This window comes from Bufo gargarizans, chromosome 1 (genome assembly GCF_014858855.1).
Source record: "Bufo gargarizans isolate SCDJY-AF-19 chromosome 1, ASM1485885v1, whole genome shotgun sequence".
NCBI classification, from domain to species: domain Eukaryota; kingdom Metazoa; phylum Chordata; class Amphibia; order Anura; family Bufonidae; genus Bufo; species Bufo gargarizans.
The window spans coordinates 534,455,036-534,527,124 of NC_058080.1; the positions used below are offsets into that span (position 1 = coordinate 534,455,036).

A 72,089-nucleotide genomic window follows, 5' to 3' on the forward strand; every position below is an offset into this window, starting at 1 on the left:
ATGCCCACAACACTCCCCTATAGAAGTCAATGAGTCACCAAACATTTCTATGATCCATGCGGCTCCTGTAAAGCAAGTCTCTGAATGCTATCAATATAATCTCAGCAAACATGGCCGTCCCCATAATCATGTACTAAAAATATAATAAAAAAATAGAAAAAAAACATAATATTTTTGGCATATTACTATAATAACCTAGAATTTTGCTTGTGTCTTAACATATTTTGCCTCGTTTCATTTTTGCTTCTTCAGAGAGCCAATATGTCCTCTTACAAAGTGCGTTTGTACAAGGAATCTGACCATCGTACGGTCCATGAGATCTTCACATCCGGTTGTCATGAACACATCTCTCCAGCTTTCTACAACGCCTTAAAGCAACCTCACAACTCACTTCTACTCTTGGTGGGACTCGTTCTTCCACTGGTCACTAATGGATCCATCCTGTTCTCCATCTTGGTTGGGGTCATTCTGTTGCTCATGTTATGGCTCCCCGGTAGAGAGTTTTTCCTTTATCATCTTAGGCATGGTCTGGCCGGAGATTTGAAGAACATTAGTAAACATTATCTAGAGAGGGAAGGTTATTGCTTCTGGGTGGTGGAGCTACAAGGAGAAGCTGTGGGCATGGTGGCCGCTATCCCATACATTACCCCTCAGGAGAGGAGCGTGGAGCTGAAGAGGATGTTCGTTTCTCGTGCCCACAGAGGCAAAGGGCTCGCCAAATTATTATGCAGTACAGTGATTGACTTTGCACGGAGGAGTGGGCGTCATGCGGTGATCCTAACCACCACGGCCATACAGGTTGACGCCAGGCGACTCTATGAGAAGATGGGCTTCAAGAGTGCAGACCTAGCTCCATACAACCCAGTACTAAACCTCGTCGGCATGCCTTGGGTTGGTTACAGATATGATATCCCCTCCAGTAGATGATCCTCTTGGATTATGTCCCTTTTGGTATTGTTTCTGGTTTCTCATGTGATTCATGCAATGGAGTTTTGAGTTGTCCTTCATTTTTTGTATGTCCACCCTTGATCTGTAGACATCATTGTTATATAATCAGTAGGGTTCAGGAAAGTGAAGATCCACAAGGGGACTGTTTACATGATTTTGAGATATTAATAGACTAATCTAATGTGACTCCAGGTCCGCAAAGGGTTGCCAAGGAAATTACATTGTATAAATCAATAAAGGAAACCTTTGCCAGCTCCACCATATTCTGTGCTGCAGTGATGATGTCATGTAGAGAATTACAACCTCAGTAATGATGCTGATATGAATACATAGGCCATCAACATTAAAATCCTGGATGACCCCATTAGGGATGATCAAGAGAGGCCTTCATGTATATAGCGTTGGAGAAGCTTGGGAGGTGCAGAAGAAGCTCTACTTACCCAGTGGTCTCTAGTAGACATTCAGTACTTGGGGCCCAATAGTTTCTACATCTTTTGACTACAGTTCTTGTAAAGCTCAGATCTTCTCCAGTTAAGTGGTTTTACTATTAACCCCCTCAGCCCCCCTAGCTTAAACCCCCTTAATGACCAGGCCACTTTTTACACTTCTGCACTACACTACTTTCACCGTTTATCGCTCGGTCATGCAACTTACCACCCAAATGAATTTTACCTCCTTTTCTTCTCACTAATAGAGCTTTCATTTAGTGGTATTTCATTGCTGCTGACATTTTAACTTTTTTGCTATCAATCGAAATTTACTAATTTTTATTTTTATTTTTTTTCCAAAAAAATGACATTTTTCACTTTCAGTTGTAATTTTTTTTTTAAAAAAACCCGATATCCATATATAAATTTTTCCCTAAATTTATTGTTCTACATGTCTTTGATAACAAAAAAAATGTTTGGGTAAAAAAATAATGGTTTGGGTAAAAGTTATAGCGTTTACAAACTATGGTACAAAAATGTGAATTTCCGCTTTTTGAAGCAGCTCTGACTTTCTGAGCACCTGTCATGTTTCCTGAGGTTCTACAATGCCCAAACAGTAGAAAACCCCCACAAATATCCCTATTTCGGAAAGTAGACACCCTAAGGTATTCGCTGATGGGCATAGTGAGTTCATAGAACTTTTTATTTTTTGTCACAAGTTAGCGGAAAATGATGTTTTTTTTTTTTATTTTTTTTTTTTTCCTTACAAAGTCTCATATTCCATTAACTTGTGACAAAAAATAAAAACTTCCATGAACTCACTATGCCCATCATGAAATACCTTGGGGTGTCTTCTTTCCAAAATGGGGTCACTTGTGGGGTAGTTATACTGCCCTGGCATTTTAGGGCCCCTAATGTGTGGGAAGTAGTTTGAAATCAAAATCTGTAAAAAATGCCCTGTGAAATCCTAAAGGTGCTCTTTGGAATATGTGCCCCTTTGCCCACCTAGGCTGCAAAAAAGTGTCACACATGTGGTATCGCCGTACTCAGGAGAAGTTGGGAAATGTGTTTTGGGGTGTCCTTTTACATATACCCATGCTGGGTGAGAAAAACATCTTGGCAAAAGACAACTTTTCCAATTTTTTTATACAAAGTTGGCATTTGACCAAGATATTTTTCTTGAGGGTCTCCGCAATCATTACATGTATGATTGCATTAGGAGTTTCTGCTATTCTCCTTATATCGAGCATACGGGTAATGAGATTTGTTTTTTCCGTTCAGCCTCCGTTCAGCCATCCTTCAGGCTGGGAAGGGTCTCTGGTCTCAACCGAGACAAGGTCCTGGTCTGGGATCCCTGTTTCTGGGAACTCCTACTAACACAGCCTTCCCCTAGCCGGGGTGGCTGGTACATTAACTGTAACTTCCTTTCCTCCCCATGAGGCAGGATGTGGGAGCATTCCACACCTCCTCAAAGAGGGGGGAGCCAGACTGGAATGTACCATTCCAGTCCAGATATGCTAAACCAGTGTTTTCCAACCAGTGTGCCTCCAGCTGTTGCAAAACTACAACTCCCAGCATGCCCGCACAGCCAAATGCTGTGCGGGCATGCTGGGAGTTGTAGTTTTGCAACAGCTGGAGGCACACTGGTTGGGAAACACTGTGCTAAACTGTCTAAGTCTATGCTAAACACATTGCTGCCACCTGCTGGTGTACATAGAGATTACAGCATAATATATGAAACAGGCCTAGAAAATACAGTTGCAAGAAAAAGTATGTGAACCCTTTGGAATGATATGGATTTCTGCACAAAATGGTCATAAAATGTGATCTGATCTTCATCTAAGTCACAACAATAGACAATCACAGTCGGCTTAACCTAATAACACACAAAGAGTTAATTGTTACCATGTTTTTATTGAACACACCATGTAACCATTCACAGTGCAGGTGGGAAAAGTATGTGAACCCTTGGATTTAATAACTGGTTGAACCTCCTTTGGCAGCAATAACTTCCACCAAACGTTCCCTGTAGTTACAGATCAGATGTGCACAACGGTCAGGAGTAATTCTTGACCATTCCTCTTTACAGAACTGTTTCAGTTCAGCAATATTCTTGGGATGTCTGGTGTGAATCGCTTTCTTGAGGTCATGCCACAGCATCTCAATCGGGTTGAGGTCAGGACTCTGACTGGGCCACTCCAGAAGGAGTATTTTCTTCTGTTTAAGCCATTCTGTTGTTGATTTACTTCTATGCTTTGGGCCGTTGTCCTGTTGCAACACCCATCTTCTGTTGATCTTCAGTTGGTGGACAGATGGCCTTAAGTTCTCCTGCAAAATGTCTTGATAAACTTGGGAAGTCATTTTTCCTTCGATGATAGCAATCCGTCCAGGCCCTGACGCAGCAAAGCAGCCCCAAACCATGATGCCCCCACCACCATACCTCACAGGTGGGATGAGGTTTTGATGTTGGTGTGCTGTGCCTCTTTTTCTCCACACATAGTGTTGTGTATTTCTTCCAAACAACTCAACTTTGGTTTCGTCTGTCCACAGAATATTTTGCCAGTGCTGCTGTGGAACATCCAGATGCTCTTGTGCAAACTGTAAACGTGCAGCAATGTTTTTTTGGACAGCAGTGGCTTCCTCTGTGGTATCCTCCCATGAAATCCATTCTTGTTTAGTGTTTTACGTATCGTAGATTCGCTAACAGGGATGTTAGCATATGCCAGAGACTTTTGTAAGTCTTTAGCTGACACTCTAGGATTCTTCTTCACCTCATTGAGCAGTCTGCGCTGTGCTCTTGCAGTCATCTTTACAGGATGGCCGCTCCTAGGGAGAGTAGCAGCAGTGCTGAACCTTCTCCATTTATAGACAATTTGTCTTACCGTGGACTGATGAACAGCAAGGCTTTTGGAGATACTTTTATAACCCTTTCCAGCTTTATGCAAGTCAACAATTCTTAATCGTAGGTCTTCTGAGAGCTCTTTTGTGCGAGGCATCATTCACATCAGGCAATGCTTCTTGTGAAAAGCAAACCCAGAACTGGTGTGTGGTTTTTATAGGGCAGCTGTAACCAACACCTCCAATCTCATCTCATTGATTGGACTCCAGTTGGCTGACACCTCACTCCAATTAGCTCTTGGAGATGTCATTAGTCTAGGGGTTCACATACTTTTTCCACCTGCACTGTGAATGTTTACATGGTGTGTTCAATAAAAACATGGTAACATTTAATTCTTTGTGTGTTATTAGGTTAAGCAGACTGGGATTGTCTATTGTTGTGACTTAGATGAAGATCAGATCACAATTTATGACCAATTTGTGCAGAAATCCATATCATTCCAAAGGGTTCACATACTTTTTCTTGCAACTGTACATAAAATGACATTAATGACAATATAATTATGTAGACGGACAGTAAAATTACACCTAACATGTAGCAGGGAAAGAGAGTTTAGTAACATACTTCGGGAAAGTAACATTTTGGAAAGAAGACACCCCAAGATATTCCATGAGGGGCATGGCGAGTTCATAGAAGATTTTTTTTTTTTGGCACCAGTTAGCGGAAATTGATTTCCGCTAACTTGTGGCAAAAAGTTCAATCTTTCATGGACTAACTATGCCCCTCAGCGAATACCTTGGGGTGTCTTCTTTCCAAAATGGCCTGGCATTTGAGGGTCTCCGCAATCATTACATGTATGGCCAGCATTAGGAGTTTCTGCTATTCTCCTTATATTGAGCATACAGGTAATGATATATTTTTTTTTTCCGTTCAGCCTCTGGAGGGGAAAGGCGTCTGCCAGGACATAGGAGCTCCGCCCAACATCCATGCCCACTTAGCTTGTATGCCCTGGCAAACCCGATTTCTCCATTCACATCAATCGATGTGGATGAATAAATCATTGCCGGGATTTTTATTTTTATTTTTTATATACAAAGTGTTTGCCAAAGCATAGGAACGCCGCCTCCTCCTCAGCTCATATGCCTCGGCAAACGTATTTTTTACTGCAGAGGAGAAATCTCGTCTTGCAGCGCCGCATACACCGACTTGTGTGTAATCTGACAGCAGCGCAATGCTTCTGTCAGAATGCACATCGGTGCTGCAGCTAGTCAATCGGTTGGTCCATCTGGAAGGTAAAAAGACAAAACAAAAAAGAAAAAACCAGGCCGCAACGCAATAATTTTTATTAACTTTATAATAACATTTGAACAGAACATATAAACTTTATTTAACTTTTTGAACTGAACGTTAACTTTTTTGCTTACTGGTGATTATTTTTTATTTTTTTTTACCTTTATAGAACAAGCCACTCCTTCCCCATGGGACAATGTGCAAAGCGCAAATCGCCCAAAGATGTGGCGAAGTGCATTATGCACTTTGTCCCAGGTGAAAGGAGAGGTTTGCAGCAGCTCTGTGTAAATGGGCCCTAATAGCCCTGTGTGCCTGTCCTCTGAGATGCAATCCCCATGCTAAGTGTACCTGTGTGTGGTACTTCTGGAAACACTCTCCAAAGCATAGGGCAGGGTGGTCAGGACAGTCAGGACAGAAATAGCGGGTGTCACGCCTTATTCCACTCCTGCTACAGACACGACATCTTTTTCGGGGTGACGGTTGGGTTGAGGTACCAGCAACGACACTGGGGAAATGTCGCTCGTGTAGACGGCTAACTACACTGGTGGATGGGGCCACGGAACCTCCTGGGTACAGGAGGTTCTCAATGATCTCTTCCTGAAATTTGAGGAAGGATCCAGTTCTCCCAGCCTTACTGTTGAGAACAAAACTATTATACAGAGCCAATTGAATCAAATATGCAGACACCTTCTTATACCAGCGTCTGGTCCTGCGGGAAAGGAGATAAGGAGCCAACATCTGGTCATTGAAGTCCACCCCTCCCATGAGCAAATTATAGTCGTGGACACAGAGGGGCTTTTCAATGACACGGGTTGCTCGTTCAATTTGGATTGTCGTGTTTGCGTGAATGGAGGAGAGCATGTAAACGTCACGCTTGTCTCTCCATTTCACTGCGAGCAGTTCTTCGTTACACAAGGCAGCCCTCTCCCCCCTTGCAAGACGGGTGGTAACGAGCCGTTGGGGGAAGCCCTGGCGACTAGGTCGCGCGGTACCACAGCAGCCAATCTGTTCTAGAAACAAATGCCTAAAGAGGGGCACACTTGTGTAGAAATTGTCCACATAAAGATGGTACCCCTTGCCAAATAAGGGTGACACCAAGTCCCAAACTGTCTTCCCACTGCTCTCCAGGTAGTCAGGGAAACCGACCGGCTCCAGGGTCTGATCTTTTCCCTCATAGACACGAAATTTGTGGGTATAGCCTGTGGCCCTTTCACAGAGCTTATACAATTTGACCCCATACCGGACGCGCTTGCTTGGGATGTATTGTTTGAAGCCAAGGCGCCCGGTAAAATGTATCAGGGATTCGTCTACGCAGATGTTTTGCTCAGGGGTATACAAATCTGCAAATTTCTGGTTGAAGTGGTCTATGAGGGGCCGAATTTTGTGGAGCCGGTCAAAAGCTGGGTGGCCTCTGGGACGAGAGGTGTTGTTGTCACTAAAGTGCAGGAAACGCAGGATGGTCTCAAATCGTGTCCTGGACATGGCAGCAGAGAACATGGGCATGTGATGAATCGGGTTCGTGGACCAATATGACCGCAATTCATGCTTTTTGGTTAGACCCATGTTGAGGAGAAGGCCCAGAAAAATTTAAAATTCGGAAACTTGGACTGGTTTCCACCGGAAAGGCTGGGCATAATAGCTTCCCGGGTTGACGGATATAAATTGAGTGGCATACCGGTTTGTTTCAGCCACAACTAAGTCCAAGAGCTCCGCAGTCAAGAACAGCTAAAAAAAATCCAAGGGCCGAACCGATCTGAGCTGTCTCAACCCGAACTCCAGACTGGGCAATGAAAGGGGGAACTACAGGTGCGGCTGAAGTTGGGGACTGCCAATCAGGGTTTGCCAGCACCTCAGGGACTCTAGGAGGTCTAGGGCCTGTCTGTGCGGTGGCTGCGACGGGGTCACTACTGCTCGTGCCACCGTACCAGCTTCAACTGCCCTTCTGGTGCTCGCCACTTCACCAGGTTGTACGGCAGTGCTGGTACTAGGTCCAGGATGGGCTGGGCTGCTGGTGTATGCCTCACCACGTAATCCGTCAGCGCCAGCCCCACTCTGCTGCCCTTGAAGCGGATCCTGCGCAACCTGTGGTGTAGCAACACGGGGCCGGGTACGCCTGGTGCTATCAGGGACCTCAGCCTCCTCGTCCCAACTTTGGGTCAGAGAGCCACTGCTTTCTACAGGTTCATATTCTGACCCGCTGGATTCATCAGATGAGGGTTCCCATTCCTCATCCGACTGAGTCAGAAGCCTGTAGGCCTCTTCAGAAGAATACCCCTTGTTTGACATTTGGACTACTAAATTTAGGGGTATTCCCTGAGACTACCCAAGAAAAAAAGCAAGCCTGTCTTACAAATGGGAGGCTAGCGAAGTACCGTAGGCCGCTGTGGTTGATAAAAAATATCAAAACTGATTTTTTTATCGCTGCAGCGCTTGTAAAGTGATTGTGCAGTGATAAAAAAATAATAATAATTTTGTCACTGCGGTGGGGCGGGTGTGGGCGAACGCACGTGTGGGCGACCGATCAGGCCTGATCGGGCAAACACTGCGTTTTGGGTGGAGGGCGAACTAAGGTGACACTAATACTATTATAGATCTGACTGTGATAAGTTTTGATCACTTACAGATACTATAAAAGTACAAATGCTGATTAGCGATACGCTAATCAGCGAATCAGTGACTGCGGTGCAGTGGGCTGGGCGCTAAACGATCGCTAACTACCTAACCAAGGGGCCTAAACTATACTGAAACCTAACGGTCAATACCAGTGGAAAAAAAAAGTGACAGTTTACACTGATCACTTTTTTCCCTTTCACTAGGTGATTGACAGGGGCAAGAAGGGGTGATCAAGGGGTTAATTGGGGTGCTGGGGGGTGATCTGGGGCTAAGGTGTAGTGTTTGGTGCTACTCACTGTGATGCCTGCTCCTCTGCTGAAACCAACCGACCAAAAGGACCAGCAGAGGAGCAGAGCAGCCATTTAACACCTTATATTTATAAATATAAAGTGTTAACTGGTTTCTGATTTGGTTTTTTAAAAATCGCCAGCCTGCCAGCCACGATCATTGGCATGACAAGCAGATCCCACCTGAGATGTTTTCTACGTGCCACAGTGGAGGAGGCGCCATAATGGTCTGGGGGGCTTTTTCCTTCAGTGGAACAATGGAGCTTCAGGAAGTGCAGGGGCGTCAAACGGCCGCTGGCTATGTCCAGATGTTGCAGAGAGCATTCCTCATGACTGAGGGCCCTCGTCTGGGTGGTAACGACTGGGTTTTTCAACAGGACAACACTACAGGACACAATGCCCGCAGGACAAGGGACTTCTTCCAGGAGAATAACATCACTCTTTTGGCCCATCCTGCGTGTTCCCCTGATCTACATCCAATTGAGAACCTTTAGGGATGGATGGCAAGGGAAGGTTACAAAAATGGACAACAGTTCCAGACAGTAGATGGCCTTCGTGCGGCCGTCTTCACCACTTGGAGAAATGTTCCCACTCACCTCATGGAAACGCCATTTTTCAAGTGGTCTTAAACTTTTGATCAGGACTGTATTATAGCTATAACACAATATACACAGAGATATATACAGTGGTCTGAGGTTACAGATAAAGGTTATATGGGTACAACAGGGTTAAGCAGAGCAAAAGTCAGTTACCGGGAAGATGAAAGTTCTATGATGGTGGAATAGTCCTTAGCTTTAGTCACGTGGGGGGCGGTGATGTCAGCGGTTTCCAGGTCTCTCCAAACACATTTGCACGATGTTACCCCCTTTCAGAGAAAGACGCCGCCCTCTGGCTTGCATGGGCTTATGACCTGTAGCCGGCCGCTCCCCTATGGGTAGGGTCCAATGACCCATAGGGCTCATAGCTCCAGACCAGAATGTCACAGGAAAATGGTTCTGGGCCCAATTAATTCCCCTGGGTTCCGGCTACAACTAGAGTCCAAACATGGTACCGGTATTTGGTTTCTGTGGGGAGATATGGATATCTCCTTTTCCTGGCATCTCGCCATCAAACAAAGACCATGGGCACGTACATCGTGGCCACCGGGACGCAAATATGTATCCGGTTTGCGCCTGCGATGGCCGGGTGATTCATAATCCCTTATGAAATGTAGGTGCCAACATGTCTGGAAGGTATCCTTGATCCTGGGAAGGGCTGATACCTCCTGCTGGGGGGTTTCCTGCAGGATTTAGCTTGCCTCCAAACTGGCTGATTGAGGTGTGACCTTCTCCACCTGGGGCCTCCTTGAAGCCTGGGGCTTTCTTCCTTGCCAGCTGACACTCAAATGGCTGGGGTCGGGGGACTTATTTTACATGTACACTGCTGAAAATGCGAAAAGGTGAATCAAATGACAATCAGGGCTGCCAGTAAATAATAATCCAGCTTCCTCACACTGACATAGCCGTTCTCCACCCTATATACAGACAGATATATAAAAAGAAAATCCATGCGAGGTGGCCAGGGCCGGGAGAGAAGGCACATGCGCAAGTGTTTGTGCACGCTCGCTCCCACGAAACCCGGCCATCTCTGCAGCCGGAGGATAGATAATAACTGCGCTTTTGCGGCCACCACTCCGGACATTACAGCAGTGGCCGTAACCCCTAAAAACGGGGTTATAAACATGACATTTACAGGAGTTACATCCACATTTGAAAATGAAAGTATATTCAAGAAACGTTTACTGGAGGCCAAGGAATGGATATAAAGTGGATTGTGGAGGTGAGACATCCCCTTTAAGGAGCCTCCCCAGTGCTTCCTTAATAACGCCCCCTTCCCCCGCTGAGCTCCTCTTACCTGTCCTGGTACATTGGCAGTCGGAACAGAGAAGAGAGTCTGCACTGCTGGGCTGAGGAGAAGATGTCCTCCCGAGTAGATCTTCCATGGATTGACCTACGCTGGAGTCTAGTCTGCACAGAAGGTGAGTGTGTACCTGTGTAATATATGTGTGTGTATATGTACGTATGCCTATGTAACATGCTATATACAGGAACTGGGAGAGGATATCCGCCCAGGGCTGCCGCAGATTACTCCATCATAGACCCAGGGGTGTTCATAGGCTCACTGCTGCCTGAGGTGAAAACTTAAAAAGGCTGCCCCCCCCCATGGCAAATTTTTATATAGCCCCTTTGTCACAATGAAAGCGCTCATTGCCCATGGCCTTTCAGCTGCCCTATCTTGCCCATACCTCGTTGCCTCACCTAGCCTCATTGGTGGTGCACCCCTTGCATGGACCGTCCTGACGTAGATGAAGAAGAAGATTGATGACCCTCTCCCCATGGTGTGTCTTAGTAATCTACGTGTATACAAGTGTATGTGTGTGTAATATATGTATGACTGCTTGTGTAATCTGTGTGTCTATGTATGACTGCTTGTGTAATCTGTGTGTGTATATATGTATGACTGATTGTGTAATCTGTGTGTGTATATATATATGACTGCTTGTGTAATCTGTGTGTGTATATGTATGACTGCTTATGTAATCTGTGTGTGTGTATATATGTATGCCCACTTGTGTAATCTGTGTGTCTATGTATGACTGCTTGTGTAATCTGTGTGTGTATATATGTATGCCCGCTTGTGTAATCTGTGTGTATATATGTATGCCCGCTTGTGTAATCTGTGTGTGTATATATGTATGCCCGCTTGTGTAATCTGTGTGTGTATGTATGACTGCTTGTGCAATCTGTGTGTGTGTATATATGTATGACTGCTTGTGCAATCTGTGTGTGTGTATATATGTATGCCCGCTTGTGTAATCTGTGTGTATATATGTCTGCCTGCTTGTGTAATCTGTGTGTATATATGTCTGCCTGCTTGTGTAATCTGTGTGTATATATGTATGGCTGCTTGTGTAATCTGTGTGTATATATGTCTGCCTGCTTGTGTAATCTGTGCGTATATATGTATGACTGCTTGTGTAATCTGTGTGTATATATGTCTGCCTGCTTGTGTAATCTGTGTGAATATATGTCTGCCTGCTTGTGTAATCTGTGTGTATATATGTCTGCCTGCTTGTGTAATCTGTGTGTCTATGTATGACTGCTTGTGTAATCTGTGTGTATATATGTCTGCCTGCTTGTGTAATCTGTATGTCTATGTATGACTGCTTGTGTAATCTGTGTGTATATATGTCTGCCTGCTTGTGTAATCTGTGTAAATATATGTCTGCCTGCTTGTGTAATCTGTGTGTATATGTCTGCCTGCTTGTGTAATCTGTGTGTCTATGTATGACTGCTTGTGTAATCTGTGTGTATATATGTCTGCCTGCTTGTGTAATCTGTATGTCTATGTATGACTGCTTGTGTAATCTGTGTGTATATATGTCTGCCTGCTTGTGTAATCTGTGTGTGTATTTATATGTCTGCCTGCTTGTGTAATCTGTGTGTGTGTATATGTATGACTGCTTGTGTAATCTGTGTGTATATATGTCTGCCTGCTTGTGTAATCTGTGTGTGTGTATATGTATGACTGCTTGTGTAATCTGTGTGTGTGTATATACGTCTGTGCTTGTGTACGGGCTTGTTGACATCTGCTTCAGGGGGTCCGTTGAGCGGCCTCCACTGCAGATTCCATCGAAATTTGTGGGTAAAAATTTTTGTCTGGTAGACTGATGGACCATACTGCCCATGTATCTGTGTGTGTTACATGAATGTATGCCTGTGTCATGTATGTGTGTAATGTATGTATGTAATCCTGTGCCATGTATGACTGTACACTACAGTGTAGTCATGTTTTTCAGTCTTGTTTTGGACTTTTTGGACACCTATGTGACATATTTAGTATTTTTACGCTGTTGTCACCACTATGGCGTGGTGGGGGCGGCCATCGACCCGGCAAATTCACCAACATTTTCATTTGGGAAACAGATGATTGAACACAACTCCCATCCGGGGTTGGAATAGATTTCACTTCAGCGCATGGACTCTGAGAGATAAATTAGGCGCATGGTCCGTCAGCAGAGGGACTATGAGAGACGGTGGTGGTCTTTGATTAATGACCCCCGATATGTTTATGTAATTTGTCTGGCTGAGGTCACATGTACGGCCATTTTTGGTTTCTTGTCATATGATGGACTCCTATTGGCTTTATGGCGTCCACCACAGTTCCACCAGACTGACGGGAAGAAGAACTCTGCATGCTGCGCTATGTTCCCATCAGATATGACCCAGATAGAGATTTATGACGGTGTCGGCAGCGCAGGTGTGAACACGTAAATCTCCAGATGAGGACCGTGTAGTCATAATGTGTGTCCGGGTGGACGCTGTAGTCCCTGCGTGTGACACCCTCAGTCTTGTGATCATGCCCTCGGTGCAGCCTAGTCTCACAGTCAGATGATGACTTTACTTTGTATACCTACCACCGTCATGGGTTGAATAATAACATTTTTGGAGCGTCGGGGGGGGGGGGGGGGGGGGGGGCGGGGGACGCTGTCAAAAATCTGCAGAAAAAATCCTGCATGCTGTGGATTTCAAATCTGCTGCGTGCCTATTATGTTGTGGGAGTGCTGTGGATTTTAACCACAGATTTCACCCCTTACCGGGGTAAAAATGAAAGTCAGACATCACATAGGATAGGACAATCTCCGTCTAACAAAGCTAGAACCGGCCCTGCACCTCACACGGATCCAGAGGTCTCCACACTCACTGCTCCATTTTCTCTGCTAGATTTATTTCGGGCAGACAGCTCAGGGTCTGTGTCCTTTCTGCTGCTATATCCCTATCCCACTTGGGGATGTGTCCTTTCTGCTGCTGGTATATCCCTCTCACAACTGGGGATGTGTCCTTTCTGCTGCTGCTATATCCCAATCACAACTGGGGATGTGTCCTTTCTGCTGTTGCTATATCCCTATCACAACTGGGGATGTGTCCTTTCTGCTGCATTGATCTCTCCCATCATAGGCTGTGGGAGTGTCCTTTCTGTCACAGCTCCCTCCCCTAAAGCCTATGAGGGTGAACAACAATTGGCTCTTGTAGCCGCCTCAGTCTTCGACTGTATTGCCATTATAATACAGGCTAAAGCACAACAGGAGAGAAATTATAATGGCGCGAGTACCAGAGGAAGGACATCATATTGCAGGATGGACACTACTGGAGCTATTATATTACAGGGGGTAATAAAATACAAAGGGCACTAAAGTGGGGGCATTATAAAACAGGGAGCACTACAAGGAGAAATTATAACACGGGCATTATGATGCAGAGGGCATACAAGTGGGGGCATTATGATGCAGGGGGCATACAAGTGGGGGCATTATAATACATGGGGAACTATGGGAGAGGCATTATAATACAGGCCAGAAGCACTAAAGGGGGGGGGGGGCGGCATTCACATTTGTTATGTAAATCAGCTTATTGATGCAAGTGGGGCATTTCAATCGCTACGCTCAGTTTTCTCCACCAGTCACGCCCCCCACTCCGCGATGCTGACCACTGCCCCACCTCTGGCATTGGTGCCCATGCACTACATGGCTGGGTGCAAATATTGACTGTTCTGTGTCTAATGCATTACAGACGATGGTGGACGTCTTGATAAGAACCTACCAGAACAGAGACTATGATGTTGCCCGGGGGATAATGGACTACCTTCCCAGTACCGGCATGTACCTGCTGAGGCTTTGTCAGGTTCACACAACTATCCTTGTGTTGTCCGTCACCTTCTGCTTGGTCTTCAGGTCTTTCCTTGTGTCTTCGTTGGGTGTGGTTGACCGGAGCTTGCCTTCTTCTTGTATTAGTCTTTCAGAAGATTATAAAGAAGGTCCACAAGTCAGACTTAGGGCTCATACACACGAACGTATTTTCTTTCCGTGTCCATTCTGGGGTTTTTTTGCGGACTGTATGCGGAACCATTTATTTCAATGGGTCTGCAAAAAAAACGGAAGTTACTCTGTGTGCATTCTGTTTCCGTATGTCCGTATTTCTGTTCTGCAAAAAAATAGAGCATGTCCTATTATTGTCCGCATTACGGACTGTTCTATGAAGGGCCGGCTGTTGCGTTCCACAAAATACAGAATGCACACTGATGTCATCCGTATTTTTTGCGGTTCAGTTTATTGCAGACCGCAAAATACATACGGTCGTGTGCATGAGCCCTTACAGTACATTGAAGAGTCCTACATGTCTGTCCAGAACCCCTGCTTTTGGGTGGCAGCAGTCAATGGTCGAGTTGTTGGTATGGTTGGTGTTAAACCTGTCCAAGGATCTCCCCATGAAGTGGAACTGAGACGACTGTCTGTGGCCAAGGAGCATCGGCACAAGGGGGTTGCTAGAAGGCTTTGCACACACGTCATTGACTTTGGCCGTCAATGTGGATATGAACGTGTGACTTGAAATACATCAAACATGCAACATGCAGCTCATAATCTCTATCTGAACGTAGGCTTTAGGAAAACTAAATCCAAGCCGGTCACAGGTCCAATCGGAAGACTGGCAGATGTGACTGCCACCTATTACACGTATGATATTAGGACCTAACTTGTGTCCAGAATGTTCTAAGTAAGTTGCATTACTGAAATTAATGAACTTTTGCACTCATATTTTTGGAGTTTCACCTGTAGATTCTGTGTAATGATGTGCCTTGTAATGTAGTACCCATCCCCCATTGTGCTGATAATGCCACATTCCTGAGTGAAGACACACGCGTGCTGCACACTGGAGGAGAGGTTAAAGGGTTTAAACTCTGTGACACACATACATTCGGGGGACTCCACCTAGAACTTCATTCTAGGTAGGATGTAAGTATTGATTTTCCCTATCTCTTCTACACCCTGGGTTGTCGGCCATGTGCTATAACGTGGTAGACAGCATGATCAACGGAGTCTCACCCCATAATATTGCATATTTAGGCTAGTGATATATTTACTTTTTCTTATATGTAATCACACTTAGTAAATATATTTATTCACTTAGCCTGCATAAGCTTATTCATTCTTAAACTTTTGAATTCACGTTACATTACATGAAGTATAGTTCCACAGGAGAAGGCTTGCTTGGGAGACCGGAAAGCCGATGCAGCTTTAGGACACCACACTTTGGCATTCACCCTGTTCCAGTTAAGGGCAGAAATAGGGACAGTAAAGTGGAAAAGTGAGGAATTAATTGTCTGTAATGATTGGCAAAGTGTGGCATGTATTTGTATTCAGCCCCTGTACTCTGATACCCCTAAATTAAATCCAGTGTGACCAATCACCTTCAGAAGTCACCTCATTAGTAAATAGAGTCCATCTGTGTGTAATGTCTTCTAAGTATAACTCCAGCTGTTCAGTGAAGGCCTCAGAGGTTTCTTTGAGAACATTGGTGATGAAAGAGCATCAAGAAAACTAAAGAACACACCAGACAGGTCAGGGATAAAGTTGTGGAGAAGTGTAAAGCAGGGTGAGGTTATAAAAAAATATCCCAAGTTCTGAACATCTCACGGAGCACTGTTCAATCATCTGAAAATGGAAGAAGTTTGTCACAACTGCAAACCTGCCAACACATGGCCGTCCACCTAAACTGACCACCCAAAAGGAGAGCACTAAGAGAAGCAGCTGAGAGGCCCATAGTCACTGTGAAGGAGCTGCAGAGATTCACAGCTAAGGTGGGAGAATCTGTCCACATGACAAATATTAGTCATGTACTAAAAAAATCTGGCCTTTATGGAACAGTGGCAAGAAGAAAGCCATTTCTGAAAGTAAGCCATAAGAAGTCCCATTTGCAGTTTACCACAAGCCATGTAGAGGACACAGCAAACATATAGAAAAAGGTGATCTGGTTAGATGAGACCAAAGGTGAACTTTTTGGCCTAATGCAAAATGCTATGCGTGGCAGAAACCTAACCCTGCACACACCATCCCCACCATGACACATGGTGGTGGCAGCATCATGCTGCAGGGGATGCTTTTCAGCACGGACAGGGAAGCTGGTCAGAGTAGATGGATGGAGCTAAATGCAGGGTAATCCTAGAGGAAAGCCTGGTAGAGGCTGCAATAGACTTGAGACTGGGGCAGAGGTCACCTTCCAGCAGTACAACAACCCTCAATATCCAGCCAAAGCTATGGAATGGTTTAGATCAAAGCATCTTCATGTGTTAGAATAGTCCAGTCACAGTCCAGACCTAGATGCGAATGAGAACCTGTGGCAAGACTGGAAAATTCTCCATCCAATCTGACTGAGCATGAGCTATTATGCAAAAAAGAATGGGCAAAGATTTCAGCTTCTGGATGTACAATGCCGGTGGAGACAGACCCCAAAAGACCCGCAGCTGTAGTTACAGTGAAAGGTGGTCCTACAAAGTATCGACTCAGGGAGCCTGAATACATATGCACGCCACACTGTCCAGATTTTTATTTATTAAACATTTTAAAAACCATGTATCATTTTCTTTTCATTTCACACAGATTTGTACTTTGTGTTGGTCGATCAGATAAAATTCCGTTTATGGGTGTATTGTAAAAAAATATGGAAAAGTTCAAGGGGTATGAATACTTTTTCAAAGCACTGTAAACAGCACTTTCCTTTACACAGTCACGCTAATGCAGGAAGTTTCCTGATAAGCTAGAGTCCAGGAAAGCCTACACAGAAAACCAAATCTCACCATAGGACACAGGAAGTGATAAGTTTGGAGAGAGCTTGTCTTCACCCTGGGTCATCTCTCCGACTGAGCCTAGGCTCTGGAGTTTCCTGTCTTGAGAGGGCCGGTGTGCAAATAGTGTGCTCTGGCTCCGCAATACAATCAATACGTCTTGCTGTGTCTATGCCGACTTTCCTCCTCAGATAATTGGACCATGTCCAGTGGCATAGGTTCAGGATCAGGAGATGCAGAAGATGAAAGACTCTTAAAGGTGGGTGCCAATCTAGGGACTCTCCTCTTACATACAGATTACCTCTTACATCCCCTGGGAGGGTCTGACCACTGGGCTCACTCTATCCACCTGCTCAGACTTCGGCCTGCTTGACAGCTTGGCCCGTCCTCCTGCCTGATCCTTCTTCCTCCTAAAGGGCCTACGTGTCTGACCTATAGACACATGAGGAAAGCCTACCTGGAATTCAGGTCACAGTCTGCGCAGAGGGCCAGAGCAAGCCCGGTGGCCTGCCCAGTGGATGGCACCAGGAGGCTGCTTCCCTGGCTGCCCACCGCCTTCATCCACTGCAGATCGCTTGTGTATGATAAGGTATTTTTAGATAAGCAAAGCTAGGAGCCAGACCTGTGAGGGAGGGAGGGCTCCTGATGACTAGGCCTATAAGAAGCAAAGCCCTTCCCAGGAAAACACCAGTCCTGGAACTGGAGAAGAGTAACTACACCGAGAGAAGAAGAGATATCTTCAGAAGGTTTGCAATCACGTCAGTAAGATACTGCTCGTTTATGACATTCAGACTTTACTGCTGTGAGACTTGGAGACAGACTGGCCATCCATATCTAATCTCCACCCTCAGCTCGAAAACTGCAGAAAGAACCAGTAAGAATGGATTTACATGCCGGTAGTTACTGGGAGAGACGGAAAAGTGTATTAGAGAGCGAGGGGACTACTAACACCAACAGACGCGCAACCTATGCAACACCATTGGGGGAAAAAATGATTTGTGAAATATCCCTGAACTGTGCCTTTGCTGCTACTTATACTACAACCCTCAACATCAATTTTAGTAAATTTTATTGCAATCTACAAGTCCATTCATTGTCTCCATCCAATGCCCAGGGAGTGCCAGTCTGAGCATAGCCACCGTCAGTAACTTTTAACACTCTGTGGCACCACTACCACTCCCATCCTCCGTATGCCAGCACTCCCCCTGCGGGCTACTTCTAAAGCTCCAATGGAACAAAGCTTATGACCTGAGAAACTTGTTGATCCCCCTATGGGGATCCTTGTTCCCTTGAGGAGACTCATTGATGGACTCCTGTTAGATTGCAGATATCTTATGTTTATGGCCAGTTTAAGACTTCGATCTGGAAGACGGTCTGAGAGTCAGCAGCTTCCAGTGGAAAAGAAACTGGTGCACCCCAGTGATGGCTTCAGGTCGGGGTCTTGGGGTGGAGTGGAGAAGGCCTGAGACACTGGCTTGTTGTCTGATTCGTCAGTACTATTTTCATGATGCAAGGTTCCAGTAACCAACTCTGGTCTCCGTCTCATATCAGTTCCATTAAGAAGTTCAGAGATTTAAAGGGGCTCTCCTCCCTAACGAAGACTTTAACTGTTGGCTTGTAATTCACCTTTTGCAACTTTTACAAAGTCGGATTGAATGTTTCTGTATTCAGGAGCGTCTTTGATGTGATGGTTTTATTCTTCATGCTGTCCTGGAAAATATTGTGTCCTGGGAAGAAACTTCTTCCCAACAGTGGCACCTACAGGTGACTACCAGCATGGCAGAGGCTGCACACAAGCTGTATACTGATTAATTTTATGTGTGGCTGTAAGTAGTCCCCTCCGTGCAGATGTGATCTGGGGTCATTGCTCAGGAACTGAAGTTCTACAAGACATTTCAAGTCCTGAAGTGCTACTGAGGACGCTCTACTGCAGGCACACTACTGAGGACGCTCTACTGCAGGCACACTACTGAGGACACTCTACTGCAGGCACACTACTGAGGACGCTCTACTGCAGGCACACTACTGAGGACTCTCTACTGCAGGCACACTACTGAGGACGCTCTACTGCAGGCACACTACTGAGGACGCTCTACTGCAGGCACACTACTGAGGACACTCTACTGCAGGCACACTACTGAGGACGCTCTACTGCAGGCACACTACTGAGGACGCTCTACTGGAGGCACACTACTGAGGACGCTCTACTGTAGGCACACTACTGAGGACGCTCTACTGCAGGCACACTACTGAGGACACTCTACTGCAGGCACACTACTGAGGACACTCTACTGCAGGCACACTACTGAGGACGCTCTACTGCAGGCACACTACTGAGGACGCTCTACTGCAGGCACACTACTGAGGACACTCTACTGCAGGCACACTACTGTGGACGCTCTACTGCAGGCACACTACTGAGGACGCTCTACTGCAGGCACACTACTGAGGACACTCTACTGCAGGCACACTACTGAGGATGCTCTACTGCAGGCACACTACTGAGGACGCTCTACTGCAGGCACACTACTGAGGACGCTCTACTGCAGGCACACTACTGAGGACGCTCTACTGCAGGCACACTACTGTGGATGCTCTACTGCAGGCACACTACTGAGGACACTCTACTGCAGGCACACTACTGAGGACGCTCTACTGCAGGCACACTACCGAGGACGCTCTACTGCAGGCACACTACTGAGGACGCTCTACTGCAGGCACACTACTGAGGACGCTCTACTGCAGGCACACTACTGAGGACACTCTACTGCAGGCACACTACTGAGGACGCTCTACTGCAGGCACACTACTGAGGACGCTCTACTGCAGGCACACTACTGAGGACGCTCTACTGCAGGCACACTACTGAGGACGCTCTACTGCAGGCACACTACTGAGGACGCTCTACTGCAGGCACACTACTGAGGATACTCTACTGCAGGCACACTACTGTGGATGCTCTACTGCAGGCACACTACTGCAGATGCTCTACTGCAGGCACACTACTGTGGACGCTCTACTGCAGGCACACTACTGAGGACGCTCTACTGCAGGCACACTACTGAGGACGCTCTACTGCAGGCACACTACTGAGGATGCTCTACTGCAGGCACACTACTGAGGACGCTCTACTGCAGGCACACTACTGTGGATGCTCTACTGCAGGCACACTACTGAGGACGCTCTACTGCAGGCACACTACTGAGGACGCTCTACTGCAGGCACACTACTGAGGACGCTCTACTGCAGGCACACTAATGAGGACGCTCTACTGCAGGCACACTACTGAGGACGCTCTACTGCAGGCACACTACTGAGGACGCTCTACTGCAGGCACACTACTGAGGACACTCTACTGCAGGCACACTACTGTGGACGCTCTACTGCAGGCACACTACTGAGGACACTCTACTGCAGGCACACTACTGAGGATGCTCTACTGCAGGCACACTACTGAGGACGCTCTACTGCAGGCACACTACTGAGGACGCTCTACTGCAGGCACACTACTGTGGATGCTCTACTGCAGGCACACTACTGAGGACGCTCTACTGCAGGCACACTACTGAGGACGCTCTACTGCAGGCACACTACTGAGGACGCTCTACTGCAGGCACACTACTGAGGATGCTCTACTGCAGGCACACTACTGAGGACGCTCTACTGCAGGCACACTACCGAGGACGCTCTACTGCAGACACACTACTGTGGATGCTCTACTGCAGGCACACTACTGTGGATGCTCTACTGCAGGCACATTACTGTGGATGCTCTACTGCAGGCACACTACCGAGGACGCTCTACTGCAGGCACACTACTGTGGATGCTCTACTGCAGGCACATTACTGTGGATGCTCTACTGCAGGCACACTACTGAGGACGCTCTACTGCAGGCACACTACTGTGGACGCTCTACTGCAGGCACACTACTGAGGACGCTCTACTGCAGGCACACTACTGAGGACGCTCTACTGCAGGCACACTACTGAGGACGCTCTACTGCAGGCACACTACTGAGGACGCTCTACTGCAGGCACACTACTGTGGACGCTCTACTGCAGGCACACTACTGAGGACGCTCTACTGCAGGCACACTACTGAGGACGCTCTACTGCAGATGCTCTACTGAGGACGCTCTACTGCAGGCACACTACTGCACTATGGCGCTATGGCGCAGGAATATTCGGATCCTGTTCGTGACGCCAATTTATGAAACACGCCAGACCTGCAGGGTATGACGAAGTGAGGTCACAGTTATGGGCAATCGAGGGTACTCACTATATTTGAAGAACCCTGGGCAGGCGCGTGGCAGTGAAGGAGAGGTAGACACAGTTCCTCTGGGGCACGCTCTGTAGATAGGGACCAGGCCAGATGGTAGTTGAGGTGCCCTGGATGTTATAGGTATTTTGTGTGCCTGGGGCAAGGTCCCTGTGGTATTCGTGACGCCAGTGCCTTTGGCCGGTGGCACGCCGGTTGGTGGTTGGAATGATGAAGGTACACAAGTATGTAGTGAACCAAACATAAACTTTACTGGACAATCCAACTTTGTACAGCAGGGAGTAGTACAGTCTTTAGATTATTACAGTTCCACAAAAGGGGCTTATTCACAAGTATGGCAGGCAATAGTCATGCAAGTTACACTGAGGGTAAATTCCACAAGCACTCAGCAGCAGGTTGTACGTTCACACTGTCCTTTCTAGAACTCCTACTCTGGCTTGATAACTCCCAAGGCCCGGATGCCTAAAAGGGTGGCTTATATCCTTGGTTACCTCCTTCCTCAGGTATTATACTGCTTGCTATGATTCCTAAGTTCTTCTGCCTATCAGGGGCACTTGGCTTACCCTGGGACGCCTCCTCCTATCAGGTGGATACTGTTGGTTTCTCCCAGGAGGTTGAATCCTGCAACTGGGGTATCTCTTCAGAGCTAACTTAGGCTCTCTTGTTCTTCAGGCAAGCTGGAGCTTCTCAACAGCCTCCTGGACATCACTAGCAGCCAGGGCTATCCAGCTGCATGTCAGGAGCAGGCTTCTTAACCTGTGTCTTCTCAGACTCCTGACTCTGCACTCCCTCTCCCTATCTGGGCCTGGACATTTATACTAGGGGCTCCCTATCTCCCTCTAGTGTCTGGGATGTCTAACTACACCCAACTAGGCCTGCTGCTGCATTAGACAGGGGTACATTGCATATAACAACACATTAAAACATACATTAAATGCAGAATTAAATATGACATTTCTGTTCCTTGTGAGTAGGAGTAACGCGCACACCAATTGACCCTTGTGTAGTGCCCACCCATACCTAGTGGGACACTACATACCCCCACGCTATAATGTTGCCCGTCCTCGGCGCAACATGGAGGGTCCCTGCACAGCTGGATACTGCACCTGTAATGAGGACAATAAAGCAAAGCAGATAAACACATCTACATTTGCAAAATATACATTATATGTATACATATATTAGGCAGTTCCACTGGAAAAGGAGCAAGTAATGGTGAAAAGGGGCGTCGTTCTCTTCTCTCAGCATAACACAATGGGAACAGTCCCATTGGATGGAGACAATGAAGTCCATTCATTGTCTCCATCCAATGCCCAGGGAGTGCCAGTCTGAGCATAGCCACCGTCAGTAACTTTTAACACTCTGTGGCACCACTACCACTCCCATCCTCCGTATGCCAGCACTCCCCCTGCGGGCTACTTCTAAAGCTCCAATGGAACAAAGCTTATGACCTGAGAAACTTGTTGATCCCCCTATGGGGATCCTTGTTCCCTTGAGGAGACTCATTGATGGACTCCTGTTAGATTGCAGATATCTTATGTTTATGGCCAGTTTAAGACTTCGATCTGGAAGACGGTCTGAGAGTCAGCAGCTTCCAGTGGAGAAGAAACTGGTGCACCCCAGTGATGGCTTCAGGTCGGGGTCTTGGGGTGGAGTGGAGAAGGCCTGAGACACTGGCTTGTTGTCTGATTCGTCAGTACTATTTTCATGATGCAAGGTTCCAGTAACCAACTCTGGTCTCCGTCTCATATCAGTTCCATTAAGAAGTTCAGAGATTTAAAGGGGCTCTCCTCCCTAACGAAGACTTTAACTGTTGGCTTGTAATTCACCTTTTGCAACTTTTACAAAGTCGGATTGAATGTTTCTGTATTCAGGAGCGTCTTTGATGTGATGGTTTTATTCTTCATGCTGTCCTGGAAAATATTGTGTCCTGGGAAGAAACTTCTTCCCAACAGTGGCACCTACAGGTGACTACCAGCATGGCAGAGGCTGCACACAAGCTGTATACTGATTAATTTTATGTGTGGCTGTAAGTAGTCCCCTCCGTGTAGATGTGATCTGGGGTCATTGCTCAGGAACTGAAGTTCTACAAGACATTTCAAGTCCTGAAGTGCTACTGAGGATACTCTACTGCAGGCACACTACTGAGGACGCTCTACTGCAGGCACACTACTGAGGACGCTCTACTGCAGGCACACTACTGAGGACGCTCTACTGCAGGCACACTACTGAGGACGCTCTACTGCAGGCACACTACTGAGGATGCTCTACTGCAGGCACACTACTGAGGACGCTCTACTGCAGGCACACTACTGTGGATGCTCTACTGCAGGCACACTACTGAGGACGCTCTACTGCAGGCACACTACTGAGGACGCTCTACTGCAGGCACACTACTGAGGACGCTCTACTGCAGGCACACTAATGAGGACGCTCTACTGCAGGCACACTACTGAGGACGCTCTACTGCAGGCACACTACTGAGGACGCTCTACTGCAGGCACACTACTGAGGACACTCTACTGCAGGCACACTACTGTGGACGCTCTACTGCAGGCACACTACTGAGGACACTCTACTGCAGGCACACTACTGAGGATGCTCTACTGCAGGCACACTACTGAGGACGCTCTACTGCAGGCACACTACTGAGGACGCTCTACTGCAGGCACACTACTGTGGATGCTCTACTGCAGGCACACTACTGAGGACGCTCTACTGCAGGCACACTACTGAGGACGCTCTACTGCAGGCACACTACTGAGGACGCTCTACTGCAGGCACACTACTGAGGATGCTCTACTGCAGGCACACTACTGAGGACGCTCTACTGCAGGCACACTACCGAGGACGCTCTACTGCAGACACACTACTGTGGATGCTCTACTGCAGGCACACTACTGTGGATGCTCTACTGCAGGCACATTACTGTGGATGCTCTACTGCAGGCACACTACCGAGGACGCTCTACTGCAGGCACACTACTGTGGATGCTCTACTGCAGGCACATTACTGTGGATGCTCTACTGCAGGCACACTACTGAGGACGCTCTACTGCAGGCACACTACTGTGGACGCTCTACTGCAGGCACACTACTGAGGACGCTCTACTGCAGGCACACTACTGAGGACGCTCTACTGCAGGCACACTACTGAGGACGCTCTACTGCAGGCACACTACTGAGGACGCTCTACTGCAGGCACACTACTGTGGACGCTCTACTGCAGGCACACTACTGAGGACGCTCTACTGCAGGCACACTACTGAGGACGCTCTACTGCAGATGCTCTACTGAGGACGCTCTACTGCAGGCACACTACTGCACTATGGCGCTATGGCGCAGGAATATTCGGATCCTGTTCGTGACGCCAATTTATGAAACACGCCAGACCTGCAGGGTATGACGAAGTGAGGTCACAGTTATGGGCAATCGAGGGTACTCACTATATTTGAAGAACCCTGGGCAGGCGCGTGGCAGTGAAGGAGAGGTAGACACAGTTCCTCTGGGGCACGCTCTGTAGATAGGGACCAGGCCAGATGGTAGTTGAGGTGCCCTGGATGTTATAGGTATTTTGTGTGCCTGGGGCAAGGTCCCTGTGGTATTCGTGACGCCAGTGCCTTTGGCCGGTGGCACGCCGGTTGGTGGTTGGAATGATGAAGGTACACAAGTATGTAGTGAACCAAACATAAACTTTACTGGACAATCCAACTTTGTACAGCAGGGAGTAGTACAGTCTTTAGATTATTACAGTTCCACAAAAGGGGCTTATTCACAAGTATGGCAGGCAATAGTCATGCAAGTTACACTGAGGGTAAATTCCACAAGCACTCAGCAGCAGGTTGTACGTTCACACTGTCCTTTCTAGAACTCCTACTCTGGCTTGATAACTCCCAAGGCCCGGATGCCTAAAAGGGTGGCTTATATCCTTGGTTACCTCCTTCCTCAGGTATTATACTGCTTGCTATGATTCCTAAGTTCTTCTGCCTATCAGGGGCACTTGGCTTACCCTGGGACGCCTCCTCCTATCAGGTGGATACTGTTGGTTTCTCCCAGGAGGTTGAATCCTGCAACTGGGGTATCTCTTCAGAGCTAACTTAGGCTCTCTTGTTCTTCAGGCAAGCTGGAGCTTCTCAACAGCCTCCTGGACATCACTAGCAGCCAGGGCTATCCAGCTGCATGTCAGGAGCAGGCTTCTTAACCTGTGTCTTCTCAGACTCCTGACTCTGCACTCCCTCTCCCTATCTGGGCCTGGACATTTATACTAGGGGCTCCCTATCTCCCTCTAGTGTCTGGGATGTCTAACTACACCCAACTAGGCCTGCTGCTGCATTAGACAGGGGTACATTGCATATAACAACACATTAAAACATACATTAAATGCAGAATTAAATATGACATTTCTGTTCCTTGTGAGTAGGAGTAACGCGCACACCAATTGACCCTTGTGTAGTGCCCACCCATACCTAGTGGGACACTACATACCCCCACGCTATAATGTTGCCCGTCCTCGGCGCAACATGGAGGGTCCCTGCACAGCTGGATACTGCACCTGTAATGAGGACAATAAAGCAAAGCAGATAAACACATCTACATTTGCAAAATATACATTATATGTATACATATATTAGGCAGTTCCACTGGAAAAGGAGCAAGTAATGGTGAAAAGGGGCGTCGTTCTCTTCTCTCAGCATAACACAATGGGAACAGTCCCATTGGATGGAGACAATGAAGTCCATTCATTGTCTCCATCCAATGCCCAGGGAGTGCCAGTCTGAGCATAGCCACCGTCAGTAACTTTTAACACTCTGTGGCACCACTACCACTCCCATCCTCCGTATGCCAGCACTCCCCCTGCGGGCTACTTCTAAAGCTCCAATGGAACAAAGCTTATGACCTGAGAAACTTGTTGATCCCCCTATGGGGATCCTTGTTCCCTTGAGGAGACTCATTGATGGACTCCTGTTAGATTGCAGATATCTTATGTTTATGGCCAGTTTAAGACTTCGATCTGGAAGACGGTCTGAGAGTCAGCAGCTTCCAGTGGAGAAGAAACTGGTGCACCCCAGTGATGGCTTCAGGTCGGGGTCTTGGGGTGGAGTGGAGAAGGCCTGAGACACTGGCTTGTTGTCTGATTCGTCAGTACTATTTTCATGATGCAAGGTTCCAGTAACCAACTCTGGTCTCCGTCTCATATCAGTTCCATTAAGAAGTTCAGAGATTTAAAGGGGCTCTCCTCCCTAACGAAGACTTTAACTGTTGGCTTGTAATTCACCTTTTGCAACTTTTACAAAGTCGGATTGAATGTTTCTGTATTCAGGAGCGTCTTTGATGTGATGGTTTTATTCTTCATGCTGTCCTGGAAAATATTGTGTCCTGGGAAGAAACTTCTTCCCAACAGTGGCACCTACAGGTGACTACCAGCATGGCAGAGGCTGCACACAAGCTGTATACTGATTAATTTTATGTGTGGCTGTAAGTAGTCCCCTCCGTGTAGATGTGATCTGGGGTCATTGCTCAGGAACTGAAGTTCTACAAGACATTTCAAGTCCTGAAGTGCTACTGAGGATACTCTACTGCAGGCACACTACTGAGGACGCTCTACTGCAGGCACACTACTGAGGACACTCTACTGCAGGCACACTACTGAGGACGCTCTACTGCAGGCACACTACTGAGGACGCTCTACTGCAGGCACACTACTGAGGACACTCTACTGCAGGCACACTACTGAGGACGCTCTACTGCAGGCACACTACTGAGGACGCTCTACTGCAGGCACACTACTGAGGACGCTCTACTGCAGGCACACTACTGAGGACACTCTACTGCAGGCACACTACTGAGGACGCTCTACTGTAGGCACACTACTGAGGAGGCTCTACTGCAGGCACACTACTGTGGATGCTCTACTGCAGGCACACTACTGAGGACGCTCTACTGCAGGCACACTACTGAGGACGCTCTACTGTAGGCACACTACTGAGGACGCTCTACTGCAGGCACACTACTGAGGACGCTCTACTGGAGGCACACTACTGAGGACGCTCTACTGTAGGCACACTACTGAGGACGCTCTACTGCAGGCACACTACTGAGGACACTCTACTGCAGGCACACTACTGAGGACACTCTACTGCAGGCACACTACTGAGGACACTCTACTGCAGGCACACTACTGAGGATGCTCTACTGCAGGCACACTACTGAGGACGCTCTACTGCAGGCACACTACTGAGGACGCTCTACTGCAGGCACACTACTGAGGACGCTCTACTGCAGGCACACTACTGTGGATGCTCTACTGCAGGCACACTACTGAGGACGCTCTACTGCAGGCACACTACTGAGGACACTCTACTGCAGGCACACTACTGAGGACGCTCTACTGCAGGCACACTACTGAGGACGCTCTACTGCAGGCACACTACTGAGGACGCTCTACTGCAGGCACACTACTGAGGACGCTCTACTGCAGGCACACTACTGAGGACGCTCTACTGCAGGCACACTACTGAGGATACTCTACTGCAGGCACACTACTGTGGATGCTCTACTGCAGGCACACTACTGCAGATGCTCTACTGCAGGCACACTACTGTGGACGCTCTACTGCAGGCACACTACTGAGGACGCTCTACTGCAGGCACACTACTGAGGACGCTCTACTGCAGGCACACTACTGAGGATGCTCTACTGCAGGCACACTACTGAGGACGCTCTACTGCAGGCACACTACTGTGGATGCTCTACTGCAGGCACACTACTGAGGACGCTCTACTGCAGGCACACTACTGAGGACGCTCTACTGCAGGCACACTACTGAGGACGCTCTACTGCAGGCACACTAATGAGGACGCTCTACTGCAGGCACACTACTGAGGACGCTCTACTGCAGGCACACTACTGAGGACGCTCTACTGCAGGCACACTACTGAGGACACTCTACTGCAGGCACACTACTGTGGACGCTCTACTGCAGGCACACTACTGAGGACACTCTACTGCAGGCACACTACTGAGGATGCTCTACTGCAGGCACACTACTGAGGACGCTCTACTGCAGGCACACTACTGAGGACGCTCTACTGCAGGCACACTACTGTGGATGCTCTACTGCAGGCACACTACTGAGGACACTCTACTGCAGGCACACTACTGAGGACGCTCTACTGCAGGCACACTACTGAGGACGCTCTACTGCAGGCACACTACTGAGGACGCTCTACTGCAGGCACACTACTGAGGATGCTCTACTGCAGGCACACTACTGAGGACGCTCTACTGCAGGCACACTACCGAGGACGCTCTACTGCAGGCACACTACTGTGGATGCTCTACTGCAGGCACATTACTGTGGATGCTCTACTGCAGGCACACTACCGAGGACGCTCTACTGCAGGCACACTACTGTGGATGCTCTACTGCAGGCACATTACTGTGGATGCTCTACTGCAGGCACACTACTGAGGACGCTCTACTGCAGGCACACTACTGTGGACGCTCTACTGCAGGCACACTACTGAGGACGCTCTACTGCAGGCACACTACTGAGGACGCTCTACTGCAGGCACACTACTGAGGACGCTCTACTGCAGGCACACTACTGAGGACGCTCTACTGCAGGCACACTACTGTGGACGCTCTACTGCAGGCACACTACTGAGGACGCTCTACTGCAGGCACACTACTGAGGACGCTCTACTGCAGATGCTCTACTGAGGACGCTCTACTGCAGGCACACTACTGCACTATGGCGCTATGGCGCAGGAATATTCGGATCCTGTTCGTGACGCCAATTTATGAAACACGCCAGACCTGCAGGGTATGACGAAGTGAGGTCACAGTTATGGGCAATCGAGGGTACTCACTATATTTGAAGAACCCTGGGCAGGCGCGTGGCAGTGAAGGAGAGGTAGACACAGTTCCTCTGGGGCACGCTCTGTAGATAGGGACCAGGCCAGATGGTAGTTGAGGTGCCCTGGATGTTATAGGTATTTTGTGTGCCTGGGGCAAGGTCCCTGTGGTATTCGTGACGCCAGTGCCTTTGGCCGGTGGCACGCCGGTTGGTGGTTGGAATGATGAAGGTACACAAGTATGTAGTGAACCAAACATAAACTTTACTGGACAATCCAACTTTGTACAGCAGGGAGTAGTACAGTCTTTAGATTATTACAGTTCCACAAAAGGGGCTTATTCACAAGTATGGCAGGCAATAGTCATGCAAGTTACACTGAGGGTAAATTCCACAAGCACTCAGCAGCAGGTTGTACGTTCACACTGTCCTTTCTAGAACTCCTACTCTGGCTTGATAACTCCCAAGGCCCGGATGCCTAAAAGGGTGGCTTATATCCTTGGTTACCTCCTTCCTCAGGTATTATACTGCTTGCTATGATTCCTAAGTTCTTCTGCCTATCAGGGGCACTTGGCTTACCCTGGGACGCCTCCTCCTATCAGGTGGATACTGTTGGTTTCTCCCAGGAGGTTGAATCCTGCAACTGGGGTATCTCTTCAGAGCTAACTTAGGCTCTCTTGTTCTTCAGGCAAGCTGGAGCTTCTCAACAGCCTCCTGGACATCACTAGCAGCCAGGGCTATCCAGCTGCATGTCAGGAGCAGGCTTCTTAACCTGTGTCTTCTCAGACTCCTGACTCTGCACTCCCTCTCCCTATCTGGGCCTGGACATTTATACTAGGGGCTCCCTATCTCCCTCTAGTGTCTGGGATGTCTAACTACACCCAACTAGGCCTGCTGCTGCATTAGACAGGGGTACATTGCATATAACAACACATTAAAACATACATTAAATGCAGAATTAAATATGACATTTCTGTTCCTTGTGAGTAGGAGTAACGCGCACACCAATTGACCCTTGTGTAGTGCCCACCCATACCTAGTGGGACACTACATACCCCCACGCTATAATGTTGCCCGTCCTCGGCGCAACATGGAGGGTCCCTGCACAGCTGGATACTGCACCTGTAATGAGGACAATAAAGCAAAGCAGATAAACACATCTACATTTGCAAAATATACATTATATGTATACATATATTAGGCAGTTCCACTGGAAAAGGAGCAAGTAATGGTGAAAAGGGGCGTCGTTCTCTTCTCTCAGCATAACACAATGGGAACAGGGGCGCTGACCTGGCACAGCGTGTCAATAAATACCAGGATAGTCCATATAATACTCTTAAGTGCAAATTGTCCATAATAGAACAGTTGTAGTCCATGGAAAATATAAAAGCAATTAAATAACAATTCTTGGAGGCTCAAAGCATATAAAATGAGTCCGTACCCAGGTTTTTTTTCTTTTCGTTCATTCCACAGCTAAGTAGAGATATAAGCGGAGGCGACCATACAGTGTAGCAAGAATCTCAGAGGCTCGCACGAGGTGGAGTCCATCTCTGGGCACAATACTTTAAAACAGTAGCAAAATCTCAGAGGCTCATGTGCATTTGAGTCTATTCCTGGGCCCAATTCCTTTAAATTCCAGTTGCATAATAAAATGACAGCACATAAAATAGTCCACATTATTCAAATGGCATACATATAACACAAGTGCTGTAATACCCTTCATCAACCTGAAAAGGGGGTTAAAGGGTTAAGAGTGCAACTTATGAAAACAGGCACAACTGGGTTTTCACTCTGAGAAAGCAGGCAGGAGGTCCTGTAAACAAGATGGCCTTGCTGCACGTGGTACTTCAGTGGCTCGCCGCCTCCACTGAGCCGTGTGTAACTGGTAGCAGCAACAGAGGGCCAAAACAACAAAGGACTCCTGTCCTGGAAGGGTTAAATCTTCTTTAGGATCCCTTGGTAAAATAAAGCACACATCAAGGGCCTAGCAGGCCAATTCACAGGGGCATGTCATATTCACTTTGCATTTCAGTGGTGCTCCCTGGCTCCATTTGTATATTGGGCCTGTATTGCGATTCAACAGATGGATGTGCCCACAACACTGTATTGGGGGGGCAACTGCAACATAAACGGACCCCTAATAGGTATAGGCCCCATAGGCCTAGGGGTTATCAAAGTCACTGACCTCACCGGAGCAGGCATAACAAACGTGGACTGCTGCACTGGCCTGGGTACCGCTGCTGCAAGCGGTCCGGTGGGTTCTGGAACAACTGGCTCTGTGCGCCGGTGCACAGCGTAAGAAGGCCTCACCGCAGGTGCCGATACAAAGGAGGGACGATTGACAGGGACAGGTACTCTCACCTTAGACCCGGAGACGTCCGAGTCCTTACGTTGTAGGCCAGGTGGAGTCCGGATCCTGGCGGTGGCAGTCTGGCGTAGCTCCCGCAGTTTCAGCTCCAGCCGCACGATCTGGTTGTCCAGGCTTTCAGAGTCGGGGTCGCTGGTCTCCGCTGTCGCCGTCGGCACTTGGAAGGTGGGTAATTCGTCCTGCGCAGCCGCTGCAGGCTCAGGCGAGGCGTCCGCTTTCCTCCCTCTGCGGACATTCTCCAGGGCAGCTCTGAATCTCTCTGCATCCTGAAGTTCACGTACGGTTTTCTCCCTGCGAGGCAACTCAGGTGAGGGCCATGGGCTAACCCTCTTCTCTACCACTGTCGGCTGCCAGAACACATTTGGGCCAATGAAAGAGCCCCGTTCTTGGAAGGCGTGATGGGCCGGTCCTGGAGAGCATTCAGATTCACGCTCGCAGCCAGGGTTGTCCTCCGGAGAGCGCACAGACTCACGCTCGCAGCCAAAGTAGTCCTCATCAAAGTCCCAGTCCTCCGATTTCTTTTTCGGACGGGACACGGCAGTGGCGTAGGGGCCTCGCAGGCCCTCAGCAGGGGTAAATTCAACCTCCTCTCCCTCGCGGAGGTTGTGTAGACGTTCTGGGAGGTAACTCCGCTTGACGGACCTCCTGTTGACATATAAGTCTCGTCCAGTCAGGTAGTCTTTTATAAAACCGAAGCCTCGGTCCTTGTCAAAGGCCACAACCAACCCCATTCTCCTTTCCAGGCAGGGTTGTGTGTCGGTGTGGCACTCGTGAACGGTCTTTGCCAGTTCTTCGTAGTAAATCTTGGTTTTGGTTGTCTTCTTTATGGCGGCCTCCCGGATCTCTGCCATTAGAGCTGACCACTTGAACGAGGGCTGGAAGAAGTCTCTCCAGGAGCCATAGTAGGTCTCCGGTTGCGTCCTCGGTGGCGGGCAGGCGGGTCTCTCCGGTCCCGGAGAGTAGGCCGGTGGAGCGTCCTCTTGCTCAACACCAGTCACATTCATGGTTAATAAGTCAGGCGCGGACATATCAGCAGAAAAGTCCTCACTTCTCAACATGCTCGATCCTTCTCTGGAGAGCGACAGGGTGGCGCCAATAAGTTCAGACAGATCCTCCCATTGCACTGGGAGGCCGCCCCCCAGGTACTCCAGTATGGGGGAGGCGGAGTCCATCACAGCAGACATGCAAATGTCCAGACAGGGCGGTGGCACCAGCATACAGCCTTCCCGCACTTTTAGCAGAAGGCGCCAATTTTTACCGCCAATTTAAGATGAAGATGACGCAGCAAACAATTTCAAGCAAGCTCAGCGGCCATCTTTGAGCAAAGTAGCTGTCTATTCACTGACAGCAAGCGGTGGCTTAAATAAGTAGAAAACAGTCCATACAATGCAATCTTCACACCGCAAATATTACAGTTCACTTTGGCCCAGCAATTTTCAATAAAACAATTGGGGCATGTCACTTTAAGACAATTTTCTACTGCACGCACACTACTGTGGATGCTCTACTGCAGGCACACTACTGAGGACGCTCTACTGCAGGCACACTACTGAGGACGCTCTACTGCAGGCACACTACTGAGGACGCTCTACTGCAGGCACACTACTGAGGACGCTCTACTGCAGGCACACTACTGAGGACGCTCTACTGCAGGCACACTACTGAGGACGCTCTACTGCAGGCACACTACTGAGGACGCTCTACTGCAGGCACACTACTGAGGACGCTCTACTGCAGGCACACTACTGAGGACGCTCTACTGCAGGCACACTACTGAGGACGCTCTACTGCAGGCACACTACTGAGGACGCTCTACTGCAGGCACACTACTCAGGACGCTCTACTGCAGGCACACTACTGAGGACGCTCTACTGCAGGCACACTACTGAGGACGCTCTACTGCAGGCACACTACTGAGGACGCTCTACTGCAGATGCTCTACTGTGGACACTCTACTGCGGACACTCTACTGAGGATGCTCTATTGTGCACACTCTACTGTGGATACTCTTTTGCGGATGCTCTGCTGTGGACACTCTACTGCGGATGCTCTACTGTGGACACTACTGCGGACACTCTACTGTGGACAATCTACTGCGGATGCTCTACTGTGGACACTCTACTGCGGACACTCTACTGTGGACACTCTATTGAGGATGCTCTACTGCGGATGCTCTATTGCGGATGCTCTACTGTGGACACTCTACTGTGGATACTCTACTGCGGAAGCTCTATTGCGGATGCTCTACTGTTGACACTCTACTGCTGACACTCTACTGCGGACGCTCGATTGAGGATACTCTACTGCGGACGCTCTACTGCAGACACTACTGAGGAGACTCTACTGCGGACTCTCTATTGCGGACGCTCTACTGAGGACACTCTACTGTGGAAATGCTACTAAGGACACTCTACTGCAGTTGTTCTCCAGTGGATCCTCTACTGTGGACGCTCTACTGAGGACTCTCTACTGCAGATGCTCTATTGCGGATGCTCTACTGTGGACACTCTACTGAGGATGCTCTGCTGTGGACACTCTACTGTGGACACTCTACTGCGGGCGCTCTACTGTGGACACTCTACTGAGGACACTCTACTGCAGATGCTCTCCAGCGGATCCTCTACTGAGGACGCTCTACTGCAGATGCTCTGCAGCGGATCCTCTACTGAGGACACTCTACTGCAGACACTCTACTGTGGACGCTCTACTGCAGATGCTCTCCGGCGGATCCTCTACTGCGGACGCTCTACTGCGTATGCTACACAACTCAGTGATTTCCATATGTAATGCGACATACATTTTAACAACTTGCCCCCCTGTCCGCTTGTACCCAACTATCTCCACCAGTCCCACATGGAGTTGTAACATCCCAGAGTATGTCACTAAAACTCTGTCACCCGGCTACATTATGTTAAAGTATAAATGTGTTATCATCTGGTGTAATCTGACATTACATTTGCCTTATCTGGATTTTCTATGACTGTTACATGTAAATTGCTGTAATTATTTATGTACACCAGTAGGTGGCGGCAATATGCAAATAGTCTGTAGGACAGTTTAGTATACAGTATCTAGGCTGGAATAGTCCATTCCAGGCTAGCTCCCCCCTTTCTGAGGAGGAGTGGAATCTTCCCATGTCCTACCTCATAGGGAGGAAAGAAAGGTTTAGTCAGTGTGAACCAGCCCCCCGTTTGGGGAAGGCTGTGTTGGTAGGAGCTCCCAGCTACAGGGATCCCAACCCTGGATCCAACCTCGGCTGAGGTTCAGGACCCATCTTCCCAGCCTGAGTCCTCTACCTCAGCTGGAGGACCAGAGAAGCAGCCTCCACAGAACAATAGATCTCCAGGAAGAAGACACCATACCCTGTGAGCTAACTGTGAGTACAGATCCCAAGTCCAGGAGAAGCCAAATTCCTCCTCAGCTAGTCAGGCCCAAACCAAGCAGACTACAGACAGAGCAGAAGACTAATACCTGCCACATCTATAGGCGTATGTTCCAGATGCAGAATAAGTATAAATTCCTGCCACATATTGCCAAAACCTGCTGGGACCCAAGACTATTGCTGTGACTTGCATGGAATCAAAGCTGCATTAAGTAAAGAGGAGTTGGACGATATCTCCTGTCTGGATCTGAATTATTCCATCACTCCTATTAACAACACTCAATTTGTTGCATGTGAGCCCTGATCCAGGAGTCCGGCCGTACCAAGGTAGGAGACACCGTGGACACTATACAGAGACATTATTCCCCTCTGGCATTCCTCACCTGGTACGTGAGCTATACCATCTTAAAGGGCCGTGCTACAGTACCTGCGCAAGCTGCAACTGGCGTCACGACCTTATATACATATAAACTGACCCAGTGTCCTGCTCATTGCAGAGTCACATAGTAACATAGTAGATAAGACATACACCGCTCCATTCGAATAGAGAGCATGGGCCCTTGTTTTTGTGATTGGCGGGGGCCCCAGTGGTCAGATCCCCACTGATCGTGCACTTATTCCCTGTCCTATTGTCATGAGCCGCTTTAATGTCTTTTCTATTCACCGTTTCTCCTCTTACTGCCTCTCATGTTGGTACTTTGTGTTCGGTTTTGAACTACTTTTTAGAAGTTTTTTCCTAGATGGATCTTCTGATTGGGTCAGACGCCCACATGGTGTCTCAAAGTTGCATGAAGGTGCTCACGAGTGATTGTGTCATGTCAGCTTGCAGTATATCTATGAGGCTGGTGTAAATATTGTCCTGGATACCTGAGCGGGATATGTACCTGGTGGTTTGGGTTAAGGGGGTAAAAGCCACCACTACTCCCCTCGCTTTTTCCACTGTCCCACGTGTTGAATATTAACCCTTCACCTCCATTGATGACATTATACTGAAAACTTCAGCTGTGGAGGTGGAGTCAGGAAGGTTCTAGAGGTCACTATGATAAGGAACGCACCGTGACTCCTCATTGTCTGCAGGACGAGTCAGGAGAAGACATCACCTCCACCGCAGGTCGGTCTCACAACCCCCCCCACACTCCGGACCGGACTCTGCCCCTCTGATGTGGGCTGCCGGCCATGAAGGACACAGTCCTCCTCGTAATTATTTCTGAAAAGGCCGGGGGACAACAGAAGGGCTGCCACAACACCTCCTCCCCAGTGGCTGTCACCCAGCTTTCCAGGCTCCTGACATTCTGTATTATATAAGATACATGATAGCCACAGTCTCCTTTTAGGGCTCGAGGAAAGCTGGACCATCCTGGAAGGGCAGTAATGGTGGTGACAAGAACTGCTGTTAGAAGGCCCCTTACTTATTTGCTCCTCCCCTTAGTCAGGCTCCTCCTCCTTAGCATGACCCCTTCCACATTTTGAGACTCCTCCCCACAGTTCATATGCCATTGGTTCCTGATAATCTTTGGTTATTTGTAGTTTATAATTATTCTGTCTTTGCTGTAATAGAAATCAGCTCTCCGTGTACAGATCTGTTGAGCCTGTGAGCCAAAGTGCTGTGTCTTAAAGGGATTGTCCACCTTTCTTGAACTTTTTCTCAGAGCCTCCCAGTGGTGCTGCAGTGGTGGGCATACTTACCTGATCCCCACATCTTGCCTCCATCTCCATTGCTTCCCCTTGTGCACCATTGGTCCCATAGCTACCAGCATCAACATCCTGTTTGATGCGGGTCATGTGACACATGGGTGAAACGCAGAGGTCATGTGACCTGTATCAAACCGGATGTTGACGCGGGTAGCTGTGGACCAGCAGCACAAAATGGGGAGCGATAGAGCTGGAATCCAGCAGTGGGGATCAGGTAAGTATCCTCACCACTGCGGATCCAGCCACGTTGAGGGGTTTGAAAAACAGGTCAAGAAAGCTGGAAAACCCCTTTATTGGAGAAGAGCTGCAGTATAAAGCTTTGGGGATGGAGGATGGGTTGTTACAGACACATACATATAAAAAGTGAATCGGTAAGTAATAATGTAATAGACTTTATGTAGTGGGAGTTCTTCATACTGAGTCGTGGTAGGACTTGTACAGACTTTGCTCATGTATGAGATTAGAGATGATAGAAGTCTCATTATCACAACCAAGATTATGGACGGCCCCTGTAATGAGAGCGAACGTCCTGACCACAGTTAATGATTGACCCCAGGCTCTGCTCTCATATATATGTCCACATGTTTTCTGTCAGACAGGACTCATCTCTTCAGGTCAATCTATTACATCCTTCTTGTTACCCCTGAATTATCAAGTTCCTTGTACTGACTGTTCTGTGTCTTATACATTATTACAGACGATGGCGAACATCTTGATAAGAACTTACGAGAACAGAGACTATGACGTCGTACTTGAGATATTTGCCCGGGGGATAATGGACTACCTCCCCAGTACCAGCATGTATCTGCTGGGGCTTCATCAGGTTCATGTGATTATCCTTGTGTCGTTCATCATCTTCTACTTGGTCTTCAGCTCTTTCCTTGTGTCTTTGTTGGGTGTGGTGGCCCTTTTGGCTGGAGCTCGACTTCTTCTTGAATTTGTCTTTCATAAGATTATAAAGAAGGCCCACAAGTTGGACTTACAGAACATAGAAGAGTCCTACATGTCTGGGCAGAATTCCTGCTTTTGGGTGGCAGAAGTCAATGGTCGGGTTGTTGGTATGGTTGGTGTCAAACCTGTCCAAGGATCTCCTCATGAAGTGGAACTGAGACGACTGTCTGTGGCCAAGGAGCACCGGCACAAGGGGATTGCTAGAAGGCTTTGCATGCACGTCATTGACTATGCCCATCAACGTGGATATGAACACGTGACTTTAAATACCTCGACCATACAACATGCGGCTCATAAGCTCTACCTGAAATTGGGATTTAGGAAAACAAAATCCAAGCCGGTGTCAGACCCATTCGGAAGACTGGTAGATGTGACTGTCACCTATTACACGTATGATATAAAGGCATAACTTGTACCCCCAAAGTTCTAGGAACAGAGAATGTTGTGAATACATGATCTTTTGACTTGTTTCCTAGATCTTGGTGTTTATATGTTCTGATTATATATGGACAGAAACTTGTTCTAGGCTTTGACCTTTCTGTAACCAGAGATGATCTCTTGGGGTATGTTCACATTGCAGGTTTGAAAGAATGTCTGAGGCAGAAATCTGAAGCTAAGCCTTGGATTCTGCCATTAATTTACAATGTGCACTGTCACACATCCAACCACTGATTCACCCCTTCCAATCTCATGGAAATTGCAAGGCATGTCAATGCTTGTGTGAAGGTTCTCGTTCATCCAGGTCAGTAGTAATTAGTCAAACCAACTGGACTTTTATTTTGTTCCTTGAAGACACCTTACCAGTCTTCCAACTGGCTTTCTCAGTTACAATAACTTGAACTAAAAATCTCCACCATTAAATACTACTGACTCATGCTTCAGTCTGCCTAATCTGTTTATCATAATCACTACAAGGTCTAGGACTTTATTAAAGGGGTGTGACAGTAATTCTGCCACTTACCATGCTGTTCTAATACTTCTCCCGAGGCAGTTTAATCACACATCATACAAATGCTATCAACACATTACCTCTATGAAGTCCTTGACCTTGTAGTGTTTATGATATTATGATATTATTAGATTATTCTCAGAAAGCCAGTTAGATGACCAGCAAAGCGTCTTCAAGGAAAGAACTGCCAGTCCACTTGTTGTGACTTTACTACTGATACATGTCAATACCTTCTTATATCATATGGATTTCAAATCTGCATCTGTGTGTGAACTACGATGCGGTTTCCTACTGAAGAGAATGTGAAGCAGAATACATGTGGATTTCGACTGATATGGGCAACTATTTGGTTCGCTTTTAGGGGCTTCTTACTCGTTCCTTCTCCCACATAGGAGACAATGATGACCTACATGCCACTAGTCACACAGAAGACAAAATACACAATGAGATGAACTTTCTTATGTTACTGCAGAATATAATATCTATCAGTACTTATAGGATCCAGGGGCGGATATACCGCCTGTGCAGCTGGTTTAGCTGCACATGGGCCCAGCAAGGGAGGGGGCCCTTTCAAGTACCAGCAGAGGTGTTTTATTTTTTTATTTTATCATATTTTTCATTCCCTACCTCTGCCAACAGGGTAACCTGGGCACCTTAGGGTGGAGGTCAGGAGGGGGCAGAGTTTTAGGGGGGCCTGATTATGACTTACTATGAATCTGCTGCCCGTTATGCCTATACTCCATAGCTGAAGGACCTGCGATGACATCATAGTCATGTGATCTTTTCAACAGTGGAAGTGGTGGTAGAACCTGTGATGACATCATAGTCATGTGATCTTTTCAACATGGAAGTAGTGGTAGGACCTGTGATGGCATCATAGTCATGTGATCTTTTCAACAATGGCAGTGGTGGTAGGACCTGTGATGAGGTCACCATCATGTGACTAGTGCAGAAAGAGGCAGTGCTCAGCATGTGATGCCATGAAATGAATGTGAGAGCCATAGAAATGCTGGGAGATGTGGTTCTCCCCATTATACCCCCTCCCTGCTTATTATTTAACTGGCACTGTATGTTAAAGGGGCTGAAGGGAGGGGAGGGGTGTTATTTACTTGGGACTGTATATTATAGAAGACTATAAGAGATTTTTTTACATGGGACTGACTGGTATAGAAGACTGTAAGGAAGAGAGGTTATTTACATGGGACTATATCATATAGAAGACTGGTGGGAGAGGAGTGATGTTATTTATATGGGACTATTTGTTGGAGGGGTGTGAAGGAGGGGATTCAAGTTATTTACATGGGACTGTGTGTTATAGAGAACTGTAAGGAAGATAAGTTATTTACACGGGACTAGAGGGAGAGGACTGGTGTTATTTACATGGGACTGCATGGTATAGAAGACTGGCTATATACAATGGAACATTATAAATACTGTGGGCAGGGGTGGGGGCATTACCTACTACTGAGGGCTCTATAGAAGTGCGTTATATATTATTAGAGGTGCCCTAAAGGGGGCCTTATTAGTACTGAGGGCACTGTAGGGAGCCTTATTACCACTGGGGTACTATTTGGGGGGTGGCTTTTGCAGTGGCCGGGTTTGGGGTTGGCCCAACGCTATGCTGGGTCACCCGGACACCGTCGAGGTGTCACCACGTGTTGCTGCTCTCCGGAAGAGATGTTAAGGTGTGGTGAACCCCAACTGGAAATAAGTCCAGCGAGTCAGGGTCTGCAGTAACCAGGGAGCTTCTTTACTGGAGAGATTCAGGTACAAAACAATACAGGCGAGGCATAGGGCTGGCTTCTCCAGTCTCCTCTCTGGCAGAAGAAGGGTTTGATGCTGCGGAAAGGCCTGAGCTAGCTGTCCCTCTTTCTCTTCAGAAGGTTGGTACCCTGGTCCAAGGCTGGAGGTCCACGGTCTGTGGCAGAGTATCCCCGTCTCAGTGTCTTCTTCTGGTCACTCAGTAGTCTGGCAGAGTCTCCTCTTCCAAGCACTGTTCCCTATCTGCAGAACACTAGGGGCTCTGACTGCTCTCCTTATACACAGTTTCTGCTAGACTAGAACCTTCTAGTGGGAGGGGTGAGGTGGAGAAGCTCAGCACAAACAGATACATTATAACACTTTCCGTCTCTCACTTACATTAGAGCTTCAATGATACTCAATGTCAATGACACAGCAGGTTTTCCAGACAAAAACAAGTTTCCAGACATAACAACAGAGCTAAACCAGACATTCAAAAGGTTAGACTGTCTTCTTTTTGGTGGTAAACTGTGAGAGATAGAACTCCATCTTGTATATCCTATATCTATCTGAACCAGAGTTCAATTAGAGGTTAATAAAATGTTAGCTGGCATGCGGGGGGGGGGGGGGGGATCAGCTGAAAACCTCCCCCCCTTCCTGTTCTATTTTTATAAGTGCTCTTTTCTGATTTCATTTCTTCTGTCTTTGTGGTTTTAGGTGACGCACGGCTGTGGGACGTCTACCAATAATCATGGTATATGATTGTCTGCTAATTTACAATAAAGTAGATTACTGATTACAGCCATTGTGTATTTATATCAGCCTTCTCTGTGCACATACGCTATTTGAATTCGGAACCAATATTCATAGATGCACGGGTAATTGCCCTCACATAAACAAGTCAGTTTTTTTTCCCTCCAATACATGGTCTTCTTTAAACCCTATGGCAGCTGTGGAGAATAAGCAGCTTCTCAGTCAAAGTCCTAACAGTCTCTCAGCATTCATTAACCCTTTCCACAGAGCCATGTAAATACAGTGATAATGAACAGGATATACAGTCAGGTCCATAAATATTGGGAAATTGACACAATTCTAACATTTTTGGCTGTATACACCACCACAATGGATTGGAAATGAAACGAACAAGATGTGCTTTACCTGCAGACCGTCAGCTTTACCTGCAGACTGTCAGCTTTAATTTGAGGGCATTTACATCCAAATCAGGTGAACGGTGCAGGACTTACAGCAGTTTGCATCTGTGCCTCCCACTTGTTAAGGGACCAAAAGTAATGGGACAGAAAAATAATCATAACTCAAACTTTCACTTTTTAATACTTGGTTGCAAATCCTTTGCAGTCAATTACAGCCTGAAGTCTGGAACGCATAGACATCACCAGACGCTGGTCTCATCCCTGGTGATGCTCTGCCAGGCCTCTACTGCAACTGTCTTCAGTTCCTGAATAGGTTAAAAATACGGACTGGCACTCTGTATGTGTGGATGTAAGCTACGATGTACAATGTATAAAGTGATCACACTGTTTTAATACCAATAAAAATATAAAACACAATAAAAATCACAATAAAATCGCAATAAAAAATAAAATTACAAAACCATATAGTGATAGGTATATGAGAGTCTATAGTTTAGATGAATATGCACAAAGAAAAGTCCAGCTCACCCAATTGTTCAAACACCTGCGTGCACGGAAAAGGCTGGTGAGCCTGTATATTCTGGATATGAAAGCACAATGAAATTCCAGCACTCAACATTTTGGTAGCTAAAATCTTCGTCTTTTATTCAGGCAGTAGACATATAGACAGGACATCCACCCACAAGTGTAGCAACTTTGACGCGTTTCGAACAGTAGTTCTTAGTCGTAACAATGAGCAGTGTTTCCTCTGGTACCTTTATACCAGTCTAAACCAAGAAGTGATTACTCTCCCCTCACCTGAGGGGCAGGGGAGCAGAGGAGGCAGGGAACACTTTAACCTCTTGTTTTCCAGGTGAGACACTGCTCATGTGTTTTACCAAAATTTTTTTTTCATGCATCTATATAAAGTCACCGATTATTACATACATTTGAATTGAGAGATAACCATAAGTAAAAACAGTGAATACATTAAAATTGTCATAGAATATCAATTGTCAGGATAACAATAGAACACCACATTAGTTATATATAACCGGCTTATTTGCATGGATCCATATATGTTAGTGCTATGTTGCTAATTCTGACATAAATCCTTTATCTCTATTACTACTATTGATTGAAAAGAAAAAATAACTATGATGAAAAGAGTGAAAAAATAGAAAAGTCACGAGCTAATAGAAATACATAAGTTCATTTTTCTTATTTAGGCCATTTGGATGTCTGGTATTTAACTTGAAGATCCAAAAAGCCTCTCTAAGTCTCACTAGTAGAGTTGAGCGAACACCTGGATGTTCGGGTTCGAGAAGTTCGGCCGAACTTCCCGAAAATGTTCGGGTTCGGGATCCGAACCCGATCCGAACTTCGTCCCGAACCCGAACCCCATTGAAGTCAATGGGGACCCGAACTTTTCGGCACTAAAATGGCTGTAAAACAGCCCAGGAAAGGGCTAGAGGGCTGCAAAAGGCAGCAACATGTAGGTAAATCCCCTGCAAACAAATGTGGATAGGGAAATGAATTAAAATAAAAATTAAATAAATAAAAATTAACCAAAATCAATTGTAGAGAGGTCCCATAGCAGAGAATCTGGCTTCACGTCAGCCACCACTGGAACAGTCCATTCTCAGATATTTAGGCCCCGGAACCCAGGCAGAGGAGAGAGGTCCCGTAACAGAGAATCTGGCTTCATGTCAGCAGAGAATCAGTCTGCATGTCATAGCAGAGAATGAGGCTTCACGTCAGCCACCACTGCAACAGTCCATTGGCATATATTTAGGCCCCGGAACCCAGGCAGAGGAGAGAGGTCCCGTAACAGACAATCTGGCTTCATGTCAGCAGAGAATCAGTCTTCATGTCATAGCAGAGAATTTCATGATTTTCCTATTACATGACGTAAAGTCATGATTTTATTAAAGACACGGAGGCGAGTATTGCATATAACTCTCTTTACTGTTACCATAGCAGCAAAGAAGAACATGTCAATCAAAAGAAAAAACCATAACAACTGACTCCTCCCCTCCATCCCAGTATATATTGTCTCCCCACTCTGGGATCATCCTCTTTCTTTGAACAGCAAACTACCGCAGACATCGACGGAGAACTTGGACCTTCCGTAACCCAACTGACATTCCTGACCCTGAATCGACCAGGAACCCGGATCCACCGAAAAACCTAAACGGCAACAGCGCCAACCGAACTGGAACCATGGACGAGGAAATCAATCAACCTGCAGGATAAAACAAACACGAGGTAAAATCACATGACCATGGCATGAAACCAAGAAAAGTGCAGCATATAAATAAACACATCAAGATGGGCAGTAGTGTGCAAAATAGGACAAGTACAACATACAGTTGATGATAACAATAATAATAACCGAACAAATCCTCAAAAATTGAGAGATCATATGTGAGTCAAACTCATGATAACCAATAACAAACACACATATATGAAATACAATATTTTATTAATATGTCACTTTAAACGACACAATTACAATTGATAATAAATATAATGTAAAATGCAGTACTGTGGTGGCGCTACAGAACAGCGCCCCACCAAGGATATGCAAGGAATGTTGTAGTACCCACAACCCCTTGTCTTCAATCAGCCCTCATGAACAAAAGAGATAATCTCAACATCGGCTCAGAGGAGACAAAGGGTTAAAATCAAAAATGCAAGTGCTGGTAGTTAGTGAAAGGATGTAAGCCAAACAGTAGGAGCAGTATATATGTCCCACACCCACTGTGGATGTCATGGTAGATGACCTGCATGCACTACATGTCACATCAACATAAACTAAACCAGCACATATAAATAACACACAACAAATACTGGGAAACAAACCTACAATCCCTGGTGAGCGGACCCCTGACGCACGTTTCGCCAAGCTTTTTCAAAGGGGCGTGTCTATCCTGCCAATTACTCAACCTTAAATCCAGCCTCAGATGGAGAAGATCCAATCCGCTGCCTCATTAACTGATACAACTCCGCCCATTGCCCACCTCCAGATGACAAATCATGTCCTCACTTCCGCCCACATCTTCTCCCACTCCGTGTGAACACGCCGCACACCTAACTTCCGCCCGCACCACAGCTAAATGGTCAGAGCGTTACGTCACTTCCGCCTCTGACGTGGATGAAACAGCTCCTCCCTGATGAGTCCTGTCATGCTCCGTCACAAGAGACGGTATTAGAAGGGTACCGGTAATTAATAGAAACCTGCTTCTGTCAACCCACTCGGCAGCATCAATATCCATCATCAGGGATGAAGACAATACCCCGGTACTCACTACCTCCAAACTACCATGATATCAATGGAGCCGATGGTTTCAGTATTAAAAGTAGGGGCAACGGCATCAATTATAATGCATTAAAAAACAGGGAGTGGGGGAACCGAGGGGTACAATAGGAAGGGGGAGAGGGGGAGAAGGAAAAAGGACCAAAACTCAGAGGGCACAACCATCATTAAAAAACCCTGATAGAACAAAAAGGGTTACACTCATCATAAGTAATACAATTAATCTTAAATATGTATCATAAATACTAAACAAGTGAATAAATTAACCACATGATTAGATACCTCTCCTTATTCATCAAATTTGTTCCTCTATCATGATATATACATTTAATAAATAGTTAATAAAGAATAAATAAGTAAGAATCTAACCCATATCTCATCAAAAGTCAATGATTGTCCTGTATCTACCATGGATATCTCCTCAGATCACTTCAACCCCCTTATCACTATATATATCTATAACAAAATACTATAACCTTCTCTGTATTTGGATCATTTCCATTGACCCTGATGTGAACCCAAAAAGTGAACCATGTAATTCATCGAAACATATATACAAACCTAAATATATAAAATATATAAATATATAAATATCTCATGACATACTAGGTGAACCTAATATGTATAAAAAAGTGCTCAAGTGCATAGGGTGCTCAATGCTCAACAGCATGACTATTGGGTAATTGGCCAAATGTGGCAATTTTTTTTTAAGTGGTCAATGACACGTTTTACGCAATTTTACATCATTTGGAGCCCTAAATTTTGTATGGAGCGTCGCGCTTCGGTAATGACAATTTTGGGTTCCGATTCCGGGCCTTTTTCAATATCGGATTTCCGCGGGGGAGCGACTTACGTGGATTTTTACTTCGGTTCTTGAACACTAAGTGTCTAGGCAGTAAAATTGGCGCAACGGCAATTCGGCGAAACGCGCATTTTAGGGTCAGCAGCGAATGCCAATTTGCGATTTTACGCTTTTCGCGTTGGCAAATAACCAACCGTAAGTCCGTTTGACCCGAGCTTGGTGTCATTTTGTGCGGCTCAGCGAGCTGATCGATTCCTATCCTGACTCGTTTTGATCACAATAACGTAGGTCCGGCTACGCCTTCTGTAAAGTGGCGTAATTTAACCATTTTGAGAGAATTGACAAAATTGAGATTGATTTTGTCCGAAACCGCTCATTTTTGAGAGACGAGCCCGGGCTATATTTGTAGAGCACCATCTCCAGAGTCTGCATACCAAAACTCGTGTCGTTATGTCGCGCGGTTTTGCCGTAACGAGGGTGGATAACCGTTCCGTTTTTTCTGTGTCGTTTTTAATGTTTATAAATAAATCATAATTTCTCAAAAACTATGGTTATCAGAGAGAAATCCTTTGGTATGCTTAAAGTACACTCTAAGTGCAAGAAGATAAAAAAAATTTGGAGCCTCAACAACAAACACAGGTTGCGCAATTTGCTTTTAAATAACGCCATTATATTGAAAATTTGTATAACTGGTCATATTTTTCGACTCCTAATGAGTTACACAACCATCTTTCTATACTTCTGAACACATATTCTTGTAGATCTAGTTAACAGCTTTCAAATGAGCCCCAGAATGTGACGGTAGGATATTTTTTGACCCCTCAAACATGCTATATACTTATCCTTGTCCTTGTTTCTAATCCGGCGGCCATCTTTAAAGCAGTGCCACTGTCAAAGTGACACCGTTGGAAGTTGTGTACAGCGGCCTACTTTAGGTATAGGAGGCCCAAATTTTCAGGGTTCATAGTGGAGGTCTAGTGCTACAAGATGGGCGCTGAAGCTTGTCTGTGGGTCCTTCCTTTCAGGAATATATGCAGGTCAAATGCGGGGATATTTCATAGGCCTACCAGATTTCCATAAAGTGACCCCCTATTGATGTCCTGTCCAGCACTTCTCTTTGGGGTTAGGAAGCTCATATTTTAAGGGTTAATAGAGGAGATATGGGGGTACAGGATGAGCCCTGAAGCTTGTCTGTGTGTCCTTCCTTTGAGGAATGGAAGCAGGTCAAATTTCGGGGATATTTCATAGGCCTACAGATTTCCATAAACTGACCCCCTATTGATTTCCTGTCCAGCAGTTCTTTTTGGGGTTAGGAAGCTCATATTTTCAGGGTTAATAGAAGAGATATAGGGGTACAGAATGAGCTCTGAGGCTTGTCTGTGGGTTCTTCCTTTGAGGAATGGAAGCAGGTCAAACTCAGGGATATTTCATAGGCCTTCAGATTTCCATAAAGTGAGCCCCTATTGATGGCCTGTCCAGCAGCACTCTTTGGGGTTAGGAAGCTCATATTTTCAGGGTAATAGAGGAGATATGGGGGTACAGAATGAGCTCTGAGGCTTGTCTGTGGGTTCTTCCTTTGAGGAATGGAAGCAGGTCAAAGTCAGGGATATTTCATAGGCCTTCAGATTTCCATAAAGTGAGCCCCTATTGATGGCCTGTCCAGCAGCTCTCTTTGGGGTTAGGAAGCTCATATTTTCAGGGTTAATAGAGGAGATATGGGGGTACAAAATGAGCTCTGAGGCTTGTCTGTGGGTTCTTCCTTTGAGGAATGGAAGCAGGTCAAAGTCAGGGATATTTAGCATAGGCCTTTCAGATTTCCATAAAGTGAGCCCCTATTGATGGCCTGTCCAGCAGCTCTCTTTGGGGTTAGGAAGCTCATATTTTCAGGGTTAATAGAGGAGATATGGGGGTACAAAATGAGCTCTGAGGCTTGTCTGTGGGTTCTTCCTTTGAGGAATGGAAGCAGGTCAAAGTCAGGGATATTTTATAGGCCTTCAGATTTCCATAAAATGAGCCCCTATTGATGGCCTGTCCAGCAGCACTCTTTGGGGTTAGGAAGCTCATATTTTCAGGGTTAATAGAGGAGATTTGGGGGTACAAAATGAGCTCTGAGGCTTGTCTGTGGGTTCTTCCTTTGAGGAATGGAAGCAGGTCAAAGTCAGGGATATTTCATAGGCCTTCAGATTTCCATAAAGTGACCCCCTATCGATGGCCTGTCCAGCAGCTCTCTTTGGGGTTAGGAAGCTCATATTTTCAGGGTTAATAGAGGAGATATGGGGGTACAAAATGAGCTCTGAGGCTTGTCTGTGGGTTCTTCCTTTGAGGAATGGAAGCAGGTCAAATTCGGGGATATTTCATAGGCCTTCAGATTTCCATAAAGTGAGCCCCTATTGATGGCCTGTCCAGCAGCACTCTTTGGGGTTAGGAAGCTCATATTTTCAGGGTTAATAGAGAAGATATGGGGGTACAAAATGAGCTCTGAGGCTTGTCTGTGGGTTCTTCCTTTGAGGTATGGAAGCAGGTCAAATTCGGGGATATTTCATAGGCCTTCAGATTTCCATAAAGTGAGCCCCTATTGATGGCCTGTCCAGCAGCACTCTTTGGGGTTAGGAAGCTCATATTTTCAGGGTTAATAGAGGAGATTTGGGGGTACAAAATGAGCTCTGAGGCTTGTCTGTGGGTTCTTCCTTTGAGGAATGGAAGCAGGTCAAAGTCAGGGTTATTTAGGAGGCATAGGATTTGCCTTTTCAGGGAAGAAATTTCCAAAAAGTGACCCCCTATTGATGGCCTGTCCAGCAGCTCTCTTTGGGGTTAGGAAGCTCATATTTTCAGGGTTAATAGAGGAGATATGGGGGTACAAAATGAGCTCTGAGGCTTGTCTGTGGGTTCTTCCTTTGAGGAATGGAAGCAGGTCAAAGTCAGGGATATTTCATAGGCCTTCAGATTTCCATAAAGTGACCCCCTATTGATGGCCTGTCCAGCAGCTCTCTTTGGGGTTAGGAAGCTCATATTTTCAGGGTTAATAGAGGAGATATGGGGGTACAGAATGAGCTCTGAGGCTTGTCTGTGGGTTCTACCTTTGAGGAATGGAAGCAGGTCAAAGTCAGGGATATTTCATAGGCCTTCAGATTTCCATAAAATGAGCCCCTATTGATGGCCTGTCCAGCAGCACTCTTTGGGGTTAGGAAGCTCATATTTTCAGGGTTAATAGAGGAGATTTGGGGGTACAAAATGAGCTCTGAGGCTTGTCCGTGGGTTCTTCCTTTGAGGAATGGAAGCAGGTCAAAGTCAGGGATATTTCATAGGCCTTCAGATTTCCATAAAATGAGCCCCTATTGATGGCCTGTCCAGCAGCACTCTTTGGGGTTAGGAAGCTCATATTTTCAGGGTTAATGGAGGAGATTTGGGGGTACAAAATGAGCTCTGAGGCTTGTCTGTGGGTTCTTCCTTTGAGGAATGGAAGCAGGTCAAAGTCAGGGTTATTTAGGAGGCATAGGATTTGCCTTTTCAGGGAAGAAATTTCCAAAAAGTGACCCCCTATTGATGGCCTGTCCAGCAGCTCTCTTTGGGGTTAGGAAGCTCATATTTTCAGGGTTAATAGAGGAGATATGGGGGTACAAAATGAGCTCTGAGGCTTGTCTGTGGGTTCTTCCTTTGAGGAATGGAAGCAGGTCAAAGTCAGGGATATTTCATAGGCCTTCAGATTTCCATAAAGTGACCCCCTATCGATGGCCTGTCCAGCAGCTCTCTTTGGGGTTAGGAAGCTCATATTTTCAGGGTTAATAGAGGAGATATGGGGGTACAAAATGAGCTCTGAGGCTTGTCTGTGGGTTCTTCCTTTGAGGAATGGAAGCAGGTCAAATTCGGGGATATTTCATAGGCCTTCAGATTTCCATAAAGTGAGCCCCTATTGATGGCCTGTCCAGCAGCACTCTTTGGGGTTAGGAAGCTCATATTTTCAGGGTTAATAGAGAAGATATGGGGGTACAAAATGAGCTCTGAGGCTTGCCTGTGGGTTCTTCCTTTGAGGTATGGAAGCAGGTCAAATTCGGGGATATTTCATAGGCCTTCAGATTTCCATAAAGTGAGCCCCTATTGATGGCCTGTCCAGCAGCACTCTTTGGGGTTAGGAAGCTCATATTTTCAGGGTTAATAGAGGAGATATGGGGGTACAAAATGAGCTCTGAGGCTTGTCTGTGGGTTCTTCCTTTGAGGAATGGAAGCAGGTCAAAGTCAGGGTTATTTAGGAGGCATAGGATTTGCCTTTTCAGGGAAGAAATTTCCAAAAAGTGACCCCCTATTGATGGCCTGTCCAGCAGCTCTCTTTGGGGTTAGGAAGCTCATATTTTCAGGGTTAATAGAGGAGATATGGGGGTACAAAATGAGCTCTGAGGCTTGTCTGTGGGTTCTTCCTTTGAGGAATGGAAGCAGGTCAAAGTCAGGGATATTTCATAGGCCTTCAGATTTCCATAAAGTGACCCCCTATTGATGGCCTGTCCAGCAGCTCTCTTTGGGGTTAGGAAGCTCATATTTTCAGGGTTAATAGAGGAGATATGGGGGTACAGAATGAGCTCTGAGGCTTGTCTGTGGGTTCTTCCTTTGAGGAATGGAAGCAGGTCAAAGTCAGGGATATTTCATAGGCCTTCAGATTTCCATAAAATGAGCCCCTATTGATGGCTTGTCCAGCAGCTCTCTTAGGGGTTAGGAAGCTCATATTTTCAGGGTTAATAGAGGAGATATAGGGGTACAGAATGAGCACTGAAGCTTGTCTGTGGGTTATTCCTTTGAGGAATGGAAGCAGGTCAAAGTCAGGGTTATTTAGGAGGCATAGGATTTGCCTTTTCAGGGAAGAAATTTCCAAAAAGTGACCCCCTATTGATGGCCTGTCCAGCAGCTCTCTTTGGGGTTAGGAAGCTCATATTTTCAGGGTTAATAGAGGAGATATGGGGGTACAAAATGAGCTCTGAGGCTTGTCTGTGGGTTCTTCCTTTGAGGAATGGAAGCAGGTCAAAGTCAGGGATATTTCATAGGCCTTCAGATTTCCATAAAGTGACCCCCTATTGATGGCCTGTCCAGCAGCTCTCTTTGGGGTTAGGAAGCTCATATTTTCAGGGTTAATAGAGGAGATATGGGGGTACAGAATGAGCTCTGAGGCTTGTCTGTGGGTTCTTCCTTTGAGGAATGGAAGCAGGTCAAAGTCAGGGATATTTCATAGGCCTTCAGATTTCCATAAAGTGAGCCCCTATTGATGGCCTGTCCAGCAGCACTCTTTGGGGTTAGGAAGCTCATATTTTCAGGGTTAATAGAGGAGATATAGGGGTACAGAATGAGCTCTGAGGCTTGTCTGTGGGTTCTTCCTTTGAGAAATAGAAGCAGGACAAATTCGGGGATATTTCATAGGCCTTCAGATTTCCATAAAGTGACCCCCTATCGATGGCCTGTCCAGCAGCTCTCTTTGGGGTTAGGAAGCTCATATTTTCAGGGTTAATAGAGGAGATATGGGGGTACAGAATGAGCTCTGAGGCTTGTCTGTGGGTTCTTCCTTTGAGGTATGGAAGCAGGTCAAATTCGGGGATATTTCATAGGCCTTCAGATTTCCATAAAGTGAGCCCCTATTGATGGCCTGTCCAGCAGCACTCTTTGGGGTTAGGAAGCTCATATTTTCAGGGTTAATAGAGGAGATATGGGGGTACAAAATGAGCTCTGAGGCTTGTCTGTGGGTTCTTCCTTTGAGGCATGGAAGCAGGTCAAATTCGGGGATATTTCATAGGCCTTCAGATTTCCATAAAGTGAGCCCCTATTGATGGCCTGTCCAGCAGCACTCTTTGGGGTTAGGAAGCTCATATTTTCAGGGTTAATAGAGGAGATATGGGGGTACAAAATGAGCTATGAGGCTTGTCTGTGGGTTCTTCCTTTGAGGAATGGAAGCAGGTCAAATTCGGGAATATTTCATAGGCCTTCAGATTTCCATAAAGTGAGCCCCTATTGATGGCCTGTCCAGCAGCACTCTTTGGGGTTAGGAAGCTCATATTTTCAGGGTTAATAGAGGAGATATAGGGGTACAGAATGAGCTCTGAAGCTTGTCTGTGGGTTATTCCTTTGAGGAATGGAATCAGGTCAAAGCCAGGGTTATTTAGTAGGCATATGATTTGCCTTTTCAGGGAAGAAATTTCCATAAAGTGACCCCCTATTGATGGCCTGTCCAGCAGCTCTCTTTGGAGTTAGGAAGCTCATATTTTCAGGGTTAATAGAGGAGATATGGGGGTACAGAATGAGCTCTGTGACTTGTCTGTGGGTTCTTCCTTTGAGGAATGGAAGCAGGTCAAATTCAGGGATATTTCATAGGCCTACAGATTTCTATAAAGTGACCCCCTATTGATGGTCTGTCCAGCAGCACTCTTTGGGGTTAGGAAGCTCATATTTTCAGGGTTAATAGATGAGATATGGGGGTACAGAATGAGCACTGAAGCTTGTCTGTGGGTTATTCCTTTGAGGAATGGAAGCAGGTCAAAGTCAGGGTTATTTAGTAGGCATAGGGTTTGCCTTTTCAGGTAAGAAATTTCCATAATGTGACCCCCTATTGATGGCCTGTCCAGCAGCTCTCTTTGGGGTTAGGAAGCTCATATTTTTAGGGTTAATAGAGGAGATATGGGGGTACAGAATGAGCTCTGAGGCTTGTCTGTGGGTTCTTCCTTTGAGGAATGGAAGCAGGTCAAATTCGGGGATATTTAATAGGCCTTCAGATTTCCATAAAGTGAGCCCCTATTGATGGCCTGTCCAGCAGCACTCTTTGGGGTTAGGAAGCTCATATTTTTAGGGTTAATAGAGGAGATATGGGGGTACAGAATGAGCTTTGAGGCTTGTCTGTGGGTTCTTCCTTTGAGATATGGAAGCAGGTCAAATTTGGGGTTATTTAGTAGGCCTAGGATTTACCTTTTCAGGTTAGACATTTCCATAAAGTGACCCCCCATTAGTGACCCCCATTAGTGACCCCATATACCTAAACCCATTATCCTAAATGTGCCCTAATAAACTACCAGACACAAAGTGTTTAATAAAAAAGAATATATTTATTGATCAATCCTCATTATCCAAGACACCAAAAAATTATGAAAGTGCATTTATTAAACAAACACCATTATCTTAAAACCCCAACAAACCCCATTATCATATTGCCAAAAATACTGAAATTATATTTATTCATCAAACCCCATCAGTAACCTATAGTAACCTTATAAATGAATATAGATAGAGATGAATAATCTGTCTTTCCTTAGGAACCCAATCATGTTTTCCTTGCATTTTTGTCTCATAACAGCTCAGCGATCCTCATAGCAAGCACCTTGATACATCATTGACCAACTTTATTTTGGCCTCTGTCAGGGTTGTCTTGATCTCTCATCATCGCTGCTATGCGCTTCATGCACTTCCTAAACAGATGGGTTCCCAGGATAGGAAGTAGTCCATATATAGCAATAAAACAGTGTGTGTTTGTATACAACGTAGTGCGTAAATTATAGTCCATGGTTGGTCTATAGAAGCTTATCATCTTCAAAGTCGAGTACTTCTCCCGCAATCTTCAGTCCTTCTGAGGAAAACGAAAGAAGAAAGTCCAACGTTACAACCTGATATCAGAACATCCACTTGAAGATTTATGATTATGCACCAAATAAAATCAATCAATGTCTGGTATATACTAGAGCTTGCTGATGCTGTCTGCCTCTGCCTCCCGAACCTCGTTGACATCTCTGGTAATGAGGGTGTTTTTGCTCTGCAATAAAACATAAATGAACATTAATATGCAATCATAGAAAGCATAAACCTAAAAAACATAAACAACATCAAAACACTGTGGGTATTTTTTTAAAACATAGTGCGTAAAATATAGTCCATGGCTGGACTATAGAAGGTCGTTATCTTCGAAGTCGAGTACTTCTCCGGCAATCTTTAGTCCTTCTGAGGAAAAAGAAAGAAGAAAGTCCAACGTTATAACCTGATATCAGGACATTCACTGGAAGATTTGTGATTATCCAGTAAATGAAATCAATCATTGTATGGTATAGTTACCGGCTAGAGCTTGTTGGTGCTGTCTGCCTCTTCCTATGGGACCTTGTTGAGAGCGCTGGCAATGAAGGAGTCTTTTCTCTGCAATTAAACATAAATGAACATTAATAGGCAATGATAGAAAGCATCCACTAATTAGCAAAAAAAAAATTAAAATTATTTGGACAGTCTATTCAGTCTATTATAACCTGATATCAGAACATTCACTGGATAATTTCTGATTATACACCAAATAAAATCAATGTGTGGTTTAGTTACCTGCTAGAGCTTGCTGGTGCTGTCTGCCTTTTTCCACGAGACCTTGTTGACATAGCTGGCACTGAGGGAGTTGGTGCTCTGCAATAAAACATAAATGAACATTAATATACAATAATGGAAAGCATTCACTCATTAGCAAAACACAATGATATTATTTGGACAGCTTATTCACCTTGAAGTCCAGCCAGTGTCATCCTGGTCACTGATTGAGTCCTGGGAAGTGATGTCCTCGTCTTCCTTGCTGCTCTCATCCTTTGAAGTAGAGTTTTCGTCATCCTGGCTTGCGGTGTTCTGGGAAGTGATGTCCTCGTCTTGCTCAATGTGGTCATCCTGGCTTTCTCGATGATCTTCAGAATCCCGATTTCTTTATAGGAAACATATAAAACACAAAGGGCTTAGCAATCAATATTGCAAAGCAAGAATTGTTTTTATTCCCACAATCAAGTACCTTGAGGTGTTCTGGGAAGTGATGTCCTCGTCTTGCTCAATGTGGTCATCCTGGCTTTCTCGATGATCTTCTGGATCCAGATTTCTGCATAGGAAACAGATAAAACGCAAATTACTTAGTAATCAAGGTTGCAGAGCAATAATTGTTTTTACTCCAACAATCAAGTACCTTGAGGTGCTGGCTTGTGGCTCATCACTCGTCACTTGCCCTGCTTGTATAACTAGTTGGTAGCCATGGCAAATATCCGTCAGCGTCTTCTCCCTATAGCTTCGTTCGGCCGTGAGGTTGGTATGTGCCAGATATTTTGCAAACATATTCTTTTCGGAGTCTGAATAATGAGGAATGGTCCAAGTTTCACAAACCCTCCTGACAAGCTGGCTAGAGATGTTGGGAAGTTTGAATCTAGGATTAAAATGATGATGGTAAACACATAAGATATGACACTATATTTACACTTTGAAAATGATAAGTGAGGTTTTTTTTTTATCTTACTTCTTGTGGTACCGCATGATGTCATTGGAAACGTTGTAAATCTCTTTTCCAGAGGTCGATATGAAAAAGATATCCTTTGGAGAGTCTTTCTGTAGCAACTTTGGTCTAACTTTTTCAAAGTATACTTTAAACCACTGTGGGTGGGGGGGTTATAAAAAAAGGTATGAGAAATTATTAAAATGCCTTATTTCAATATTATGTTCACCTATAACCTTAGAGAAAGCTTACCCTTTCTTCCTCCTTGTTTAGTACAAAAGTAGCCACTTGTTGTGAAGCTGTCTTGTGTAACTTAACACCGACTATAGCAAGATCTTCCCCATTATATGTGTGAGAGATTCGTTCTTTCCACTCAGAAACCTAAGAGCCAAGAGTTAGAAAAGTTTAATGGACACAAAAGCAAACCAACAATAAGAATAAAGAAAGAGAATGAAAAAGTTACTCACGGTCAAATTTTGCACTACCCCTGGTCGTTGTAGATGTTTCAATACAAGCAGGGCCTCCAAATAATAAATAATTTCTAGATGTGTTTCTCGATCAGTGTTTCTACCTTGGACATCCTTGAAACACTGTGAGAATGATGGTTTTGCCACATCTAGAAGCCTGCGACATTCCTGGGGTGTCTTTGTAGTGGTTGTCAATGCCTGGTACCTAAAAATAAGATACATATGATATTACTCTATAAAATAAGCATATATTACTGTATGTATATATGTACAGACACAGAGAGAGAATAGCTCACCGTTTGCTGACAACCTCTCTAGAAATGCCCTTTGACAACCTCTTTTGTATGTCATCGGTCACCTTGTGAAAGAATTCGCAGGACTTATACAAATTTGGATGTTTGGTAAAGAGGTTGGTGGATCTTAGCTGATAGGTCATGAACCTCCGGACATGTTTCAGGTAGTTGAAGATGGTCTGGTTTGCAAGATTCAAATCCCTCAGCTTGGTAAAGAAGGTGTTGGCCTTTTCCACATCTTTCACGAACTGTAGGTTTACAGTCTTTGGGTTCATGTAAAAAAGGAACCTTGCAACATCTTCAACCTCCTGTCTATAATTGTTGACCTTCAAAGTATCTTTCAGATAGGAGGCAAAGCCCTTCAGCATTGGGTTGTCTAATGAATGACGCTGGTACAACCCTTCAGCCATCATCTTCTTTCTTGTATTCACTGTCCATTTTGTCTGTAGGATTCTATAATTCAGAAGGAAAATGCAACTAGTTAGACTAAAGACATTTTACCAATACTGAGAAGACATAGGCTGTCGCAAAACACTGACCTCTGTGTCTGACTATCGAGGTTGTTATCAATTTCATCGGTTTCTTCATCTTCTCTTCTTTCTTGTCCTTCCTCGTGGTCTTCTTCTGGAATGCTGTCTCTCTCTTCTATAACTTGGTCCTCGGTCTCGGCTGGCACATCCTCAATTTTTTCTTCAGGCTCCACATTGCCATGTGCGACCTCCAAATCTTCTTGAGGTTTGAATGTGTCCTCATCGTCTTCCGTGTGAAGTGGCTGTACTTGAGGGGCCACTGCTTGCAATGTGGAGGTGGCAGCAGACACAGAGGTAGGTGTTATCTCTTGTCTGACATTCCTATAATATATAAAATATAAAATATGAATTTGGGTACTGTAATGGACAAACACATGAGACGATAGGCATACAGAGGTAGCACATACCTGTTTGAAGCTGGCTTGTCTGATATTATAAAGCCCCTGTCCTCTAGAAAAGGTACAACTTTTTCCAGAGATCCTAGAGACATGATCTCATCATAAGAAATGGTAGTGCCCTTCGATGCTATATTGACCAGGGTCTTCTTGGCCGATTCTAATGCCGCTTTCCTGGCTTCATCCGTGCTCAGTCTCATACACTTTCTTTTCAGATGTGTTGAGAGAATCTTGTGGGGTCTATAGCAGACAGGGCATGTCTGTGGAGTTCTGTTTTTGCTGTTTAAAGACAAAACATTTTTTTTTTTAATAATTATTATTATTTTTTGCACATTAATTCCTGTGAAACCCCTGCCCCAGGACCTTAGAAAAAAATTAGCCCTCACAATAGGAATCAAAGCATAAATCACAAAAAGATCTATAAATGGTTTAGAGAGCAGCTTTTACAGCAAGTTATTTAACAATGTGTGTATGTCTTAGATAAAGATCGGTGTGTAAAGCTTCTAACAGGACAACTTGATTAAAGGGGCATGTTTTAAACTTAGCAACTTGGTTCCATATTGTGGGTGAGGGGAGAATGAGGTCAGCAGATAAAGCCCCAGAAGACCATTCAGATTTTGAGTGATTTTATTCACTGAAGAACTGCAGGAGCTATAGGTCCTCTATAAGATATAAACTATTTATCCCATACAGTGAAATGGAAAAACAAAAACAAAATGGCCACTTCACCTCCTACAAAAATAATTATAAAAAGGATAAAAAAGTCAGATAGACCTCAAAATGGTGTCTATGAAAGGTATAGATCAGGGGTAGGCAACCTCCGGCTCCCAGCTGTTGTGAAACTACAACTCCCAGTATGCTCTGCTCTTCTAAGAACTCTCATAGAAATGAATTGAGCATGCTGGGAATTGTAGTTTCACAACAGCTGGGAGACGGAGGTTGCCTACCCCTGGTATTGATCATCAAACAAAACATTAGCCCTCACAATATGAATCAAAGCAAAAACACATATTTTACGTACAACTTTAGTCTATTTTAAAAGGCATACTAATAACAAATACATGTACTTACGTTTTGGATACAGACTCCATGATTATTCCTTGAATTTAATATCCGAAACTAAAAAAACTGCAGTAATAGTTGTCAATAGACAAAATGTAAGAATATAAAAAATCTAAATCTATAAATGAAGTAAATCACAGAAAGAAAATAGCAAAAGTTGGAAAATTATCCAAAAAGCACAGACAGGTTTAGAGAGCTCCTTTTTCAGCAAGTTCAAAAAACTGTCTGGGCACACCCTGGACACACAGTCTATAACAATGGGTGAGTCTTAGATAAATATCAGTGTGTAAAGCTTCTAATTGGACAACTTGATTAAAGGGGCATGGTTTTAAACTTAGAAACTTGACTCCATATTGTGGGTGAGGGGAGAATGAGGTCAGCAGATACAGCCCCCAAAGACCATTATGATTTTGATCGTTTTTTTCACAGAAAAAAATAAAGTTTACTTAATTTTTTATACATTAATTTCTCTGCTAGAGGACATATTTGGAGTGAATACTCATTTGATTGGTACATTGACTCACTGGTCACCATTTCATTCAGGTGACTGGTAACGATAATCGGGTAGTGACTTCCACTCACGGCACGGTTACTCAATTATCTGTAGAAAAGAAAAAAGGCTGTCAGCAGTGTCATCTAGTGTTTATAGGTGAGTTTGCATCAGTCATCCATAGGGCTGAACATAGATGAACACAGGGTCAAGTTCCAAAAGTAAAGCCTGGTGCAACAGAGCTACAATGGCAGAAATCACATAGAGCAAAGTCTGAATCCCCAGGGCTTACAATGACACACTATTGCATCCCCTTCTATGTCTGCTAGAGGACATATTAGAAGTGAATACTCATTTGATTGGTACATTGACTCACTGGTCACCATTTCATTCAGGTGACTGGTAACGATAATCGGGTAGTGACTTCCACTCACGGCACGGTTACTCAATTATCTGTAGAAAAGAAAAAAGGCTGTCAGCAGTGTCATCTAGTGTTTATAGGTGAGTTTGCATCAGTCATCCATAGGGCTGAACATAGATGAACACAGGGTCAAGTTCCAAAAGTAAAGCCTGGTGCAACAGAGCTACAATGGCAGAAATCACATAGAGCATAGTCTGAATCCCCAGGGCTTACAATGACACACTATTGCATCCCCTTCTATGTCTGCTAGAGGACATATTAGGAGTGAATACTCATTTGATTGGTACATTGACTCACTGGTCACCATTTCATTCAGGTGACTGGTAACGATAATCGGGTAGTGACTTCCACTCACGGCACGGTTACTCAATTATCTGTAGAAAAGAAAAAAGGCTGTCAGCAGTGACATCTAGTGTTTATAGGTGAGTTTGCATCAGTCATCCATAGGGCTGAACATAGATGAACACAGGGTCAAGTTCCAAAAGTAAAGCCTGGTGCAACAGAGCTACAATGGCAGAAATCACATAGAGCAAAGTCTGAATCCCCAGGGCTTACAATGACACACTATTGCATTGCATCCCCTTCTATGTCTGCTAGAGGACATATTAGGAGTGAATACTCATTTGATTGGTACATTGACTCACTGGTCACCATTTCATTCAGGTGACTGGTAACGATAATCGGGTAGTGACTTCCACTCACGGCACGGTTACTCAATTATCTGTAGAAAAGAAAAAAGGCTGTCAGCAGTGTCATCTAGTGTTTATAGGTGAGTTTGCATCAGTCATCCATAGGGCTGAACATAGATGAACACAGGGTCAAGTTCCAAAAGTAAAGCCTGGAGCAACAGAGCTACAATGGCAGAAATCACATAGAGCAAAGTCTGAATCCCCAGGGCTTACAATGACACACTATTGCATTGCATCCCCTTCTATGTCTGCTAGAGGACATATTAGGAGTGAATACTCATTTGATTGGTACATTGACTCACTGGTCACCATTTCATTCAGGTGACTGGTAACGATAATCGGGTAGTGACTTCCACTCACGGCACGGTTACTCAATTATCTGTAGAAAAGAAAAAAGGCTGTCAGCAGTGACATCTAGTGTTTATAGGTGAGTTTGCATCAGTCATCCATAGGGCTGAACATAGATGAACACAGGGTCAAGTTCCAAAAGTAAAGCCTGGTGCAACAGAGCTACAATGGCAGAAATCACATAGAGCAAAGTCTGAATCCCCAGGGCTTACAATGACACACTATTGCATCCCCTTCTATGTCTGCTAGAGGACATATTAGGAGTGAATACTCATTTGATTGGTACATTGACTCACTGGTCACCATTTCATTCAGGTGACTGGTAACGATAATCGGGTAGTGACTTCCACTCACGGCACGGTTACTCAATTATCTGTAGAAAAGAAAAAAGGCTGTCAGCAGTGACATCTAGTGTTTATAGGTGAGTTTGCATCAGTCATCCATAGGGCTGAACATAGATGAACACAGGGTCAAGTTCCAAAAGTAAAGCCTGGTGCAACAGAGCTACAATGGCAGAAATCACATAGAGCAAAGTCTGAATCCCCAGGGCTTACAATGACACACTATTGCATCCCCTTCTATGTCTGCTAGAGGACATATTAGGAGTGAATACTCATTTGATTGGTACATTGACTCACTGGTCACCATTTCATTCAGGTGACTGGTAACGATAATCGGGTAGTGACTTCCACTCACGGCACGGTTACTCAATTATCAGTAGAAAAGAAAAAAGGCTGTCAGCAGTGCCATCCAAGGTTTATAGGTGAGTTTGCATGCATGCTGCTATTAATCCATCAGTCATCCATAGGGCTGAACATAGATGAACACAGGGTCAAGTTCCAAAAGTAAAGCCTGGTGCAACAGAGCTACAATGGCAGAAATCACATAGAGCAAAGTCTGAATCCCCAGGGCTTACAATGACACACTATTGCATTGCATCCCCTTCTATGTCTGCTAGAGGACATATTAGGAGTGAATACTCATTTGATTGGTACATTGACTCACTGGTCACCATTTCATTCAGGTGACTGGTAACGATAATCGGGTAGTGACTTCCACTCACGGCACGGTTACTCAATTATCTGTAGAAAAGAAAAAAGGCTGTCAGCAGTGTCATCTAGTGTTTATAGGTGAGTTTGCATCAGTCATCCATAGGGCTGAACATAGATGAACACAGGGTCAAGTTCCAAAAGTAAAGCCTGGAGCAACAGAGCTACAATGGCAGAAATCACATAGAGCAAAGTCTGAATCCCCAGGGCTTACAATGACACACTATTGCATCCCCTTCTATGTCTGCTAGAGGACATATTAGGAGTGAATACTCATTTGATTGGTACATTGACTCACTGGTCACCACTTCATTCAGGTGACTGGTAACGATAATCGGGTAGTGACTTCCACTCACGGCACGGTTACTCAATTATCTGTAGAAAAGAAAAAAGGCTGTCAGCAGTGCCATCCAATGTGTATAGGTGAGTTTGCATGCATGCTGCTATTAATCCATCAGTCATCCATAGGGCTGAACATAGATGAACACAGGGTCAAGTTCCAAAAGTAAAGCCTGGCGCAACAGAGCTACAATGGCAGAAATCACATAGAGCATAGTCTGAATCCCCAGGGCTTACAATGACACACTATTGCATCCCCTTCTATGTCTGCTGGAGGACATATTAGGAGTGAATACTCATTTGATTGGTACATTGACTCACTGGTCACCACTTCATTCAGGTGACTGGTAACGATAATCGGGTAGTGACTTCCACTCACGGCACGGTTACTCAATTATCAGTAGAAAAGAAAAAAGGCTGTCAGCAGTGCCATCTAGTGTTTATAGGTGAGTTTGCATCAGTCATCCATAGGGCTGAACATAGATGAACACAGGGTCAAGTTCCAAAAGTAAAGCCTGGAGCAACAGAGTTACAATGGCAGAAATCACATAGAGCAAAGTCTGAATCCCCAGGGCTTACAATGACACACTATTGCATTGCATCCCCTTCTATGTCTGCTAGAGGACATATTAGGAGTGAATACTCATTTGATTGGTACATTGACTCACTGGTCACCATTTCATTCAGGTGACTGGTAATGATAATCGGGTAGCCACTTCCACTCACGGCACGGTTACAGAAATTATCTGTAGAAAAGAAAAAAGGCTGTCAGCAGTGTCATCCAATGTTTATAGGTGAGTTTGCATGCATGCTGCTATTAATCCATCAGTCATCCATAGGGCTGAACATAGATGAACACAGGGTCAAGTTCCAAAAGTAAAGCCAGGAGCAACAGAGTTACAATGGCAGAAATCACATAGAGTAAAGTCTGAATCCCCAGGGCTTACAATGATACACTATTGCATCCCCTTCTATGTCTGCTAGAGGACATATTAGGAGTGAATACTCATTTGATTGGTACATTCAAATACACCTTTATGCCTGCTACCTCATAGGTAACTGAGAGTTGGGGTCACCATACCCATCCAGTTGCCTTGTCACCATAGTATCTATAGATTTTGCTGAAGGGCTGACCATAGCTGAACTAAAAGTCAGGTTTTTGAAACACCAGGGCTGACCACATTGAAAGTCAAGTCTGGAGACCCAGGGCTTAAAGCCCTGGACCCCCCCTATAATTATATTTGAGATGATTGAGCCATAGGGAACATTAATAATCATTAAAATGAAGAATAGAACCAAAGGAATGACAATATAATGCATTTAAGCCCACTGTTTAAAACTTGTAACACGAGCGCTACATATCAGTAGCACTGGAGCTGCTATAAAGTTCAAGCCGGAGCTCATGTGTTACAAAAGACGAACCCGGAAGCTCCTGAGCTTCATAGTCATCCTCAATCAGTCTTCTGCAGCCTCGGAGATTTGAGAATGCAATAGAAAAAAAAGACATCCATGTGCCTGGAGTCTTATTATCTATTGGGGAAATTGAAGAAATGTTTACTGACCAACAGAATATCTCCGGCACAGAAATAAAGATGGCCATTGCTAAGTGCAAGCCTCATGATTTTCAGCATATGCAAGTTTCCTTCCCCGTGGAGAGACTGCAGCACGTCACCGTGAAATCAGCACTGGAAGGAATTATAGATGATGAAGGTTTTATTCCATTAAGATGGGAATATGAAAAAAGACCTGGTTTTAAAGACTTGTCATTCTGGAGTGTGGAGATCTCTGAAGGTGACATCAAGAAAGGTCAACAAGAAGCAATTGAGAATGTAAAGAGTGTGGTCATGGCCCAAGATGTTCTGACATTTCATAATGACATCGAGAAGCAATTTGCTAAATCTCCAGCATTCGATTTATCTGCCTCTCGTTATGGCCAGTACAAGTTCTCCTTCCCATTGTCTGATCTTCTCACCTGGTATGGAGATCAGTTTTGTAATCTTGGAAAACCACAGCTCAGGATTCTGGGCACTGATGTCTACAAGCAGGAGATCGCCCATTATATTGTAGTGCATGGTCCTGATACTGTCCTGTTTAATAACCTCTCAATGGTCCCTACAGTCCAGACAGAAGAGGACTCTCTGCCATTTGTCTACTGGGAGAATGATAAATTGTACTGGAGACCAGAATCTTCTTCTCACCGTTTACACGTCAAGATTCTTACAGATGGTTCAGTGAGTAAAGAATGCTACAATCCGGATTGTCCGTATGTGACACTTGGTCGTTGTTTGCATATAGAAGATGGAATCTATTGCCCATGGAATCACTTAGGAATTGCTTTTCATATTCCTGAAGATCATCATCAGAAGATCTCCAGAACAGATCTCCTGGAGAACCTGACGACATGTACGACTCTTGAACCGTATTTAGGGGGAAAAAAGGACCTACATCCAGATGATGTCTTAAAAGAGATAAAGGATAAATTTGCTTGTCAGAAAGAAAACTAGAATGTATCCTATGACCCCCAGATATGGAGAGGTATAGAGTGTATTCTGCAGGTAGTAGCCTGCAATATGTGATGACACATGTTTATGTCACTGTCTGCTCCTCTTGTGTCTATTCTTATATACATGATATTGTTATATTACGGTGTTTCTCTTGTGTCTATTGTTACATACATTCAAAAATGTTTTAACAGGCACTCGATCATAAGGAATTGTAGAAAAAAGGTATTTATTACATAAAAGAATAACAATGGGACAGCAAATTAAAACTAGAAAACAAATATAGAATATATGCAATGATGATGTGTGTTCGCGTTTCCGATCGTGGTTATGGGAAACAGGAACACACCTTGATCAGTGCTTACACCTATTACAATCCAAGAAGGCAATATCAATTATATCCAGAAATTGGCAAACTCCAAGTTAGGAATGTGTGTTTACCATTATATGTAACAGAGCGCGGCATCAATACTTTCATTGCTCTTTTGGTGGGCTTTACTGAATCTGAATGTTGTATATAGTTCAATTTAGTAGTTGATTCTCATATATTTCCCAAGGTGAATGATCATACAATGATTCCAATTTCATTCATAAATTCACATACATAATTGTCCCATTTCTTTCATAAATCATTCTTTACAATTTCCTGCATACAAATAAAATATATGAGGAATCTTTTTCAGTGATTGTGTAGTTCTTTTTAGCATCAGTTATACAGTTCTTAATTTATTTGGTTATTGTTCTTCTGTTGTATCTCTATACAATAATAAAAGGTAAAGATGTTACCACATTCGCAGTTTGGAGTTGGTCTTTTATAAGAGCGATGTCCCACTATTGACCGAACCTTTTCTGTGCCCCGTGCTGCAGCCTTGGTGTGTACCCTGTACTTGGCGTCCCACGTGTTCTGGGCGTCTTGCTGTGTGTCCGATACAGCGCGCTGTTAATCTTTGTATTTCAGAGCTCTGTGTCAGGGATTCCAATACTGCACCTTTACATCTGATTGCGGCTGTGTTGGGGGTCTCTCCGATTACTGGTATCGTGCCATACACATTTTGGAACATACACGTTCCTTCATCGGTGGCTCGTGTCAGTAATCCGAATCTCGGTGCTTTTGATACCTAAGAACATAAGTGGAGCTGATATCTCTCTAGGCTTCCTTCAAGAGATGGAATGGATCACACCATTGTTCTGGTTATATCTCCTTTATGTATAATAATTAGTGTTGAGCTCGGGTACCCGGCCCCAAACCCGGCACCAAACCCAAACTTGCAGCAAAAGTTCATGTTTGAGTTCAGTGTTCAGGCATTTAATAATGCTGTTCTGACAGTTGGCCGGACCGTCCTCAGGATTCAAACTAGAGATGTAGATGCTTCATGTAGGTGCCTGATAAGTCCTCAGGTAATGACTATCTTGCTAATCATTTGTCTTGCATAGACGTTATAATTCCTTATATGCTCGGCTGTATACAGTCTAGACATTGGTCACCCTGGAAGAGCGATCTGTAGGAGTGGATTGCTCACCTCTAGGAAGAATACTTGCAGGCCTTAACCCTGGGCTATCGAGCCGACAGGGACAGAGTAGAAAAGGCCGGGAAGGGGCCTCCCTTCAGGTATTCAGCTACACGGCTGCTGCTTTCTTGTAGGCTCATGAGAGAACTGCAGTCAACTGAACTCTCACTTGGATTTACCTGAGCTCCTCTGCACTGGTCTGGATTCACCTCAACCAGGAACTGAACAACTCTGCACAGCACAGCACACAACTGCACAGGACACCTGACTGCACTGCACTGCACTGCACAGGACTGCACACATGGCACATGACTGCACAGGACACATGACTGCACAGCACAGCACACAACTGCACAGGACTGCACAGGACTGCACACACGGCACATGACTGCACTGCACTGCACAGGACTGCACACACGGCACATGACTGCACTGCACTGCACAGGACTGCACACACGGCACATGACTGCACAGGACACATGACTGCACTGCACAACACACAACTGCACAGGACTGCACACACGGCACATGACTGCACAGGACACATGACTGCACTGCACAACACACAACTGCACAGGACTGCACACACGGCACATGACTGCACTGCACAGGACTGCACACGACTGCACATGACTGCACACAAGGCACATGACTGCACTGCACTGCACAGGACTGCACACACGGCACATGACTGCACTGCACTGCACAGGACTGCACACACGGCACATGACTGCACAGGACACATGACTGCACTGCACTGCACAGGACTGCACACACGGCACATGACTGCACAGCCTAACTTAGGTTTGAGCTAAGCTATTTATACACACTGACACTGCTCGATCCTGTGGAGAATTGAGTGTAGTGCACCCTGACTAGGCCTGTATAAAGGATATTTGCATGTAAAATCACATTGTGACATGGAGAATATGACAGGAGATAAAATACAAAATACAGGCATATCACATGACATTAATACATGGTAAAAACACGTTTTACGGGTCCCACGGTTACTTGAGTGGGACGCAGCACATCTTGTGCACTCCATCCCGCCTGAAGAAGAGTTATCACCACCCCCACCGGAGTGGACCGTCGAACCCTGCACCATAGATACCCCTTCTGGAGGGTACGCCCTCCAGCCTTTGTCCCCGAGCTACCCATAGCAACGGCAACTAGTGTTGAGCGCGAATATTCGAATAGCGAATATTATTCGTGAATATCGCAACTTTAAAAATTCGCAAATATTTTGAATATATTTCGTTATAGCGAATATTCGTCATTTTTTGCCATCTGAACAGTGAACACATGATTCCTCCCTGCTTCTTGCTTGTGGGCCAATAAGACATTGGCCCACAAGCAACTTAAGCAGGGAGGAATCATGACTATAGATGGAAAAAAATGCTGAATATTCGATAAAACTAATATATAGCGCTATAGCGAATATATTTGTTTTTTAGAATATTCGTCTTGGCTTTATCCTGTACAGTTGTTCAGGCGTTCCCATGGTTACAGGGACGCTTGTTGGGGAGGAGAATGCGAATATAATGAGGCAGTAAGGTGCCCAGAGGGGTGTTATTTTCATTCAAAAGGTGCCCAGGAACGCCCTCGAGCTTCCAGGTCCACCCCCCCTACAGAGCCCAAGCACACCTCTCTCTTCTCTCATACACTACGCCCCCAGCCTTGCCATTGCTGTCACGCCCCCCCTCCCCCATCCCGGTTACGTCGCTAGTAACCGAGTTTAACTGAAGACATCAGCCTCAACTGTTTCACTGGGTTTGCACCAAAAACGTCACTGGACTCAGCGCATGGCCAGTGAAACAGTTGAGGCTGATGCCCTTAGTTAAACTGGAAGAGCGCAGGTCCTGTGCCTGTTGGTGAAGCTGAAGGGAAAGGGTAGGCGGGGTTATTGGCTACTAGCGACGTAAACGGGATGGGGGGACGTGACAGCAATGGCAAGGCTGGGGACGTAGTGTATGAGAGGAGAGAGAGGCGTGCTTGGGCTCTGTAGGGGGGGGGGGCGGACCCGGGCACTCAAGGGCGTTACTGGGCACCTTTCGAATGAAAATAATGCCCCTCTGGGCACCTTACTGCCTCATTATATTCGCATACTTCTCCCCAACAAGCGTTCCAATCACCATGGGAACGCCTGGGGGGTTAGAATATACCATCGGATCTGAGTTTTCACGATCTGAGTGAGATCGTGAAAACTCAGATCCGATGGTATATTCTACCCCCCAGGCGTTCCCATGGTGATGGGGACGCTTGTCGGGGAGGAGTATGCTGAAGTGAAACAACTGTACAGGTAGAAAAAAAATTACGAATATTCGAAAAAACAAATATATAGCACTATATCGAATAACGTCCTATATATCGTTTGCTATCGAAAGAGCACACAGGGTCCCTACAAAAAAGAGGGTCCCTGGGGATTACCCCAGACAGATATTGGTGAAATGTCTACTTGCTAAGGACCGTGATATAATAATATCCGACGCTAGGAACTCCGAAAAATATCAGATACAGGGCGAAAAGATAAGACTCTTTCCAGATTATTCTGCTTATACTAATGCCCATAGAAAAGAGTATATCGCTGTTAAAGAGAGACTGAGGGAGGCAGGCCTAAAGTACAGCTTACTTTTCCCGGCAAAACTAAGGGTGGAATATAAAGGCAGAACGTTTTTTTTTCAGACCCCGGAGGAGGTTAGTGAGTGGGCGGATGGGCAGGGCCTTTGAGGTTGGGGGTGGCAAAGGGGAAAGGAGTCATTATGCTAAGATATGGAGTCGCCCCGACTGCTGGTTAGCAGAGGGGGGGGGGCTATCTAGGGTGGGGGGGTATTTATGGGATGAGGGAGAGGGGGACCTGTGTTTTTTTTTTTTTCCTCTTGTTTGTTCTGCTTTTCCCTCTCTGCTAGATAGTTAGGATCCTTTTGTTGAATGTGAGAGGTTTACGTGAGAGAGTAAAGAGATATGCTATCCTTGAGTGGATGAAGAGGTTCTTGCCAGCCATCATCTGCCTCCAAGAGACACACCTGGATAAGGAATCTCTAAGGTGGTTGGAGAAGAGATGGATAGTGGAAGGGTACCACTCCGTATATACTACCTATTCTAGAGGGGTCTCAATTTTGATACACAATGAGATTAAATTTGAGTGGTTGGCATATGAGGCTGATGACTATGGCAGGTACCTCTTTCTATATTGTAATATAGAGGGGGTTAAAATGGTAATTGCAAACATATATATTCCACCACCATATAAGCCAGATGTCTTGTATGAACTGCACAAATTTATGTTAAATAGACGGGAATCTATAATGATCGCGATAGGAGACTATAATGCGGTAATGGATCCACTCAGGGATAGAATGTCTAGCAGAGGGGGAAGAACACAAAAAGTTGATTTTTTTAAACTAGCCCAGGAATTTAATTGGGTTGATGTTTGGCGCTTCCAGAACCCGGACGAAACCATGTATTCCTGTTACTCCAAAACACATCAAACTTGGTCAAGAATAGATATGGTCCTGGGAAATAAAAATCTAATGTCCCAAAATAGGATTGTTATGCCCTGCTCGGACGGTGTGCGGAGGTCTGTCAGATGGCAGCACGTGTCTAACCTTTTGTTTGTTTTGGAATCATGCTGGATCCACCTTCCTTCAGGTGCTCTGGGTGGGGTCATTGACTTAAATTGCCTTTAATCCCAGAGGGCCGTGCGGGTTATAGAATTAATTCTGGCCTTGGATTCAGGAAGGAAGGATTGTCTGTTCCAGCTCAGATAAGTTTCGTTTCTGTTTGTGTTGTTTGCGGTCTAGGCTATTTGTGTGTCTTCTGCCCCTTCTCCCCTTTCACCATCTCAGGGATTCTAGGGTGTTTGCAGTCCAGGCACGAGGACACTTCATACCTACCATCAAGGTCTGAATGTGGGCTTAGCAGCATAGGGAGAGAAGTCAGGGATGTGCTAGGAGTTGACCTGTCCCCAGCATCTAGCCTAGACACTTGTGTATTTGGTTGTCTGTGTATCTGAGTTCCTGTCCGCCGTGACAAGGATTAAGATAAAGTACTTGCCCATGGCCTTATCAGACCACAGTGCAGTGGTAATGGAATTAGATCTGATTAAAAAGAATGTTTTGCCACTGTTTAACCACCTCAGCCCCCTAGCTTAAACACCCTTAATGACCAGACCACTTTTTACAATTCTGCACTACACCACTTTTACTGTTTATTGCTCGGTCATGCAACTTACCACCCAAATTAATTTTACCTCCTTTTCTTCTCACTAATAGAGCTTTCATTTGGTGGTATTTCATTGCTGCTGACATTTACTTTTTTTGTTATTAATCGAAATTTAATGACATTTTTGCAAAAAAATGACATTTTTCACTTTCAGTTGTCAATTTTTTAAAAAAAAATGACATCTATATATAAATGTTTCTCTAAATTTATTGTTCTACATGTCTTTGATAAAAAAAAAAAGGTTTGGGTAAAAAAAAGCGTTTGTAACAATGGTACAAAAATGTGAATTTCCGCTTTTTGAAGCAGCTCTGACTTTCTGAGCACCTGTCATGTTTCCTGAGGTTCTACAATGCCCAGACAGTAGAAAAACCCCACAAATGACCCCATTTCGGAAAGTAGACACCCTAAGGTATTCGCTGATGGGCATAGTGAGTTCATAGAACTTTTTATTTTTTGTCACAAGTTAGCGGAAAATGATGATTTTTTTTTTTTTTTTTCCTTACAAAGTCTCATATTCCACTAACTTGTGCCAAAAAATAAAAACTTCCATGAACTCACTATGCCCATCACGAAATACCTTGGGGTGTCTTCTTTCCAAAATGGGGTCACTTGTGGGGTAGTTATACTGCCCTGACTTTTTAGGGGCCCTAATGTGTGAGAAGTAGTTTGAAATCAAAATGTGTAAAAAATGGCCTGTGAAATCCTAAAGGTGCTCTTTGGAATGTGGGCCCCTTTGCCCACCTTGGCAGCAAAAAAGTGTCACACATGTGGTATCGCCGTACTCAGGAGAAGTTGGGGAATGTGTTTTGGAGTGTCATTTTACATATACCCATGCTGGGTGAGAGAAATATCTCGGTCAAATGGCAACTTTGTATAAAAAATGGAAAAAGTTGTTGGCAAAGGGGTCCACATTCCAAAGAGCACCTTTCGGATTTCACAGGGCATTTTTTACACATTTTGATTTCAAACTATTTCTCACGCATTTGGGCCCCTAAAAAGCCAGGGCAGTATAACCACCCCACAAGTGACCCCATTTTGGAAAGAAGACACCCCAAGGTATTCCGTGAGGGGCATAGCGAGTTCCTAGAATTTTTTATTTTTTGTCAAAAGTTAGTGGAATATGAGACTTTGTGAAAAAAAAAAAATCATCATTTTCCGCTAACTTGTGAAATTTTTTTTTTCTAAATTCCTTGATTTTTGACGGTCCGCCCAAAAAATCGGACACATGGACACACGGAGGCACAACGGAAGAAAAAACGGACACGGATCACGGACAAATGGAACCCCGTTTTGCGGACCGAGAAAAAACACTGTCGTGTGCATGAGGCCTAACACTGCTTGGAGTGAACGCAAAGTGGGGGACTTTAGGTTATGCAATATCTGAAGTCTGAATAACAATTAGAGGTTGAACTTGAACTTGTTTATAATTCTTTTCTTGAATAAAATCTGCCTGTGGTGAAGACTAAACTGACACCTGTATGTGGGGACATTAAAACATCAACAGAATATACTTACCCTCCTGGCGGGGGTGGTCACCACCTCGTCTTCCTCCTCCTCCTCATCCTCCTGGACCTGAACTGCCTCAGGTGGGCTTTTATGGGCCTGATGCCCCGATGGTCCTGGCTGCTCCTCTTCCTGCTCCTCATCCTCCTCCTCATCCTCCATCATCTCCTCTTCCACCACCTTCTTCTTATTCGAGCGCTTAGGGCGCACTTTTGGAAGAGGCACCCCTGTAATGAACAATTTTTTTAAAAATAACAAGATAAACAAGCAAACTAAAAAAAAAAAAAACTAACGGTACACAAATTAATCTATGGTGGGACCTGGATGGCATAATGATTACCCCTATGTTTGATTTCACATGATTTGGTGTTTGATGAAACTATGAATGAAGTCTTTCAGATGGTTTACAGTTGAGTATGTTAATAGCTAGGATGAGGTACCGGGGGGTATTGGTTCGGAAGGTACTGTTGCAGGGTTATTCCAATGAGGTGGACCAAGTCAACTGTTTTGACATTGGATAAGGGTTTACATCATATATCTGTATCTCGCTGTGAGTGTATGTATATATTGTAAAGGGATAATCAGCTACGTGTCCCAGCATTTACTAAATCCGTGCTGGAGAACTTTTAGGCAGAAGAGAAACCCAACTAAATTATTTATTGCAAATTTCCAACGTTCCCATTGTACCTGAATACCAGTATAGTCTGTCTACATTCAATATGCTGACTGTGCTGTTAATAGTGGCCTGCCAAGCTGTATGGTAGGAAATGTCTAGAGCCGATTAGTACGCCTTAGACCTTTTCAAGGGTATGCGGCCCACAGAGAGGGCTCTGAGTGCCGCCTCTAGCACCCGTCCCATCGGTTCGACACCACTGAACTAAGTTATCAGTTGTAAAGGGATAGAAATACTTATTTGCATAACTGAACACATAAATAACAATAGGTGGGTGATAGAAAAATAATGCAAGCATCGTACCTGGACAGTTCTTGTCTCTGACGTTTTTATTAAGGTCCATCTTATGCCTTTTTAAGTCGGACCATTTTTTAAGATAAGAATCTTTACTATGCTTCTTTCCATTCTTATTCCATAAAGCCTGGGCAATTCTCCTCACAATTGCCTGTTTTTCTCCCCGACAAGTACGTTCGTCGTACCCCTTTTCCAACATATTCTGCAATATAACAATTAAAGGATGTAATCCCAAAGTTGTAAAATACAATTATTAGTAATTATAGTCACCTCAACCATAAAAAATATAATTTAATATGAAAATGGTAAACGAGTACATATTTTGATAGTTCCCTATGTAACTATATGAAAGTAAAGTAATAATAAAAACATTTTTATGCAAAGCAAATATAAGAATTAAACTCCACAGTGGACGCCACTTTAACAGTGACTTTCAACAATGGCCTCCCATGTAACAGTGACCTTGACAGAGTCCGCCCTTTTAATAGTGACTTTGACAAAGACCCCCCTTTAACAGTGTCTATAACAGTGGCTTCC

General features: G+C 45.4%; 3 protein-coding genes and 1 pseudogene across 7 annotated transcripts in view; 3 read left to right on the plus strand and 1 right to left on the minus strand.

The window, feature by feature from the left end:
* LOC122934080 (probable N-acetyltransferase CML1) overlaps window positions 1-1,510 on the plus strand; it is a 2,957-nt gene extending 1,447 nt beyond the window's left edge. For 2 of the 3 annotated variants that reach the window (XM_044289261.1, XM_044289253.1), the window contains exon 2: window positions 253-1,510. In XM_044289261.1, the coding sequence (XP_044145196.1) occupies window positions 262-927 (666 nt within the window). In that variant the 5' untranslated portion in view covers window positions 253-261 and the 3' untranslated portion in view covers window positions 928-1,510. The remainder of the gene's footprint in view (window positions 1-252) is intronic. The other variant, XM_044289243.1, reaches the window with a different exon arrangement.
* An 8,440-nt stretch (window positions 1,511-9,950) lies between these two features.
* On the plus strand, window positions 9,951-39,074 carry LOC122934093 (probable N-acetyltransferase camello). Of its 3 annotated transcripts, none has more exons than XM_044289286.1 (2): window positions 9,951-10,422; window positions 37,335-39,074. In XM_044289286.1, the coding sequence occupies exon 2, from the start codon at window positions 37,338-37,340 to the stop codon at window positions 37,995-37,997; it is 660 nt and encodes a 219-aa protein (XP_044145221.1). In that variant the 5' UTR covers window positions 9,951-10,422; window positions 37,335-37,337; the 3' UTR covers window positions 37,998-39,074. The 3 variants fall into 3 exon arrangements, with proteins under 3 accessions (XP_044145221.1, XP_044145208.1, XP_044145229.1); XM_044289273.1 differs by lacking the exon at window positions 9,951-10,422 and adding an exon at window positions 17,196-17,322; XM_044289294.1 differs by lacking the exon at window positions 9,951-10,422 and adding an exon at window positions 36,015-36,056.
* LOC122928647 lies at window positions 14,018-14,974 on the plus strand (annotated as a pseudogene).
* Window positions 39,075-52,676: 13,602 nt separating the features above from the next.
* Window positions 52,677-57,942, minus strand: LOC122934104. The gene is made up of 14 exons (XM_044289306.1): window positions 57,523-57,942; window positions 56,464-56,730; window positions 56,066-56,377; window positions 55,530-55,979; window positions 55,234-55,438; window positions 55,019-55,147; window positions 54,791-54,924; window positions 54,467-54,700; window positions 54,299-54,382; window positions 54,023-54,214; window positions 53,851-53,928; window positions 53,596-53,673; window positions 53,226-53,484; window positions 52,677-53,116 (listed from the first exon to the last, which is right to left on the minus strand). Exons 1-13 carry the CDS (start codon window positions 57,540-57,542, stop codon window positions 53,442-53,444), a joined length of 2,226 nt encoding a protein of 741 aa, XP_044145241.1. The 5' UTR covers window positions 57,543-57,942; the 3' UTR covers window positions 52,677-53,116; window positions 53,226-53,441.
* Between the last annotated feature and the right edge of the window lie 14,147 nt (window positions 57,943-72,089).

Excerpts from the sequence above, each read along its gene's own strand:
- LOC122934104 (XM_044289306.1), bottom strand. The coding sequence starts at position 57,542 with ATGGAGTCTGTATCCAAAAC. Across the intron at positions 56,731-57,522 it reads ATGGAGTCTGTATCCAAAAC|CAAAAACAGAACTCCACAGA; the intron begins GTAAGTACATGT and ends GTCTTTAAACAG. Across the intron at positions 56,378-56,463 it reads GACAAGCCAGCTTCAAACAG|GAATGTCAGACAAGAGATAA; the intron begins GTATGTGCTACC and ends TATATATTATAG.
- LOC122934093 (XM_044289273.1), top strand. The coding sequence starts at position 17,266 with ATGTCCAGTGGCATAGGTTCAGGATCAGGAGATGCAGAAGATGAAAGA. Across the intron at positions 17,323-37,334 it reads AAGATGAAAGACTCTTAAAG|ACGATGGCGAACATCTTGAT; the intron begins GTGGGTGCCAAT and ends ACATTATTACAG.